The 70489-nt window shown below is 33.6% G+C and overlaps 7 protein-coding genes, 1 non-coding gene and 1 pseudogene across 20 annotated transcripts in view; 3 read left to right on the forward strand and 6 right to left on the reverse strand.

Annotated features, from left to right (window-relative positions):
- The window catches only part of LOC105125489 (RING-H2 finger protein ATL38-like), a 3786-nt gene extending 3598 nt beyond the window's left edge, over positions 1-188 (forward strand). The window contains exon 3 of the mRNA XM_011025951.1: positions 1-188. This exon is cut by the window's left edge and continues 603 nt beyond it. The gene's annotated coding sequence lies outside the window, so the exon portion shown is untranslated.
- A 4534-nt stretch (positions 189-4722) lies between these two features.
- LOC105125490 (trihelix transcription factor PTL-like) lies at positions 4723-7640 on the reverse strand (annotated as a pseudogene).
- A 4759-nt stretch (positions 7641-12399) lies between these two features.
- TRNAR-UCG (transfer RNA arginine (anticodon UCG)) lies at positions 12400-12473 on the forward strand. Its single transcript has one exon. It is a non-coding gene; the product is annotated as a tRNA-Arg (tRNA).
- Positions 12474-14379: 1906 nt separating this feature from the next.
- On the reverse strand, positions 14380-17431 carry LOC105125491 (RNA-binding (RRM/RBD/RNP motifs) family protein). The gene is made up of 9 exons (XM_011025952.1): positions 17213-17431; positions 17019-17133; positions 16869-16924; positions 16708-16755; positions 16529-16626; positions 16216-16285; positions 15985-16095; positions 14781-14865; positions 14380-14692 (listed from the first exon to the last, which is right to left on the reverse strand). Exons 1-8 carry the CDS (start codon positions 17315-17317, stop codon positions 14815-14817), a joined length of 654 nt encoding a protein of 217 aa, XP_011024254.1. The 5' UTR covers positions 17318-17431; the 3' UTR covers positions 14380-14692; positions 14781-14814.
- Positions 17432-18484: 1053 nt separating this feature from the next.
- LOC105125493 (serine/threonine-protein kinase CTR1-like) lies at positions 18485-25705 on the reverse strand. 3 transcript variants are annotated; one of them, XM_011025956.1, is made up of 16 exons: positions 24897-24986; positions 24722-24787; positions 24282-24562; positions 24041-24188; positions 23727-23830; positions 23054-23265; positions 21930-22349; positions 21675-21715; positions 21028-21096; positions 20835-20935; positions 20661-20745; positions 20414-20512; positions 19906-19974; positions 19678-19809; positions 19239-19333; positions 18487-19048 (listed from the first exon to the last, which is right to left on the reverse strand). In XM_011025956.1, the coding sequence occupies exons 3-16, from the start codon at positions 24509-24511 to the stop codon at positions 18958-18960; spliced, it is 1896 nt and encodes a 631-aa protein (XP_011024258.1). In that variant the 5' UTR covers positions 24512-24562; positions 24722-24787; positions 24897-24986; the 3' UTR covers positions 18487-18957. The 3 variants fall into 3 exon arrangements, with proteins under 3 accessions (XP_011024257.1, XP_011024258.1, XP_011024259.1); XM_011025955.1 differs by lacking the exon at positions 24722-24787 and having other exon boundaries at positions 18485-19048; positions 24897-25705; XM_011025957.1 differs by lacking the exons at positions 24041-24188; positions 24282-24562; positions 24722-24787 and having other exon boundaries at positions 24897-25700.
- A 328-nt stretch (positions 25706-26033) lies between these two features.
- LOC105125492 (S-adenosyl-L-methionine-dependent methyltransferases superfamily protein) lies at positions 26034-28480 on the reverse strand. Of its 2 annotated transcripts, none has more exons than XM_011025953.1 (2): positions 26707-28480; positions 26034-26621 (listed from the first exon to the last, which is right to left on the reverse strand). In XM_011025953.1, the coding sequence occupies exon 1, from the start codon at positions 28257-28259 to the stop codon at positions 26877-26879; it is 1383 nt and encodes a 460-aa protein (XP_011024255.1). In that variant the 5' UTR covers positions 28260-28480; the 3' UTR covers positions 26034-26621; positions 26707-26876. The 2 variants fall into 2 exon arrangements, with proteins under 2 accessions (XP_011024255.1, XP_011024256.1); XM_011025954.1 differs by having other exon boundaries at positions 26034-26624.
- A 238-nt stretch (positions 28481-28718) lies between these two features.
- LOC105125495 (Pentatricopeptide repeat (PPR) superfamily protein) lies at positions 28719-33585 on the reverse strand. Of its 7 annotated transcripts, none has more exons than XM_011025964.1 (5): positions 33453-33584; positions 30837-33363; positions 30396-30726; positions 29440-29576; positions 28719-28999 (listed from the first exon to the last, which is right to left on the reverse strand). In XM_011025964.1, the coding sequence occupies exon 2, from the start codon at positions 33213-33215 to the stop codon at positions 30930-30932; it is 2286 nt and encodes a 761-aa protein (XP_011024266.1). In that variant the 5' UTR covers positions 33216-33363; positions 33453-33584; the 3' UTR covers positions 28719-28999; positions 29440-29576; positions 30396-30726; positions 30837-30929. The 7 variants fall into 7 exon arrangements, with proteins under 7 accessions (XP_011024266.1, XP_011024267.1, XP_011024261.1 ...); XM_011025965.1 differs by having other exon boundaries at positions 30400-30476; positions 30563-33363; XM_011025959.1 differs by having other exon boundaries at positions 30396-30476; positions 30563-33363.
- A 4652-nt stretch (positions 33586-38237) lies between these two features.
- On the reverse strand, positions 38238-51579 carry DME (HhH-GPD base excision DNA repair family protein). Of its 4 annotated transcripts, none has more exons than XM_011025968.1 (20): positions 51442-51577; positions 50263-50969; positions 48073-49866; positions 47605-47967; positions 46690-46780; positions 45233-46586; positions 44996-45075; positions 44752-44836; positions 44569-44660; positions 44427-44495; positions 44259-44295; positions 44076-44158; positions 42860-43291; positions 42361-42397; positions 42209-42266; positions 41820-41959; positions 39335-39400; positions 39056-39170; positions 38933-38971; positions 38238-38782 (listed from the first exon to the last, which is right to left on the reverse strand). In XM_011025968.1, the coding sequence occupies exons 2-20, from the start codon at positions 50816-50818 to the stop codon at positions 38670-38672; spliced, it is 5604 nt and encodes a 1867-aa protein (XP_011024270.1). In that variant the 5' UTR covers positions 50819-50969; positions 51442-51577; the 3' UTR covers positions 38238-38669. The 4 variants fall into 4 exon arrangements, 3 of the variants coding, with proteins under 3 accessions (XP_011024270.1, XP_011024268.1, XP_011024269.1); XM_011025966.1 differs by having other exon boundaries at positions 50263-50974; XM_011025967.1 differs by having other exon boundaries at positions 50263-50978.
- Positions 51580-68428: 16849 nt separating this feature from the next.
- Positions 68429-70489, forward strand: part of LOC105125498 (uncharacterized) — a 3248-nt gene continuing 1187 nt past the window's right edge. Inside the window, exons 1-3 of the mRNA XM_011025969.1 lie at positions 68429-69127; positions 69764-69885; positions 70359-70399. Coding sequence (XP_011024271.1) covers positions 68608-69127; positions 69764-69885; positions 70359-70399 — 683 coding nt within the window. The 5' untranslated portion in view covers positions 68429-68607. The remainder of the gene's footprint in view (positions 69128-69763; positions 69886-70358; positions 70400-70489) is intronic.

Consider the following 70489-nt stretch of genomic DNA (forward strand, 5'->3'; position numbering starts at 1 on the left):
CATGGTTGAGTTCTTGGCAGTTTTGTTAGTTTCAGTTGTAAACTAGAATCTGATCAAGAATAGTTCAATGGAATAGCAGTTCTTACTTTCGTCTCTCCGTCTCAGTGTAGTGTATCAATGTATGTGCACACAGACACACACACACGGATAACCCATCATTTCTGCCTAATGTTTCTTTTATTGGATTCTGCACATGATGCAACTCTTGTGGGGCTTGCAATTCTGATATGCTGAACATGTCTTCTGCTTTAGGTACTGTAATAAGCCCACATTCTGTATAAAGTAACTACGCAGCTCATTTGTTGCCAAGGATATAGATTTGACTGCGTCACCTGATCTTGCTTTTTGTTACCTTTCTATCCAGGTTTATGTCTTTAACAATAGTTTTCTTCAAGGTACGCAACAAAGTCACATTCTGTGATCTGTACTTCTCTGTCTCGTGAACAAAAGTGAAACTGTTAATTGAGTTATCATTAGAGGAAGCCTCGTAATTGGATTTGGAGGCCCTTCTGGACAAACCCTTGGAGGTACTTCATGAAATTCTTTCTATGCATGGATATTTCCGTAGGGTTAACCTTTAAATGGCAACAAAAGACAGAAAGGTGAAAGATAAGGTAAGCCTCCCTCCCCATTATCCCTTTTAAAATGAGAAATTGATGCCTTTTCGTGTCATTTATCCAAATCATGATTATGCTGATTAGAAAGTGACTACTTTGGTTTCCATTAACCTAACAAAAGTTCTCAGTGCCCATCGGATAGGCATGACAGGGAGAAGATATAAAGAAAGTACAATAAGGACGCACTCCCATTCTTAAATTTCCCATGTAAACGGATTCTCTTCCAAGTAGTGGCCTCAGGGGCAATAAATTTCAAAAAGAATGACATTAACAGTCACCAATATCAATCAACCAATGAAAAAGAACAATAAGTATATACAAACATTGCAAATTATATAAATCCCCAACGTTTTTAAGCAGGAAATGAATTATATAATTAACCCGTCACAGCTTAAACCCTCGGCTTGACCAGAGCTCTGAGGCTGTTCTTCATAACCACTGGAAACCCCAACTTCACAGAGATATCCAACTTGCTATGAGGTGGATAGGCAAATTCTTGAACCTTTCTTTGCCATCATTAGGTGAAGATGCACAGTGGCCAGCCCTAGACCAGGGCATATCCTCCTTCCTACACCAAATTGCATCGTTTTCACCCGTCACTCCTGTGGTATTGGCATCCTCTCCCCGCCAGACACGAACCAATCCGTGTTGTATTTTTCGGGATTGGTTCAAACTTTTGGATTCTCTCCTTTTCCATGGGAGTAGAATTCAACATTTGTATTAATTGGTAAATCATCATATCCTGCCATTGTTGTATGCTCGGTAACTGCATGAACTAGTACAAAATATGTAGGAGGGTGTTTACGCAGGAATTCTTTCACCTACTGCATGTAAATGCTCATTTTTTCTACATCTTTCTCGTCCACTTTTCGGTCACCTACAGTTGATTTTATTTCGTTGTAAAGCTTGGTCTGAACCTCAGGATTGGTAATTATAAGCTGTGCGATACCCCATTCAACCGGTGGTGTCAGTCGAGCCATTGAGGAACTCTGAGCAAAGAGTGACAAGCTCTTCATTACTTGGAGATGATTTCCTTGAAAAATAAAAATTCTCATAAATTCTATATGAATAATCTGGTCTTAAAACATAGACTTAAGTCTCAATATATCAAACTGATCTTAAAATATTTTTTAAATTCTAATTCTAAACTAAAAAAAGAAAATCAATGGAGGAGGATAATAGTAGTAATAATAATAAAGTATACAATGGTTCCAAGTCAATAAAAGAAAAAAAAATACTAGATGATAATCATTTTAATTTATTTTATTTTTGTTCTGGGCCGGAGAGGAGCACAATTTAGCTGGGAGTGAAAGGCCGAAAAAAGTACGCCCTGTAGGCCCACAGGATTTAGAGCAGTTAATTGCGTTCTTGGTGATAGGAATTTTAATTTTTAAGGGTATTTTTGCAATTCAACTTATCTTAAAAAAATGCTTTGTAAATTTTTTACATTTAAAAAATATTAAATTAATATTTTTTTTATATTTTTTTATGATTTTAATGCTATGATGTTAAAATTAAAAAAATATCTAAAAAAATATTAATTAAAAATATTTTCAATTAATTTTTTTTTAAAAAAAAATCCTACACACACATTAGAAAACACACTAATTAAATAATAAATACAAAACAAAATGATGGTTGCGGACTTGGCTTGAGAGCTCTAGTTTAGGTACGGCTTTAAATAGTCCACATTTTGTTTTTGACAATTCTCCAATCTCGAGGGTTGATAACTATGATGCGTAATGTTAAGATGATTATAAAGAATTTAAATTATATAAGGAAAACAACAAAAGAATCTATACGTTTTCTGGGAATTCATCCGTGCTTTAATCTTATGATATCATGTTAAAATAATAATAATAATAATAATTGATAGGAAACTAGTTTTGAGGCTCCCGAAGAAGAGCCTTTGGGTAATGGGCGAGGCGACTGCACACAACTTTGGGCCCAGACCTCAGAGGTGGGGTCTAGAGATGGGGGAAGATCGATATCCATTTCCATTACACGAGCTCTTACAATATATTGTACGAGACATTTGCATGATCATATATAGTATGCATAGCATAGCATAGCATTTCATAGGGTAGATATACAAAGCGTCAAGGTAGGTTTTTTCATGAACAGTTGATACTCGGTTTTAGTTCATTGGGCTGGTAGGCAGGCAAGATCCCAGCATTGCAAACCTTAATTCTTCACTCTTTTCTTGACGAGGAACAGGAAACGAGTTGAGTAGCTGTGTTCTCTTAAATAAATTCATGGCGGAATCAGTCACTTGTTCTTTTCTTTTATCGTTGTCGATTGATCCATCACTAGCTAGGGCAACCCTTGGATTTTCTTGAGGTCCTGTTTAGGTGAAAAGATGGGAGGTTTGCATGTCTTATCAAATCTATATCAAATTAATTACAGGTTGGGAGATGAAGGTTCATTGACGATGGTTGTTTTGATGTCCAAGCTTCTATTTTTATTTTATTGTCCCACATACTGTTTTGATTGCATGAAATGATCTGTAACACAATTTTAAACATCATTTGAAGCAATATTATTAAATCAGTTTATTTGCTGATTTTGATCTGAGCTGAATATTAAACTGAACCGGGTAAGTTGATGAATTAACCCACAATCGTATTTAACTTTTAAAAAATAGTAAAACAATATAATTTTAATTACTTTGATCGATAAGGCATGGATGTGCCTTTTTTCCCACAATTAGCAGTGAAGGACAGCATGGAGGCCTTCTTTCTTTCTTTTTCCCCTCGGTAAAGGTTTGGCAGATCAACGCCATCGACCATAGGAGATAGTACTTGTTCTGACTTTTGATATATAATAAATGAATATAAATTTCTACTGAACCAGCCTTGCTCGTGAGTTCAAAAAAAAAATAAAAAATTTCATGTTCTTTAGCTAAAAAGAGCAAAATTTCATACCTTAAAATATGTAAAAAAAAAGGATAAAATTTAGTCCTAAAAATATAAAACTAATATATTATATAATTTATAAAAATTAAAGTATGTACGGAAGCACTATAATCATTTTTTTAACTATTTATTATCTCACAATTCTTTATGGATTGTAATATAGATTTTTTTTTTAAAAAAAATAATTCAATCTTCTAATCTATTTTTATATAATTGAACCTAAATTAGAGTTAAATTGCATATTTTTTAGGAATAAGGGTTCGAGTTGAAAGACATTGACTAAAGTGATAAAAGCATGTAAAATAGACAGTAAGTCAATAATTTACTTGAAAAATTCATTTTAATCCTCAATCTTTTTAAGTTATCTAGTTTTTAATCAGTCCATGTAGTTTAAAAAAAATATAATTTGTTACCAAATTTTATTATCTATTATTTTAGTCTTTTTTTAGATGGATAAGATAGAGGAGATTGTCAAATTCCAGTTTAAAGAAAAAAAATTGCTTGAGGAAGATCTTGGCAACCAAAAACTTTGATTTTTGTGTTAAAAGATTCTTTATGATTAAGGGGTTAAGATTATATGTTTTTTTTCTTTTTTTAACTTGAAAACACTTAGTAAAAGAAATTAATTTTGATTTTTTATTTTGAGTTGATTTTGGATTCTAGGTATTTTTATTTTTTTTTTGCATTTTTGAAAGCAATAGATTAGTTTAACAAAGTTTTTAGGGTGTTTTTTAAAGTATTTTGAATAAAAATAAGTTGAAAATGTGTTTTTAAATTAAAAAATTATATTTTTTAAATTAATATTGTATTTTTTTTGTCGTCGTTAATTGATCCATGAAAGAGCGAACAAATTTGGAGGTCAGCTAGCTTGAGCGGTCAATTATTACTTAACCAGGCCTTGATGAGATCATTCTCATGGAGGTTCTGTCCATAACTTCTCTTCAACGATTTTACATTCAACTTTCATAAAACCTTTTAGTTTTTCACTGTTAACAAATACTTTGTATTAATAAGTATCGACTAGTTTTTTAATATTAATATATTAAAAAATATTAATTTAATATTTTTTTCAAGACACACATTTTTTTAAACTAAAAAAAGTCAAGCTTATTCTAAGCTAAGAACCTAAATAAATTAAAATGAATGATTAACTAGAAAATAAAAAACCAGATAACAGAAAAAACCATCAATTTTGTTTTTAGTAAAAACCCTCAGCCCTTTATGATCCAGCCACGAAAGACATGGATTTCATGGTCTAATAAACTCCCTAGTCAGTTCTTAATTACTTACACAAATGAACAACCTTATCCCCAAATGTCACACAATATGGCAATAGCTACCACCTTAAGTCTCATGATTAACAAGTTAATTGACATCTATAGAACTAATTAAAGAAAAACAACTGAAAATATCATCTAATTAATTATTAATTACTTGTGCCAAACTTGCTGGTTCTTCTCCTTGTTGAGCTTCAAGTCAAACTTGTTAGTATTCCACAAATGCTGCTGCTGATCTCCTTCATTTATTTGAACCTGAAAGCAGCTGTTATCATTCACTTGAGTACCCAAATAACAATTAGAAGGTGATGAATTCATGCCATTATAGGATTCAAGCAGCTGAAAATAATCGTTGGTCCTTAAATCCTGATCTTTCCGCTTCTTGTTAGACTCTGTTGTCACGTTAAGGTAGATATTCATGCTTTCCCATTTCACCTTGCACTCGTCCATACTCCTATCATAGCCTAAACTAGCCATTTCTTCTGCTATCTCTTCCCAAAGTCCTTCATTCGAATACCCACTTTCTTGAAATCTTGATTCCATGGAAGTTCTGAGCTGTATGAAGTTTAGAATCTCGGGCTCGGTCCAAATAATGCTGTTGAACTTGTCTTTCTGAATCTTTTTAGCACTAGTGCTGTCCTGGTTGTTGTAGTGCCTTTGAGTTGCTAATGCAATATGCTCAACTGACGATGACAGTTCGGGTCCTTTCTCTGCATGTTTCTTCAAGGCTTCCATCAATGCAGTATCTCTAGATTCAATCCATGCTCTCTCTTTAGCCCAAAATTCATGTTCCCGATCGAACCGAGCCAACTCTTGCTTTGTCCACTCTTCCTCTCTACACATTCTCTCATACTCTCTATCTTCAATGGTCTTCAACATTTTCTCCATCCAGGCATCTTGTTTCTCCGTCAACTTCCTCATCTGTGAGTCCACAAAGTCCTCAACTTTTGTTCTCCAACTCTTTTTAGGCCCTGCAAGACTTTGGCTCTCATTTACCCCTTTCTGCTTTTCCGTTGATCGGTTCATCATGTTGTAAGCAATAGCTGAAAGGTCATCATCATTGTTTTCTGACGAGGAAGTCTCAAATTCAGACGTGTTGGAGAAACTCAGACTTTCACTATGCTTGTTTTCTTGAAATGTTTCTTGACTTTCTTGGTTGATGGTGTTGCTCAATGGAGTTTGATAAAGAAGAGTGTTGTTTGCAAAATGGGTTTCCGAGGCTGGAACTTGGTTGCTGGGTTCTCCATAAAGGGCTTCAAGCTGTCTGAAGAACCTGTAGTGCTTCCCATCTTGTCTCCCAGCTTTACCTTCCTTGGTCTTCTTGTAGTACTTGTACAAGTTCTCAAACTTCTCTCTACATTTCTTGCCACTTCTCTGGTACCCATGTTCCTCGACCATGATCCTGATTATCAGCAAAGTCAAACTGACTCAATATTACTAGTATTATATGTAAAAACAGGCAGACAAGTACAAATTTCAAAGTAAAGAAAAACCTAGGTAGAAATTTCGTGTCCTTGTCTAGACTAACAACACTATCACACAAAAACAAATCCGTATTAATTAGTTTATTAACCATCATTTTTGAGTAATTAATGCATTAAATACTCAAAAACATTCTTCTTGGCATATAATTAATGAAGATCCCACCAACTGAGTTATGATCCTCGTCTCTCTTTAAATTCATGAACTAGTTATTTCTACCTCTCTCAAAGGAGGAGGAGGAGCAAGAAGAAGAAGATGAAGAAGAGACTAGCTAGCTAGCACTTCCAATACCTCAATTGCTTCCGGGAAGTTCATAACAGAAACTTAATTAGGAAAGAGATTGTGATATCAAAAACCAGTAAATTGCCAATAAAAGGAAATCACAAAATGATCTCAAGAGAAGATAATATCGAATAAGCAATTAAAATTGATTCAAATTAAGCTTGAGCCCTTAACACAACGAAAAGAAAAGAAAGAAAAAATCCATATTGTTCACTTCATGACAAAACCAAATTAGGGTTTCCTAATCCGGTATCAGCAATGCAAGAAGTAGCTAGCTAGAATAAGAAATACTAAAAGGATTACACAGAAGGATTCGATAGAATTTGTATGGCATGAAAAAAAGAAAGCATAGTACCTAGAAACCTCATCCCATAATGGACCTTTTTGATTAGCCTCCTTGAACCTGGAATCAAGCCTAGATCTGATCTAAAGAAGTGTAAGAGTCTCTTGTCTTGGCCATCTACTATTATTGCCTCCATCATTTCCAATCCACCCCGCAGCAGTAGCATTTTCCATTTCTACTCCGTATAGTGTACCAGCACCAGCTGAACTGCTAGCACCAATTGTAGCACTAGTTATAGTATTATTAGTAGTAATATTAGTGGCATTGGTGCAATAATGATCATGATGACGCCCGCCAAGCTTGACTAAACCACTAGGCAACATTGCTTCATGACCAACCATAATGGACTCAAAGTGGTGTGTTTGTGGCACAAGATTCCTACTTTGAACAAAGAATGGTTCGTTATCTTGTTGGGTTCCTTGAAAATGAGCTCTTCCGGTAACCAGTTGCCGGAGATCTGGCAGTCCGTACTGGTGGTGGTGTTCACTCATTTCCTGCTACTTATACAACCCTCCCACTAGGTTTTGAGACCAAGAAAATCTTACAGACAGAGAAAGAAAAGGAGAAAGAGAGATTTTTTCTCTCTTTTGTTGGGGGGCTTAAAATTATAAAGCTAGATGAATGGAGAAATTTGGAACTTTGTTCTTGGGGAGACAGGATCCGAGTCTACCGCAACTTTTCATCACTGCTACTTCATTTTATTTTTATTTTTATTTTTTTGTTGAAACACTGCTACTTCATTAACCTTTCTCTTTCTCTCTGTCTTTCTCTCTAGAAAGAGGAGGAGAACATCACGTAATGTGTATGGACCAACTAGATTGTGACAAATGTCAAAGAATTACACGAGGATGATTATCCACTATTCGAGCTCTGATCAGATGACGCGTGTACAGTGTTTTGGATTTGACCTTTTGACCGACCATTTTGCTTCCTGTCCTTAACATGATCATCAGTTTGGTGCCCTAGAAGAAGCCATATGGCTAGCTAGCTCAACCCTCCGGCTGGTGGTTCGGGTACTAACTTATATTTTGCTAGCTACTACTAACTTATATTTTGGGTTTGAATTATCTAAAAAAACTAAGGTTATAAAAAAGATTTTTTTGTAAATACTACCTTAATAATTAAACTTATATATATATATATAAAAAAGTTTAATAATTAAAGTAATATATATATATATATATATAAGTTTAATAATTAAAGTAATATATATAGTATAGTATAGTATAGTAGATTCACACATTCTAGTCTTTGCAAGTTTAGTGGTGGGTCAATCTCTCTTGTTTTTCATCATTGGTTAAGTTATTGGTTCAAAAGTCAGCATTCTTTAGATTTAACCATACCGGAGTGAGAAAGTTTAACTTGAATTTAGGCTATGTTTGTTAATGACATCTATAAAGTATTTAATAATTGCTGTGTAGATATATAATGATAATGTTTTATATTATTTAATTTATTTAATCATGAGTAACTAAATTCTGCATACAAAGCATCTAATAACCGCGTTTAGAAAACGCTAGTATTTTATATTATTTAGTTTTTTTTTCTCGTATCATCATTATAATATTAAACATACACCAAGAATAAAATATTATATTTTGATTCAGAACTTTTATTGCCGCAATATATATCTGAAATGAAGTGCTAGCTGTCTATGGAACTAGAAATTCTGCCAGTGATGCATTGTGATATTGATTAATAATTAAGAAATTGTATGAATGCCTTAATTAGGAGGAAGAGGAAGAGAAAGAGAAATGTATGTTCTTTATTCATGCTTGCATCCATATATATTACTATTGTTATTTTTATTCTCTTTCAATATAATCTAATAAGTACCATTGCTTGAGCCAGTTAGAATCTTGTGTCGCTGACCCATATGAAGAGGATCGAAGCAAAGGTAGAGAGATACGAGCACCATGCAGAAAGTTCCTGCCATGAGGAACCTTTTAATTCCTTCCTCTGTATAGCCACAAAAAAAAAATTGCAACTAGTTAATATATATATATTAAAAAATCGGAATTAATTAAAAGAAAAGTGTAACCTTCAAATTAATTATTCTTTATTGTTGAGGGAAAATTTTGGAATTTATATACGCATTTTGCTTTTGTATAAATCCAATAATCTTTTTTAGTCTCGTTACTAAATACATGTCAACGGGGTATTTATATTACAGTGCATATACATATACAGAGAGAAAGGGAAAAAAAGAAAAAGAAAAGAGGTTTCGACAAGGAAATTAATGGAAATAGGGTAATTAAGATAAAATCAAAACTAGCCTTAATGTTTTACTCTTTTAATACATAATCTAATATTAAAACGAAATAAAAAGAATTATATTGAATTTGAAATGTTATTCTATTTTTATTTAATACTCATATTTTATATGATGAAGACCTAGTTTCTTTTTTAAATAAAATAAAAATCACTGGTGACTAGTGTGAGAAAATGCATGCTTGATGTTTTGTAATTTTATCTCATTATATGTATGCATGTATGTATCATTGTGTGTATGTATGTATGCATGTATGCATGTATATTAATGAACAACATAAATAACAATAATTCAGAATTAATATATAATCATAGCTATTTTAAACCGTTGAAGTAAGATATTAAATTAAAAAAAAGAACTCTCAACACATCGTTTGAGTTCGGAAATCTACTATAAAATCTAATGGTGCAAAAGGGGTTTGGGTCTGTATATGATCTGTAGATCCCAGTGCTATTAAAAAAGGGGAAAAAAACTTTTCTTTTATTGATAAATATCTCGATTACTTTGCTTACTCGACTTGAAAGGCAACTTTCCTCATTTCATTAATTTCTCGTCCCTGATAGAATTAAAACTACAACCTTTAACTCTTCAAGCACTCAGATGCCTCAAGTATAACCCAAAAGTCAAGTGACACTATCTGGAATTTCATTAGCCGTTACTGATTTGGGATTTAATCTTAAAAAAAAAAAACCTAGCCTCGATCGATTATTTTTATCAATAACAATGCGGTTTTAATTTTTTTAAAAGAAATCATAATTTTAATCCCACTAATTAACTTTTATTAGGCTGTACATAATTCGAGTTACTCTAATCTAACTAAATAAATAGATCAATATTAAAATTCAACCAAATTTGATCGGTGGGGTAAGCACCTAGAAAGGGGAAAAAAAGGGAGGGGCAATGTATAATAGTGGCCTCACACTCGGAAAAACTGAAACCTTATTTGTCTTGTTGATGTGTCAACAAGAAGTGAGGTGTCCCTGAATCTCTTATATCATCCATGTTTCTCACGTAAGATTGGAAGAGCAAAGAATCTGAATCACCTCCTAAGACACATGTCAGACCTGGTTACTTACCCCAGACGTTGCTGACCCAATCGAAGTGAAGTGACATCCCTTCAGAATTGTTTTTCTTTTTTAAAAAAAAACAAAAAAATATCCATAAAAGAGCCAACAAATTTGGAGGTCAGCTAGCTTAAGCAGTCAATTATTACTGAACCAGGCCACGATATGAGATCATTCTCATGGAGGTTCTGTCACTGACTTCTCTTAAACAGCAAGTTTACATTCAACTTGCTGCATGCTACGAGCTAGAATTAATTTGAATATTCAATAACGTAAGTCTCACGCGACAATGTTAAGTACAATTTTTTACATAGTGAATGAGTTTTAACCGATATTATATTGGTTAATTTATTAATTAGATTGAGATATTTTTCACCAACCAATGGAATTTGTGTTTAAATGTTTCAAAACAGTTTTTAAATGTGTGTTTGAACCAATTTTATAGTATCACTGCATATTTTTAAGAACAAGCTAGTTCACACATGCATGCATTAATTTTTTTTATATAATTAATCAACATTATATCCTGAATCATAGGTCACAGCTCAAGTGTTAGATTTCAAATTGAATTTTGATATGGTTAAACCGAGTTAATTTTAAATTATTTTTTTAAAATAAAAAACATAGCCCAGGCCAGAAATTATATTATAAATTAGTTTATCATATTAGATCCAGTTTAATAACTGTGATCATAACTGGATTTTTATCCGATTCATGATTTCGGTGCATCATCGGACTTTTCATTATTACAGCTGGATTTTTTACTTAATTTTACAAAATTTAATGTTTCTATATTAAAAAAAAAAAAACGATTTGAGCACTCATTGCAATGATGCAAAAGAACTGTGGTGGCCAATAAGAGAACGAAAAACTGTCTTGCATAAAGATGGATGTCCTGGAATGCTTTTAAAGGCAATCTTAAAGGCATACTAGCTAGGTGAAGCATTTTTTTTGTAATTAAAAGGCACTGAAAGAATGAATGTTGATTGTCAAAGATCATATCTGACCTCGAAGATATAATAAAGCAAATGATTAAAGTTATGAAAATGATTTGGGTGGGTAGATTTATTGGTAAGATGGGCGACCTTGTCATCCATGAAGGGAAGATGGGTTTGTCTTTGCCTAAAAGGGTAATTGTGTGGATCTTTATTTCACATAGCTGGACATCACAAACACATCATGTCAAACTATTGTACGAACAAGTTGAGAATGTGGTGGGGTTCCTCATTTGGAAATGGACTGGCTGGTGATGGATCGGATGTAGACTATGGAGATCGATGGAGATCTGCATATTGATTCTGAGAGAGAAGAAGAAGAAGAAAAAGTGAGGGTCCTTTTTCTAGGACTATCATCATTGGATAATCTCTCGTTTTGCCTTTTGCCACCCGATTCTCTTGATGAGTTTTACATGCATTGGACGGCCCAAATGCAACGGTAACAAGAAGAAGAAAAAAGAAGAAGAAAAGGTCTTAATATTAGGAAATTACGTACAGAAATGCAGTAGATATATAAAGAAGGGTACGTAGCTTTTGGAAGCAGTAAGAAACAGAACGGTGCCCAATACTCCACTGGTCTTGAGTCTTAACCTAGCTGTGCCCTAATTAACCATCGGAGCTGTGGAGGAGAGGCCAGTTAGATACAAAACGGAAAGTGTATATTGTCGGAAGAAAAAGACAGCGATGTACTAGAAAGGCAAAGGATTTTCACTCGGTCGAAAGTCTAGGGCCCTAGCGGGGCTTGTACCAACCTATGACATCCTTTTCTCAACAAAAAACTATCATATAAAACTAGGGATTCTAATACAAGCTGGTTTTGTGTTTGAAATTCGGAACCAAATGGAACTGGAGTTTTGAGAATTGGGGAAGGGGGGATGGGCTATTCCCCTATCCTATTTCATAGCCCAAGACCCATTTGATAGTCCATTGGTTATATATATATATATGTATGTATGTATGTATATAAACCTTCAATGCGATTTCTGGTGGACAAAACACATCAATGTCATGAAGCAAATTAAGTTTAGGTCTTTAACATTTGCTAAATTGCTACATGCCATACCTTTTTGCCTTCTATGGTAATATGAAATGCTCCACAACTCCATTTAATAAAAATTATATATAACTTTTATTGTGCAAACACCTTCAAAGGACCGCATAGCGCAGTGGATTAGCGCGTTTGACTTCGGATCAAAAGGTCGTGGGTTCGACTCCCACTGTGGTCGGTTTCTAGTTGTTTTTCATTTTTTATCTATGTTTTTTTTTTAATTCCTGATTAACCAAGAGTCACTATAAAAAAAACTGTTCTAAGAGTTGGATGTTATATTTTCCAACTTTTTTTTATTTTTTTAATTCGATATGCCATTGATAAAATGTTAGGGCTCGATTTTTCCTTGCTCCCGCACCCACAAATCCCTTCATTTTCAAGAACCCCTCTTCTCCATCCCCAGCCGACTGTCCCTCCCGCTTCTTTCCCTCTCAAAATCTCCAAGAAAACCCATCCAAGACTCGTTTTTGCACAAACCAACAACAATAACGACCAAACTCAAGGACCCAAAGAACCAGAACAAGAAAAGAAAAATGGGTCTTCCAATAACAGTGGCGGTGATTATGATTTGAAGCAAGATCAGCCACCTCCCTTATTCGATATCAAGTGGGGTGATTTGTTACTGAACCCAGATCCCGATAACATCTTGGCCGTTGGATTAACTGGTTTGTTGTCCTGGGCTAGTGTTCAAGTTCTTTGGCAGCTTTTCGTTATCGCTTTGGCTATTCTTGTTGCTGCCGTTAAGTACTCTTTCATTGCTGCTCTCCTTATTTTCATCCTCATTACTCTTCTTTGAGGGTATTTTACTCCTCCTTGGAGTCTTTCTTGATGGTTGTAATAATTTATTGAATTTTATACTTGGCATGCGCTATGGGTTCTTGGGAATTTAGTGTTAGAAATTATTGTCTTTCGTTTTCTGTTGTCGAACTTTACAATGCTTTATGGTTGAAGTTGCTTTTATATATTATTGGAGAGGTTTTGTAGCTCCTTGAACTTGTCCCACCAGTTCAAGTACTATGTTATTTAATGAATTATTGAATGGAGAAGCAGAATCCATGTAGCTGATTCACTTGTTTGGATCTAAGATTTACTAAAATCTGGGTGGAGCCAACTTGTATCCTAGCTGCTTGTTTCAATATGGTGTCACGAAGTTTGTCTGAAGAAGGAACATCAGTAACTTATTCAAGCACTGCACTTTCCTTCTGATGGGTTGCTTCCTAGGTTTTGGGTAAAGCAGTTTAATGTCAGAGAACTTTTTTTGTGATCAGTTCCTCAATAGTAGAGATGGACACAACAGTAAATGCAGCTCTCTTAGTCTTTAGTAGTTATAGCTTAAACATCATAAAATCTCATAAGTATACAGATTTTTCGGTTCGCCATTGCGTTCAGTATAATGCTTTAACTGAGAAGAGTTAGAATCCTATGTATAGTCAATTCTATCTGGCAATGTTAATTGTCGTGTGTATTCGTATGAATTAGTTGCAAACGAATGGGAGAAAAAAAAAAAAAAAAAGAACCTGAGCAGGTAAAAGAAAGGCTCAAGAAGCAGAAAGGTGGTTATAATGTGGGAAAGTCGTCTGCTAAAAGCAACACTACTTCTCTGTTGTCATGGGTCAAATTGTGAACAAAAAAATAATCAATTCGTGATGCTCCCTCGCAGATAATCGGTATGAAGACGCGCAATTGCAAACTATCAGCACGCCTATGTAGGGATAGGTGTGTCGTCTGGTGCTGCAATCTACCGTCTCAAGTTTGCTCGGTGCATTCAAACAGAGCATAACTGGAAGACACTTTCATCATGTGAATTCCCAAGCATCCATAACCGTTGAACATCTCCACTCTAATCTGCTATATGCGGCCCGCAGGCGACAGGAGCTGGGCTATGAACTATCTTTTAAATGGTAAAGATACCATCGGTCATGCTTTACGAAAAAAATCCTGCTAGGGCAGATGGATTGCAACACCATCGGTCTGTCAGTGTTGTAAATTTGAACAGTAAAGCCAACAGAAGAGGGAGGTCCCCCCTTCTTTTTTGCTTTCATAGCTTGCGTGCCAAAAACACGATGGAAAAAGAGAATGAGCAGTAGCCAGAAATGATATAAGTGGGAAACAACCAAAAAGAAGCAAGGGGTATTCGGAACAAGACTGAATTCAAATAAAATAAAACCCACACAATTTCTACTATGACATCAAATAATGCTAGCATCATCGACTAGTGGACTGTTAGGATAAGATTTGTGAACAAACAGCTATAACATATAGAAGCAAAAGGTCAGATACAGGCTTCCATATCTACATTCAGAAACTTCTCCAAACAGCTGGATTCACCATTTGAGATGGCAATATACTCTTTGCATCACAGTCCTCCCTTGCTTCCTTTTCTCGTTGACAAAAAACCTAGCAGGAGAAAGTGAGAGTGAGCATCCACTGAACTCATGTAAGGTGCAAAAGCTGATTTACACTACAAAAAAATATGAAAAATTACCACAACAGTGATTCTCAAGGAATTCCACAGAATCCTAATCTTGGCTGAACTTAATCTTCTTTGGCACACACTTGACATCACCAACCTGCAAAAAAAGGAGGGTGGCATAAATATTTTGATCAGTCATAATACATGGATATCAAAACAAAGGCATAAAGATCCATTCTTGGTTTGTACCACAACATGGCAATAAATAATCATCACCAAGGAATTAATGCTTTTATGCTAAACTTAATTTTCTCTAAACCATCAAAGTAATATTCATAGAAGTAAAGAAAAGGTATTGATAGCCACCTATTCACTATGAATAGATGTCTTACACCAACACTTGACATCACCAACCTGCAAAAAAATGGATGTCTTACACTACAGATAAAAATGATTCTATACAAAAATGATTCTATACAACCATGGTAAGCTTAAGAGTGGCCCACCACTGGCAAACAGAGTCGAATAGCAGTAAAAGCTATTTGTGAAAGAGAAAAAAACATTGGAACTGTGCTGGAAAGAACAGGCGGGGCGCTTATATACATGATTTTGTTTTGATCTATGAACGAGAGTGGTTGAACAGAAATATTCTGTGCCACCATGTTCAAAGGAATCTGAAAGCTTTTATATCCTGCATTTTGTCTTACAATCACATTTCTTGAGTCACCCAACAATAACTAGGATGACATGCTTACAGATCAGAGAAGCTGACTTGTATCAAATGAGTATGAGCATCAGAGACAATATATGCATTCAAAGTATTTGTTACCATCTAAGATAAACAGAAAGCTTAGCAGCATTCTAAGTGAGTCAATATTCTATTTCCAAGAAAGTATAACTGATCACAGCTCCATGCTAAATGCAAGAGCAGTTATGTTCATGGTTCAAACAAGGAATCTATTGGAATCAGGGATGCAGGAAAAGGGAAGAAATCTTGGGTAAAAAGGACAGCTATGAGTATTAGAATTTTTTCATATCACTCAGCAGTTAGAGATCTGATCCGTAGACTCAAGAATACACATATTTTCTGTGTACATGGTAATGCTTTCCCATTGACATCAACTAGACTGGTGAGATTGACTAAAGCAATAGAAAAATTTTATTCTAAATCTTGATGCTAGACATAGCAGGCTGATTTCCTTCTCCTGTTCCTTTTCCCCAATTATCTTTGTACTTAGTCAAGTATTAAAAGGAGAAAAATGACAAGAGTTCTTACGAATTCTGGGCACTCATAATCCAAACCAGCAGCTTCTATCTTTTTTCGTCGCTTCTGATCTCGCTTCATAATCCTGCCCACCAATCTTCTGTGCTCATCAAGTGTTCTTTCCTGAATAGCCATAGCACAAAACAAAAGGGTTATCAAGCAATTGTCAGAAATAACATTTTTTCCTTCTATAGCATGAAAACTATAATTCCTCATGATTATCACTTCCTACCCACTGCATACCTTGTTCTGTCTTTTTCTTTCGGTTTGAAGCCGGTCCATGGGGTTGTAACGATAATTAAAACCTTTCCATCTATGTGTGCCCCAAAAGAAAATGGAAAAACAAAATGAGTAACCATAGCATATGGGGGAGGCAACCAAAGTAAACAGTATAGGACTCTGTTTATAGTTTCCAAGTTCACATATCCAAGAATTTAGCCAATAAAGAAAGAATAAAACCCATCAGCAGCATATCATCAGTGAATGCCTACAGAAATAAATCACATGATGCTATCTTTCCTTGCACCATGTAAAGTAAAAAAGATAAATTGCTTACAATTTAGGATGAACATGCTCCTGTGGAATAACATAGACTTGCAAAAGATGCTCAAACAACAGATAGTTATGCATACATTCAGCTACAACTTCTGCAACCTGCAATCAGCAAAGGGGTTTTGTTATAAATCCTCAAAAACATCAACATTCAACCAGTACTACAATTTTAAGATCTACAACCTCAGGATCTTCAAATTCCATGAATCCAAAATGCTTTGATTTTCCAGTCTGACAAAAAACACACATGCAAACACCAAGTTACAATTAAAATCACACCAACTACTGCATTTAAGACATCATTAGTCTACATAGTACATACAAAGAACCAAGAAAAGACCAACCTTTTTATTCCTCGCAATTCTCAATCTCTTGATAGTACCGAATTGCGAAAAATAAGCTGAAACATAGAACAGAAATCTAATAAACAAAACCACAAAACACAATCTCAACATAAAATAAACACTGCCCATCAATAACAAATTAAACCTTACCTTTCATTTCTTCCTCGTAGAAACCATGAGGTATCCTACCAATGTACAGCACACCGGACTTATTTTTCAGCTCTTTCAATTCTGGTAACTTCCGCGCCGGTCCACCTTCTAATGGCTATTTTTTAACACGAAAAAAAATTACGAAAAAAAATAAAAAAAAATTGATGTAAGAAGAAAAAAATTAAAAAACATACCAAGAAATCAGCAGCGGCTTGTTTTCCATTAACTAACTGGGTTGACGAAGAAGAAGAAATTTTGCTCATTTTCTTTTTCAGTGATTTCTTTGCTTTCGCCCCCATGGTAATGAACAAACAGCAAATCGAGAGGAATCTTGTTTGGTTGTCAGGAAAAGAAAAGACGGAAGATATTAGAGAAGGAGCGAGAGAGCGGGGAGAGTTAAAGATATAAGAGAGAAACTGAGCGTTCTGAGAAATTAGGGTTTAGCGAATAAGGACATGGTCTGGGCTTCATGTTTGGGCCAATGTTAAGAATGACCCGACATATAGCCAGGCCTAATGTAAATATAGGAAAATCTTATGGTGGAACGTTTTGATTATATTTGTTTTTAATAAAAATAATTTTTAAAATTTTATTTTGGCTTTCCATTTTTTTTATAACTTGTTTACGTTATATACTTTAATTTTTAATTTAAAAAAAATAAATTTCTTTCATGATTACCACCACTATTGCCTCTACCAATACTGTCATTGTCTAAGATGGATTTTTATTTTTTTTCCTATCTTAATATCAATGAAGTAATCAATGACTATATTTAATAATATAAATAATTTAACCGTCATAGATATATAAATTATAGAGCTTTTTATATGAATAACGTGATTTAAATTTGTATATTTTTAATATTTTTTAATTTCAATAACATAAAGAAATTTAAAGGATATAAAAAATTTATGAAATGTGGCTTTATTATGTTAGTAACTAAGTTCTTTCTCGGTTTAAATACTGGTATATGAAATTGACTGTATGCACGCATAAACTGACACGTGGACCTTTTTACCTGGCAGCAGGCCTAAGGTACTTCTGCAACAGCCAAAAATAAAACTGAATTACACTTCACGGACTAAATTGTGCCGGTACTTAAAGATAAAGAACTTAATTGTTTTTAATAATGCTTTGTTGAGACGTGAACTTACCCATCCATGACTTTAAGATTGATTTAGATTTATTTTTATTTTTTATATTGAAAATACATGAACACAATCATGAAACTCAAATTATAATTATTAATAATTGCTCAATAAAATAAAAAAAATACAACAAAATAGACTAATTATAGTTATTGAATACCTTTTAATAGTGAAAATTCTAATAACTATTAATAAAACTGGGCATTTTATTTATTCTTTTTATAATCATAACAAAGAAAAAAGAGTAACCCTTCAGTTGAAGTCACCGTAGCAGTCACCACTTGTTAGAAAAATTTACATGTATAATTAATCATCTACATGGTGATACAGTTGTAAAAACTTGAAATCAAAAAAATTATTTTCTTTATGATCCTAAATTCAAACCCTATGATTGCTAATATAATAATCACTAAAGGCTAGATCATCAAAAGTTACCAAAATCATAACTCATAAGCAACCCTAGGCCCTGGCTGATACTATAAGACCAACAGAGTGAAGATATCAACCAAATGATGGCACATCAGTACAATTAGTAACATGAATGAACCAGCCTCGCTCACCTCCCCTAAGAAAGCTTCTTTGACAAGCCTGCCTTTTCCACCCATTTTGCTTGATATTTGATATCTTGACAACTTCGTGTGCATATTCACAATTGTAGCTACAAGAATTAGTTCATGGCAGATAAAAAAAGGGCGATCAACATCTTGTTAAATCCTGGAAAATATCATGGGAGTGAGAGGGCTGAGATCATGTGAGCAGTTTGACTACATATAGCTTTGTCGTCGAATTACTCAATGAGCAACTGGTTGGGAGATGGAGTCGTTTGTCAGCTCCTGTAAAGTTTTCATGATATAAGAGAATGAAGGACGTTTTGAGGGCTCGCTGCAGTGAAAGGAAAGCTCACTATTAGAGTATGACAGAAAGGGGATAGAGATACTAAAGGCGCGCGCACTGTATATTACATGGTTCCTTACCCTGAGAAGGGTTTCTTGAAGATACACATATTTCACAGTTGAGAAATAATTTTTTTTCCACGAACTCTTAGGAGATACAATTATGAACGTCCACTTACCTATCCAAGCAGACCTTAATCAAGGCAGCCACTGAAGGATTTACATTGCTTGGAATCTCAAGCCTTCCGCCCATAAAACCAACAGCAGCAATGATCTGAAGCAAAATTTACAGCACTCGTTTAACATAAATACTAGCATTTGTGTTCTGTATAATGCAGAATCATGTGTACATTAGTATCTGTTCCAATAACTATGATAGTTCTAGTTACAGACTTCATCTCATGCAGCAGTTAATATTCTGTGCATAACAAGGAACAGTCCACACCCTTCAGCAGTTGACCAGTTAATATTCTGTGCATTTCCCTTTGAAGATCTCACACCCATTCTCAAGTTCAAAAATCTTAGTTGATGAAGAGAGACCAATTCTATATTTTCTTGGATTCTCAGTGTATGAATTTAGCAACAATTTGTGAAATGAAGCATATGAATGCAAATTACCTGTGCTTGTTTTAAATTTCTCCATGGATGTTGCAGGGTCATAAGTTCCCACAAGACTACACCAAAGCTGTAAACATCTGATTTTTCATTTGATTGCTCATTCCGAAGTACTTCTGGGGCCATCCACTCCGGCTAAAGAAGAGGATCCAGAATTGTAAACTTAAGTTTGTAACCAAATCCATGCTTTGCTTTTGAGTAACAACTTATTGATTCCAAAGGAGCACTTACAGTCCCTGCAGCACTTGTCGATGAAATATATGTCTTCGCTTTTGAGCGTGAGAGGCCAAAATCACAAATCTGGATAAACATTTTCCTGTCAGTCTTCTCATCCAAATTATGTTAAAGAACATTCCCACAAAAGACATCAGAAGTGTCCGCATTTTCAATGCAATAAAATTAGCTTGCTCTTTATTATTTCTTGAGTATAAGTGGGTACTGAGGCCATTAAGTTATTCTATTTCTGTTCTCAAATTTAGCTAGTCACTTCAGCATTGTATGCTAATCAGGGGAGCAATCAACAATGAGATAAGCTGTTGAGGTCCTGTGTCAATGGGAAATTTGACCACTGCAACTTTAAGGCCAAAGCACAGAGAGAGGAGAGAAGAACAAACAATTTTCAGGTTTAAGGTTAAAGGTTTTGAGCAGAGCAGAAAGTTTTTAAGCATCTCATTGAAAACGGGATAAAAATTAGTAAACAAAAATGGATATCCAAATATCACTGTTTTGGAATACTAACCTTGACCTTGTATGCACTGTCCACTAAGAGATTTAGAGATTTCAAATCTCGATGAATAATGGGAGGTCTAAACTGATGAAGATAGTTCATTCCCTTTGCCTGCACAGATAAATGAACAGCTCCTAAATCCAGGAAATTTATATTCAACATCTAGATGATGATATGAAAGTTCCAACCTAGCATTTGTTCCACTGATTATCCATTTGCATAGAAGTATAAATATTAGCCAAAAGAAGAAGAAGCATACAACATCATTCGCCATATTTAAGCGGCGCCTCTCATTCAGTATCAAGGCAGCATCAGCCAGATGTAAAAGTTTGTGCAAGCTGCCTCTGCAGTCCAAAGCAAATTATTTACATTAACAAAGAGTTGATTTCTTACAAAAATATCTACCAAAAATCATCACAAAGAATTTTAATACCTTGATAAATACTCCATAACTATGGACAAGTTAGGGGGTTGGGTAACAGCACCCATAAAGAGAACAATATTTGGATGTCGTAAACGCTTCATTATAGAAACCTGACAAACAAGAATCAATGCAATTAAGGTTAACTCAAAACATGAAAAACTAGACAGTCAATATTAGTTTTTACAGAAAAAAGTATAGGTACCTCACTCAAAAATTCCTCAAAGCGCTCTGTGTGAAATTCTTGCTCCTCGAGAATTTTGACAGCAACCTCCTGAAATTGATATTTCAGTACTGATGAAGATCAGAGCATTAAAATGAAGATGTAAAAAACAATGAACTAATCATGGCAACAAAACTGAAGGGGCTAATAGAAATATCCAGTATGATTACATAGTTGATAGAACTGAAGGACTGAGACAAGAATTTATGCACTCAAATGACCACTTCTAGGTGCAAGAATGGCTAGTAATCAACTCAAGATTATATTGCATATCGTAAAGAATACATAAAAATAACCACTCTACATATCCTAACTACTTTATAGGTCTACAAACCATAATACAAGGCAGTCCTGCGACCAATAACTTCCTAGGAAGCCTGAATAGATAATTACTAAAGAGGAGATTGGTTTTTTTGTAAAGGCACCAAGCGTTATAGCAGAATCCACAATAGAACACCACTTTGCTGCTGGGTTTTCTTATAAATAATGTATACATATAACCTTGTATCTCATCAACAACAGCAATCATTGAGATGAAAGATTCCCGCTCAAAAACCACTATAAATACGTATTCAAAACTTGCAAAACAAAATGTCTATTATGATTGGATAAAAGGAAGAAATTCTTACCGAACCACGCCAGTCAGCATGATAGACAGTTCCAAAGGAGCCTGAGAAGCATTTGTTAGTATCCTTCTTGAAAGAAATCTCACAAAATTCACAGACTAAAATACAATGGCTACCTGAAGGGGATGCAGAAATATCAATAGCTACCACAAAATTCACAGACTAAAATACAATGGACGCGTGAAGGGGATGCAGAAATATCAATAGCTACCATATCATGCAGCTGTGAGGTCCTTCCAAAGTTCAAGTGAAAAATACCTGATCCAATTTTCTTCTTCAATAGAAGTTCACTCCAGGGAACATCCAAATCTTCCTCTTTGAGATGAAGTTGATTGTTTGATTTACTTAGTATTGTCTGGTTTATTTCCATGAGCAACAAATTATCTGTAGCGACAGGCTTTGGATTAGAGATGACAGGATCTGTATGTTTTTTCTTAACTGGGAGGATAGAACTTGGCACATTGGGACCTTCAACAAAGTTCTTCATTTTTACGACATTCAGAAATGGATTATATGAGTTTGGCACCCGCAGATCCATGTCATACATGATGTTCTGAGCAACTCCTTGGTGCAGAGGTGACAGAGAAGCTTCATGTTTGTTGCTTGATGTGGGTGGAAGGCTCTTCATGTCTTTACCAAGCCTTGAAATGAATCCGTCATCTTCACAAATAGTAGTGCCTGAAAATCAAAGCTTTGTAAATGTCACTAACAAATAACTACACTGAATCTCAATTGTCTTTAAGTACCATTTACGAGCATAAGTTGTCACTCTAGCATTTTCTTTGGGAGGTCAGACTCATAGTCACAGTCACAGTCAGGCAAATCACGTGTGCTGTAATAAACCATATTGAGCATTACAATCAGCATATTTAAACCTTTTCTTTTCTGTTAACAACTCTTTACATTTATTTAAATACTGTTACAGTTGAATGAAGTTTGATCACAAGATATGAATTAATTCTTTAGTTTTTTACAAAATTTACAATTTGAAGGCACAGGGAAAGTACTATGCATCTTAAACAAGTATGAAAATGTGGTGGGGATTGTTGAGAAATAGGTTAAACATAGGCATCGTTTGGAACTGCGTTCCAAACAACATTTCATAAAAATTTCATTTTTTTTCTTAAAATTATTATTTTTTTTATGTTTTTCGATCGTTTTGATGTACTGATATCAAAAATAATTTTTAAAAAATAAAAAATTATTATTTTAATGCATTTTCAAGCAAAATATATTTTGAAAAGCAATCGCTACTATATTTCCGAACACCTGAATGATGCATAACTTGATCCCTATGTCACCTGATTATAAAAAACAAATGCCAAAGCCATCAATCATGTTTTTTAAAATATTATAGATTCATGAAGTAGATAGAGAATTACCTGATGAAGGATTATCAAACACAAGATTAAGTGGCTGGCAGTCAAGGAAATAGAGTTTGGCTGCCAATGTCCTGAAGTCCTCATTTGTTTGGATAGATTTAAACCTTGGATGAGACAATGGTGAAGAAACTAATACTGAAGATGCACAATTGAGTGAGGAATCAGGCTGGCTTAGGGCTCCTGGCTTTCCAAGCAAATCAACAAAGTATTCCCTGAGGATTATAGAATTAATTAAGAGATCAACCACTCCATGGACCTTTCATTTCAACAATTATAAAGCAATATCAACTACCGTAAAGGAAAACTCCTACCATAATTCCCAAAGATAGGTCAGTCATTCAACCTCACAATTTTGAACAACTGAGCTTTGAAAACAAAGCAACTGTGAATCCTCTCACAGCAGTAATTACTTAGGGAACTGGACGACTCCATATCTAATTGCCTAAATGGAAGTGCAAGCAAGCTCAAAGGAAAACATGGATGAAACCTACAGCAATCCAAGATTCACTCATCCTCTCCCACTCTTAAGTCTGCACTACATAACACTAAAATTGTCAATATATATACCAATCACAAAATTTGATTTACCCACATTTTAAAACTCTTATTGCTCCACATATTTCCAAACTACTATATAGTGAAATTCAAATAATAAATGGCTGAAAGTGCATACCTGTCATCACCAACTTGAACAAGACAGGATGAAACAACATCTCTTCTGCAGTATTTACATCCGTTAACAATTCTGCAAGGCAAATTAATAGAGTCCGCCAATACCTACAAAAAAACACATTTCAAGAGATGTGAAATTGTCAATAGAGACATTTCTAGGTCAGAGGAGACAGATAAAATAATTAAAGGAACACACACACACATACAGCCAAAAGGTTACATCATTCCATTCAACACACAAATCATATGCATTCAATACAAACATGGACAACATGAGAAAAGCTATAGAATGCAATACAGGTTTGTGATATTTACTTTAAACAACAATGCACGATGAACACAGAGGCCAAACGTTAAACTTCCAACCAGAATTACAACAGAACCTAAACGTCTTTTCATAACTTCAGTACATTCCTTCCAGCATTTGGCAAAATTGTCATCATCTTCATTGAAGACAACACCCCTGAGACAATAACAAAAACCTTTGTTGACAAGAATTATAACACAAAAGCATTCAAGGCAAACACCCGAAACTGATCATAACTCTAGAACTCACCCCATACGATTACAAACAAGATTCGCAAGCTGCTCAACCACATCTTTTGTTGTATTCGAGCCACTCCAAAGACCAATAACTCTATTATGTAACTCCTTCAAACCAGAATCCCTCAATCTATCTACCAAAACCACTTCTATTGACAAATCATTGACAGCCTTTAATGATTCAAGAGACGGGACACGACTATCAGCACTTATACTCCATGTATAAGGATCCAATCCATGCATTACGTAAAACCCATCTGGAATTCTATCATTATAAGACAAACATCCATTCACCTGAGACAAATAAAATCATTTTTTATAAAAAAAAAAAAAAAAAACAGACACCATTTCAGAGCACAACAAAATATTCTAAAAAATCATCGTAACCAAATCTTCTTCGAAACCACTTCTAAAAGAGAATCTTAAACAATTGAATTCGTGGGGTAAACTCACTTCAATGGTTGAGATTTTTCAGGAAGTGATTTCGGAAAGAATGAGTAAAATTAGCGATGCTCGTATCTGTATTTTTAAATAAATTAGACATTCATGTGAAATCCTCCAGCTAGCTTGCTTGCATGAATGCATACAAGAAAACTAAAAAAACAAATAAAAGACAAGCAGAAAGTACCCAAAAACGATGAGAAATGGATTCAGGAGAATCAGAGAAAGAAGAAACCCCTCTGTTGCTATCACTAGAATTCCAATCCAAGAAACTGGGATCATTAGCTGAAGCAGCTTGTGAAGATAACCTCAAAGCCAGAGCGAGCTGTAACTGATAACTCTCTTCCGTTTGTTTAGCCCAGCTCTTTATCGTTGCTTCTTCAAACCAACTTCCAGACTCTTCCATTCCAGGAAAAATAAAAAAAACTCCGAGCTCCCAATTACATAATGAATTCCATGAACTTAGAGCATTTGAGGTGGAACATTGAGAAGAAGAAAGAACGATTGCTGGAAATGAAAATGATTCGCTGACATTGATATTTTAGTTTAGCTTGGAATGGAAAGAATACGGAAAGGAAAGGGAATTTCTTTTCTTCTCTTTTGTTGGGTGGGGGTTAAGTGGGGTGTTCCAGTTTTTGAATGTTACAGGATTCTGCTAAGTTCAGTGAATGAAGGGATGGGATCATGTGTGGGCGGGTGTACGGTGGAATAGTATGTCACTGATTGATTGGTGGTCGGTCTTCTTTGATTTGAATGGTTAGTGTTGGTTAACGAACATGGGCGGGTCACAGACTCTCAGGCAGGTTCTCAAATCCGGAGCCGTTTAGGCCTTTTGACTTTGACATTAATATTTTAGGTTGTTCTTGTTTTATCCTTTTGATTTTAAGATTTTTTAATATGGGATTTTTTTTCCACCATTTTTTTTTTTGGGTTTCAGACTGATGACCACAACATAAACATGAGCATTGCAAAAAGATTAATCATTTACTTTATTAATTTTAAAAAATAATTCCTCGACCCTGTACATTCTTTTTCTTTCTTTTTTTCCCAGCCAACAAAAATAAAAGACGGAAATAGTCAAATAAAACTATAGAAATTGATTTCAAAATTATTCAAAAATATATTTATTTTATATTTCTATTTATAATATTTCTATCATTTATGTCATGGAATTCTAACTAAACACAACCACAATTTCCATATTCCATAATTGAACTGTCATTTTCACAATTATGATCATTAATAACCTTCTGTTTGTCACCAAGTTGAAAATGGGAAAAGTTGAAGGGAGCAAAAAAAAAAAAAAAAACTTTTAAGATTCGAGTGAAACAGAAATTACCATGAATTTTGCCATAATTATCTAAAAAAACACGTTTGATTCTATTCGGATAATCTGAGGATAAAACTTATCTGTTTAATGATATCTTCTTTAAACACTACATTCTCTCTTTGCATCAAAAACAAGACAAAAGTTCTAATCTTTCTGTCCCAAGAAATGGAAGTTGATCTAGCACCAAAATTGTGTGAGGTGTTTGGCGGAGATGGCGGGGCAGTGGCTGTGTTCAGGTTGGTGGTGTTGATGGTCGGAGGGTCTTGGAAACTGCTGTTAAGGCAGGTCATTCTCTGTTTTTGACAGGGAGTTTCACTGGGGAATACAAGTCAAAATTTGATACAAAGTTTTAGCACCAGTGTGCATCAGCTAGCTCGTGACATTTCTTCATTTACTACGTGGAATTAACCTCTCTCCTTTATGCTGCCACCATAGCACAATGGGAAAACAATAGTGCCAACAAGAAAACATAGCAAATAAATGCCTTAGTGCTCAAAGTTATATAGTCTCCTGTAAATCCAAGGAACATGTCCTCTACAGGTGAGTTATCCATGCACTTAACAAAAGCTGCAATTGTCAAGTCTGCTACATGGAAAAAGACTGTCATTTTTCAAAACCCTAGAACTCGAGAAATAACAGTGACAGAGATGTGAGAAAGGGTACTTACAAAGAAGATCCAATTAGAGAAATATTGGACCGCAAAAACAACTTCTGAAGCTTGCCACAAGATGAGGCTCTTTAGAGAAATTCTGAGACTTTCCTGGTATGATCCGAATTCAAGTTAAAACAATATCATCAGAAAAACCACATTTTTGGTCCTCTATAATCCATCAGGCCCTAAATTTTCCTTATGGAATCCAAGTATCTTCCGAAGATCAATATCCTCAGTTTCTGAAGAAAACTATTCTCACATTCACTAAGTGGTGATGAAACAGGCGAGACTTTAGCAATAAGAACGAAATTCTCTCCATTTCCAACATCAATTTCATACAGATCATGAAAAATCTCCCGAAACTCATGTATCAATGTATCATAGAACAATCTAGTAGGAGGAATCACATTCATGACAAAAATCCCAAAATCACTAAGAATAGACCTAGCAGCCAGAAGAATGTGCTTCTTAACAAATTCCAATGGCGGAGCAATGACACCATTTGTAGCATCACAAGAATCTAAATCAACCATAATGACATCAAAATTAGCATAAAAAACATTAGCATGATTTAAATAACAATCACCGTTATCTTCACCTGAAACCAAATTCAGCACCCTATCTTTACTCGCAAGCTTCTCTACATATTCTATAGCATCCCCAACACAAACCTGAATTTCTTCCAGCCCAAAATACTGCCTCGCAACCCTCAAAACCTCCTCATCCATTTCCACACCAAAAACTTCAAACCCCAATTGAGTTCTCAGAAAACTAAGTAAAGCTCCACCACCTACACCTAAACACAAAGCTTTAGGCTTTAACCCTTTTCGAAACCGATCCTCGATACAAGAACCAATCAAAGAAAGACTAGCTACCATCGGTATCAAATATGAATGCACCAGAACCTTAGTGTCAGGCCTAAACTTCACTTCTCCACCAATCTTAACACGATCTAACTCAAAAACCTTCTGAGGCACGATTCGAATCTCTGTTTGAACCAAATTGGGCATTCTTTTGAACCTCAATCTCCTCCTAAACTCTCTCAATTCACTATCACTCTCAATCTCAATATCCTCAACAAGCATTTCACTAACAAAAATACCAGCACGTCTCTCTAAAACCACACTACAAATCAAATTATCTTCATAATCCAAAATAGGCACATCAAAAATCCCATCTTTAACACTAACTTTAGGAGATAAAGCAAAAAACAAAGGCTTTAAACTATTTTCAAGACTTTTTACATACTGGGCATCCTCCCTTTTGTGGTAAGTCAATGGAGATGAATCAGGGCCATTGATTCGATTGTTGCCGATCAATATGAGCCGTGAGATTCCAGGAGAGGATAAGAGGAGCTGGAGGTGACCTGACTCGGTTGAGAAAATCCAGTCTGGTTCACGGGTTTGAGGGACAAAGAGAGCTGCGACTTGAGGAGACTCGGTGAGTTGGATTGGGGAGTCGAGGACCGCAACTCGGAGGAGGTGAGTTGGGAGTACGGGGTTGGGGATTGTGAAAGAGAGGAAACGAGAGGGGATTATGGTTTCGAAGGTTTTTATGTCAAGGGCCATTGAGTCTGGCTTTAGAAGAAGAGGGGAGTGGGAAAGGAAGGGAAATCAGGAGAGGGGGCAGGAAGGAAAAGGTGTAGGATGGAAGGTGATGTTAATTTTCACTGCGAGAAAAATTAAATAAAACTTCAGTTCAGTATTCAATTTGCTGAAAAAGGCGTCGGACAAAAATACCTTGGAAGCAAAGGGCACAGACTTGATCCAAAATTAATCTGGTGACTCAAATTTTTTTAAAAAAAGAATATTTATTTAAATAAAATGACATTTTAAAAAAATATAATTTTAAAAAATCTAAAAAGATATCCTGTGAATCAGCCCTTGCATCCTTATCAAGTCTTATATCTATGAAATAGATTATCCCAATTTATTCATTTTTGTTTTTTAATTTTATAGTATCAATTTATTTTTCTCAAAAGTAGCTTGACAATCCGAACAGATCTAATTATCAAAATAAGAAGAAAATGCATCTAAAACGTTTCACCCCCACAAAAAAGGGGAAAATATTAGATAAGATAGCAATATGTTTCTGAATTCTGATAATAATTCCCTGACATTGCAACCTACATGGGAATTGAAACAGAAATAATTCTCTGCTAAGAAAGTTCAAATTATCAGAACATCTCATGCTGGATGCTGCTGCTCGAAACTGGTTTCTAGGAGGAGGCAGCTGGTTCAAAAGGGCAACCAGGCCCCCCACACGAAAAGCAAAATAGGCCAACCAGCTGGGTACCATCACCTTGCACCTGTCACCAGAAAGCAAAATGTTTGGCGTTAGTTCGAATTAAGCTCCCTGGGAATTTGATGCAAACGCTGACCAACAAGACCGTAGCACCAATCAGTCGTGAGACCAGAAAAAATAGTGGTGGTTTGATTAAAGATATTTTACTTTAGACATCAGCATCTGGAAACTGGTGGCAACATAGGCAGTGTTTGTTGTAGTATTTTTCTTTTTTTTATTGTGTTGATAATTATTTTTTAAAATATTTTTTATTTAGATTTAAAAATTTATTTTTAATATCAACATATTAAAATAATTTAAAAATATAAAAAATAAGCAAAATAAATCATTTAAAAAAAAACACACAGCTATGCCGGCCCATAATATATCCATTTGCAAACATGACTGTAACATGATAAGTATCCACTGTTTTTTCTTTTTCATATTTCCAATTTTAAGGCTCACCTCTGTTTCACCCAATCTTTCCACTTGAACCACCTCTTCCACGGCCTCTACCCATGTCCTTAGCACCTCCAATTAGCACTATCAGGGTCACAACCATGCCCTTTCACCAGTACAGTCCGATGCTCAAACCTAGGTGGCTTTGGATTGAAATAATTGAGAGTCAATCAATTAAATTTTCAAGTTTCTACATTTCTGAACGTGTATAGCAGAAGGCAGAAAACTAATTAATCAATTAACAAACAAAATGCGAATTTCAGATTTCTGAAACAAAAAGAAGACAGAGCTCAACATTCTTCACAGATTCATATAAAATGACAACAAAAGTAACTGCAACACTAAGCAGTGCAAGTATCTATGAACACTATGAGGTCACAGGGCTATAAAACTCTCCTCCATGAACAAATTTCGCAAGCATAGTGACATCAGGGTTTCATGAGGTGGCAATATTGTCACTGAAATCTTGTGTAGTACCTAATGCCATATGAATAGAAAAACTTAAGGACTTTTTTTTTTTTCTCTCTTTCAAGGTTCCCTCTATCTATTAGATGCAAGATAAAATCATGTGGCTCTTACAGTTTTGCTTCCATTTCAATGCAATCAGATTTAAAATCAGAGAAATCAGGATGCACAAGCTACTTAATCATAAATGAAGTTTCTTAGCGAAGTGAGTGAATCTAAGTGAGAGTTAGCATAACCCATTTTTCTGAACCAACAATTATCAAGTGCTGATTGGAATCAAAATCAAACAATTTCCGTCACATTGAATTTTCCCAGTAGCCAAACAGAGAACTAGGACTACCATTGAAATTTGAAAGAGATGTTTTATTCACTCACATTTTAAGCTAAAATTTAAAGTTTTCCTCTAAATCAAATTTACGTGAATAGGAAGCAGAAATAAAATAGCTAAATCAATGAAACATAATCAAGTGAATTGTTGGAAAATCCAGTGTGAGAACCTGCTTTTGAGAGAAACCATAGTAGCCAGGATTTGAGAAAACTTGAATCTACTATAAATTAGGTTTCACAGCTCTGTTTGGCTGCAAGGGAAAGGAAGAAAAGTGACTCTCACATGCAGTGCATGGTTAAGGAATCGAAAATTGTAATAAAAAATTGAAAATTTCATCTGTGTCATATCATCGAATACTGTACATGCAGCTTTCAGGACTGAAAGGCAGCCTCTGTCTAGTTTTAGGGTGAAGATCCTTCTATAGTTCAGAAATTATAATGCTGCCAGCCGGCAACAAACAACCAACCAGAACCTTGTTTGAGTTTTTCAACTAGCCCAGCCTGCCTCAGAACGGCATAATAATGATAAAATTACATTGCTGGGATGGAGGTAACGATACAAAATATATTTTTTTCATTTTCAAAGCAGAGAGAAGTTGAGCCAGCAGAACCTTTTCATTGTTGTTGTTGAAATAACTTCTTTCACATTTCCACTTCCAGTGAAGAAATGCTGTCAACATACATGAATGCCTTCCTGCACCATGTTAGTGCCTATTTGGAAGTTTTTGCTTTTGGATCTTTTTATCTCTAATACCATCAGACAGAAGTTCATAAGCATAGTAAGTTATACAACTTCTCTTCAACAAATCTTCCACAACTATTTTAGGCGCTGCAACCACCTTCTTATCTGCCTCTGATATGGTATTCACAGCCTCAGGGACAATACCATTGTGCACCATAAGATGGATAATATCAACTGCTTCGTGAACACTGTGCTGCACGCAAAGGCAATTTATCACTCGCCCAAATGTTGTCAGTGATGGAATGAACCCTTTCTCAATCATTTCCAGTAGAAACTTGTATCCAGAATCAGTGTTTCCTGTTATGCAAAAGCCATCGATCATGACACGATAAGTGTACGTGTCTGGGGCACAGCCTCCAGCACCCATCTCGAGAAAAAGCTTTTCTGCCATATGAAGATCTAGCTTCTCAGCAAAAGCATTGATCATTATGTTATACGTTGCTGTCGTATGTGAGACCTTATATTGTTCTCCCATTCTTCTAAAGAGATGGTAAGCTCCTTTTAGGTCCCCATTATTGGCAAACCCGCTGATGATTGTAGCAAAACTAACAGTATCTGGTGTAATGCCTTTGTTTAGTATTTCATCAACCAATTCCAAAGCCTCGTTTACTTTCCCAGCTTTACAGAGGCTCTCAGTGAGTATATTGTATGTGATTTTGTTAGGGACACACCCTTTCTCTACCATCGTTTTGAAAGTTTCCATCAAATCTTCATTCTTTACAGCCTTGGAGAGGCCATTCAACAGAGAGTTATATGTGATCACATCAGGAGCAACACCATGGCTCCACATTTTATTCAGAATCTGAATTGTTGTTTCCATTTTCAACTGTTTACAGTAGCCATCAATCAACGTATTAAATGTAAAAACATCAGGTACATATCCTTTGGCGATAGCATCATTCATCAGGTTATTGGCATCGGAGACACAACCCATCTTGCACAGTCCATTTATAACTAAATTATAAGTCCAAATATCAGGGCTGCAGCTATTTTCTGACATCTCATTCATCATCTGCAAGGCTTGCAAGATAAGTCCTTCCTGACACAACCCTTTAATTAGCATGTTGTATAGGATGACAGTAGGCTTCAATCCTTTTCCCAATGCTGCATTGAAAAGAGCCAGGCCACGGTCAATTTCATCATTCTGGCATAACCCGTTAATTAGGGAGCAATATGTGAACTCATCAGGCAAAAATCCCTTGCAAATTGCCCCTTGAAGAATCTTCTCAGCATTTTGTATCATACCCATTTTGCAATACCCATCAATTATAGTGTTGTAAGTGAAACCATCGGGCTCTAAACCACCATTCACCAGTCTGTGCAGATACTTCTCAGCCTCTACTACATTATAGTTTTTACACAATCCACAAATTAACGTGTTATACGTGACCACATCAGGAGTTAGGCCTTCTCTGATAACACTATCCAACATACTCATAGCCCCACTAAGCATACCCTTTCTGCAAAGCCCTTGGATGAAAATATTAAATGTAAACAAATTTGAGCACATACCCTTCTTCAGCACCTTGTTGAGAAGTTTTTCACTTTCTTGGACCTCCCCCTTTTTACAAAGAGTATGTAAAAGCTTGTTGAAAGTAGAAACATCAGGGAAAATGCCTATCCTGAGCATATCATTAAACAATTCATACGCCTCAACTCGATAATTCTCTTCGTAAAACCCAGCAACAACAGTACAATAGGCAACTGCATTAAGCTGACACACTTGAGAAACCATGTTATTAAGAAGCCTTAAGGCAGAATGAGGCCTTCTCGTCCTACAGAACGACTTGATCCTAATAGTGAATGTATAAACATCAGGAACAATCCCCGCATTCTTCATTCTCAAAAACACTTTATGAGCTTGCTTGAAGTACCCAGATTCCACCAATATATTCATAATGGCATTATAGGATAAAACAGATGGCTCACAGTTATAAAAATCCATTCTTTCAAACACATCAACAGCCTCTTGAACCTTCCCTTTCCTTCCATAACTTTTCATAGCTCCAATATACACTCCTTCGAGCAAACTATTATCGATGTCCATCCTCATCTCCGCAAGAATGTTCTCCATGGCCACGAAATTCCCGTGAAACCCAAGTTTTTGGATAATGCATTTGTAAGTTAACAAACTGTGATTGAACCCATCTTCTCTTTTAACTTTGTAGAACATTTCAAGGGCTTTGAGAGGATCCTTTTGCTGCTTCAAAACAGCTGCCACGTGTTTAGGAAGCAGAGTAGCACTCATCCCTGCAACTATGGAAGAAGCTAGTGATAATGATCAAAACCCATCCAAAAAATTCCTGCCCAGTTGATTTTAAAGCCAAGACAATGGGGTAAAGAAGAAAAGGAAGGAGAAGAAGTCTGTTGCTTTTAACTTGATTCAATTTATTTTCCTAGAGTACAAAGAAGAAGAAGAAAATACACAAACCAGTTGATAAAATTCAAAAAAAAAATTCATAGCACTTTGAAAGGAGGAAATTACCAGTAATGTAGAGACAGGAACATGAAATCAGGATTCGGAGTTGTTGCACGAAACTGGTGGCGTTGGAAGTAGAGCTGTTAATAATGATTGTTTTCTCTGTCTCGTGCTTACATGGAGAAGATGGGCATGGAGGGGGTGTAGAATAGGAATAAGTAGTCATGGTCTTGAACGGTGTCGTTTCTTTTTCTTTCTACTTAAATGGATTTCCACCCACGATACATGGAAAGCCCGAAATAATAATTGACGATGGTTGTAGCGTTGGTTTATTTTTGTATTTTAAAAATATTTAAAAAAATAAAAAATATATTTTATATTTTAAATTATTTTTTATATTTTTAAATTATTTTAATATACTGATATTAAAAATAATTTTTTAAAAAATATATATTATTTTTATATATATTTAAATAAAAAATACTTTTAAAAATAATCATAACTACACTTTTAAATAAATAAAAATATCATTAAACTGGTCACCAAAATCTAATATGCGTTTGCTATGGTGATTGAGATTGGGAGAATTCATTTTTTTCACGTGCATCTAAAAATATGTTTAATTTTAAAAAATATTAAATTAATATTTTTATATAATTTTATTATATTAGTATAAAAAACAAAATAAAATATTTTAATACACTATCATGCAAAAAAAAAAAAACTATTTTTGCAGAGTATCTTGAACCTAGATACTGCGCTTGTTCACGTGGTTACTGTAATCAAGCTAACTAGATAGATGCCACCATGATCTTGTTAGAGCTAGCAATATATGTATTGTGAAGCTCTATTTAAAATGAATGAGCATCGAGGATATAAATTATCTATATTAAAAGCTTATATTATGTTATTGTAGCTGAACCGTGTGTGTGGTAATAAATAAATAAAAAAATAACCATCAATCAACATGTTAAAAAACATGCTAGGTTATTGAGTTTTTTTGAATTATTAAAGATTTATACTGTTATTAATTTTAAAATTAAAAAAAATTAATTAAGATATATATAAATTAATCTAAACAATTATATGGATTAAAAAAAAACATGCTATGCACTTTCTATAAGAGGGGGCATAAAGTTTTTCTTTGTTATTTTATTATATGTAGCACTGTAACATGTGTTTTTAAAGAGAAAAGTCAATTTCAAATCACATACCCCTTGGATTAGCATATTTTTTATATTTTATTTCTTGTAACGTAGAAGTGAGTAAAAAAAATAATTAAATTAAAAAAATTAAATCATAAAAAAACTAATTAAATTTTTAAAAAAAAATAACTAACTTGATTCGGTTTAATTTTGGTTTTATAGACCTCAAACTAGAAAAATTAAACCGAATCTAGATTGAAAAAACTGGAAAAAATCAAGCCAGATTGATTTTTGTCTTAAAAACTTAATCGAACCAAAATCAATTTCTATTTTTTTAAATTGATTTGATTACTTTTTTTATAAAAAATAACCAAATAAAAAAGTAATCACTCCTACTGTCTAGTTGTATATTTAAAAAGATAAAAAAATATCAATAACATGCAGAATATAAAATCTAAATTATATAGATCCAGTTTGTTTTCAAATGTTGTATTGTTAGGTTAAATTTAGGATTGTTTAAAAATGTTGCTGCAAATATTTTTTCAAGGTGTTTTTCATATTAAAATAAATTTTTTATTTTTAAAAAAATTTTTAAGATTGATGAGCAAAAACATAAAAAAATTATATCTTAGAAAAAAAAATTATTTGAAAATACAAGTACAATCATGTTTATAAATACTCGCTTGGTTTCATACTAGACTCACATACACACACACACACGCACACGCACGTACACCATGGTGATTTGTCATGTCATGTATTTTTTGGATTAGCTACATGCTGAGCTAAGATATAGACAAGGTTAACAAGTTGTTAGGTATGATATATTTAGATTTAGATATGAGTTGAATCAAATACATGTTAATCTACATAAATTGTTAAACTTGATATTATTAGATTTAACCATGTTTTGAGCCCAAGTACATGCGAGTCAGGTAAGTTATCATGCCTAACATTATCAGGTTTAACTATGTATAGAGTCTTGGTATACATGGATCTTAAGAGTTGTTAGGCCCAATATTCTTGGACTGAGCTATTGACTAAACCTGAATATGTACAATTAAGACAAGTTGTCAAGCCTAGTATCATTGAGTCTAGCTACGTGTCGAGACGAGATACACGCAGGTTTGACAATCCGTTATGTCTATCACCCCTCCTACTTTGCATCATTTTAAATCTAGATGGATTTGAAATTGGCAATCATTGTAGGTCTTATACCGAGTTATAATGTTTTGTTTGTTTATTTTATAACTCCTTACATGTAATGTTAGAAGGTATAGATGATTATCTTTGTATGTTCTTAAGTGTCATTGTAGGTCTTATACCGAGTTATAATGCTTTGTTTGTTTATTTTATAACTCCTTACGTGTAATGTTAGAAGCTATAGATGACTATCTTTGTATGTTCTTAAGTATATGAAAAAATTTCATTTATCTATCATGTTTTCACAAAACATTATTATTGTATGAGAAATGTTCATTACTTGTTAACATTGCGCAAAAGATATCTATATCTTGTCAAAATTACTATAAGAAAACGATATCTTAACCACTTGATATAAACAATATGTATAGAAAGCTATCTATATCACCAAATCACACATGTAAATAATTAACAGTTTATATTTATAAATATCAATGTTTAAATTCTTACAATATTTATCAAAAACACACACTCTAGTAATACAGTCTTTTATCCATTGCAACTTTTCACTAGACTCTACAAATTTTATTACCAAATAATCTTTAAACCCATCAGAAAAAACTTGTCTAAAAGATACTAGGTTTTTTTTATCATCGCCCATCAAATTTTTGAACTCCAAATAAAGAATCATCAACACAAATAAGTGACTATCATCTATCCATGCATTAAAAAATCTCATCATTCAGCATACTGAACCATCAAACTTCAATAATATTGTGGATGAATTGCTTTAAAGCATGTCAAAATAGACTACACAGTACACACGCTGAGCAACGCATTTAAGGATTTATATTTTATTTCACTTCTCATTCGTGTTTTATTGTTATTTTTTTTAATTATCCGCACATTAACTTGATATCAGATAGTCACATGAGTTTCATAATAAATATCAAATTAAATTATACATAGATGCAACTAATCATATTAATCTCACTTTACTAAAATATGCACTACAAATATAGTTTTCCTGATCAGAGATCATGATTTCCCATTGATTTTGATGCCATTCCTTTTCAAGTGATAAATTTAAAAATCCTAAAAATAAGGGTACTATTAAAAACGCTATAAACTACGTGTCGACCTATAAACAACGGTTTCACAAATATCAAGAGAACCCATCCACAACCAAAGCAAAAACTTTCAAAATCCCCGACAAGAGGGAAATCGAAAACAAAAAGGCGGCAAACATGAAAAAATAAACAGCGAGGAAATCAAATCACCTCTAGGAAATACAAAATAACAAACTCCCTCTCTCTTTCCTGCTCCGCCACTCACTCAAAGAGAGTATTTTCGTGTCTCGATTGACGATCGTGCTTTCATTTCACAGGGACGCAAATTCGATCTTCGAACTCGATCGCTCACTCAAATTTCTCCGATTCTAAACCCTAATTCCTCGTTTCTCTGTTTTTGAGATCGACGTATTCTTCTTCTTGTTGTCACTGCAGAAAAAAACAGAGAAAACAAGTTGCCGTTACTAAGAATTTAAGCGCAATTGATTTGAAATCCTGATCCCAGCAGTATTTTGATTATCGAGCACGATTTCTGCCGCCGCTGCTTCTTATCTGATTTTGATTGCGATGTATTCTCGTTGCTGCTGTTGATTTTTTTTTTTTGGTTTTTAAAATCCTGAGCGTGTGTCTGTTTGGCTGCAGAGAAACAAGCGATTATATTGACGGTGCTGGAATCGATCGAGCTAAGTGTTTTAGCTTAATTTGAACCGAGTATGATTTCTGCTGCTGCTGCTTATCTTTTTTTTTTTGGTTCCGATTTATTCTCGTTGTTGCTGTTGATTTTATGTATTTTTAAAATCTTGAGCGTGTGTTTGTTTGGTTGTAGAACGATTTATTCTCGTCGCTGTTGTTGATTTTATGTGTTTTTAAAATCTTCAGCGTGTGTTTATCTGGTTGTAGAAAAACAAACGATTATACTGACCGAGCTGAAATTGACCGAACTAAGTGTTTTAGCTTAATTTAAGCTATCGAGTATGATTTCTTCGTGCTGTGTCTTTAGAAGTCTGAATGTGCGTGCGTGTGTTTGCAAATATATCGTTTAGGTTTTGCCTTTTTCTTAGAAATTTGTGTTTGTGGAATGCTTGCAAGTTTTTGATATGTTCTTGATTGATTTGATGGATTGTTTGAAGTAGGTGTATTGGTCTGTTAATCTAATGAATTAACTGTGTCTGGCTTAGCTATGAATAGCTGAACGCAGAGGATTATAATTTGCTTCTGTTTTCTGAGCAAGTAAATCAGGTTCATTGTTAACTGATTGAATGAATTTGAGTACCAGTTGTTTAGGAATATAAGTGTCTTGAGTCTTCAAGTGCTTAATCGATGGATGTTCGTGAGTTCTGTATGTTTTTGAAAGGCCAATTAATAAATACCCTTTTATTGTCTTCGCGTGGGAGGGGTGGTTGATATCGATTACTTATTGAATAATGGCCCAATTTTGAGCATGATTTGGGAAAAAAATCAGGCGAGGGATAGGGAGATTTGCTTCCATTCACTAATTTTTGAAAACAGCTCTGCTTCGAGCATGAATTGAAATAATTTGAATGGGAGAAGTGTTGCTCACATTGACTCGTTTTCGAAGAACAGCCCTGCTTTGAACATGACTAGAAAAAGGCATCATAAAAACTAAGACATCAACTAAATTCCACTAGCCATGCTATACTACATTTTCACATGGAAAATTCTTTCAGCTGCGCTTGGATCCTGTAATTGGGATAGCATCAGCTCAACCCCATTAGCAATGCTATTGTACATCTTCACTTGAAATTTGTGCCCAGCTTGGATCTTGTAATGCATCTCATGTTAGAGGAAGAACACATGAATCGACAACAGAAAGTTAGTCACGGATCTTTCTTCATCACTAAGCTAGCTATGACTTGCTGGTCAGAACTATTGCTGTTAAACTTTGCATCCTGCTCTCCTGCTTGTCATTTTTTCTCGTTCTTTGTCTTTACCAACCTACTTGCAGGAAAGTGTAATCTTGCTTTAAGAGGACGGGGTGCTCTTGTTTTCCGGTCAAACCCCCTCACACAAACAAACCCTGAAAATAAAGTTTCACCAATTGACAAAGTCAAGCTTACTAAAATTGTCAAGTATACGAGACTAGGATTTAAACAAATTCCCAGTATGACTGACATAATGTCTTTCTAATGTCAATATTATATTAACTACCGAAAACAACATTTGATACCTCTCCAAAAGCAGAACTGAATTCCTTCTGTTGAAAGTCCTGACAGAAATAACAAGGTCTTGTTAGCCAGTCTTTTATTTTATAATTTAGTTGGCCTGTCAATGCACTAATCTTATCTTGTACCTTTAAATATTGATGATACAGAGGTTCCAAAGTAGACAATTCGTCTCGGCAAATTCCATATCAATGATCTTGGAACATCAATTGGGTTTAAGCTAGATTCGTGATCTGCAAACATCTGCAAGGTAATTGCAATCTCTTGATAATCATTTATTGAAAAGTTAAATGGCTTTAAATTCTTGCATGCATAGGATTGGAAGGGTTTCCAAATCAGATGTCAACTTTCCGCGGTGTAGACATTCACAGGGAATAGTTGAATTACACAGTTTTGGTGGTATTTACCTCGTTCACTTGAAAGTACGTTCCATTCAGTGGGAAGCTTCCTCTCATTGCTGTTCTACAAGGTATCTGCATATACGGTAATACAAACATCAGTAAGTAAAACACATACTTAACTATAATGTAGAGTTCTTTTCTTATCAAGATTTAGTTGTTTGTTTGATTTCTTTCTAGATAAAAAATGATCAAGGTTTAGAATCTTTGTTTAATTAGTTTTTTAGATTAGATTAGATTAGATTATTTTGATCTTATCTTTATCTTATAATCTTATATATGCAGAATTATATTCACAATTGCTTTACGGTTGTGTTTTCAACAATTTATATTGGATAACAATTATTTGACACTGTTTTTTTTTCGGTGTGGTTTCTTATTTTTAAGCTACAGTCAACTTATTTCGTGCTATCAAAATAGTGCAGACACGATAGGAGACCTTCAAATAGTTAGAGGAATTAAGAAGCTTAGTAACCAAAAATGATGGGATACCTTCAAATAGTAAGAGGAATCATGAAACTTAGCAACCAAAATGTCAATTTATGGGCATGATGTCTTATATGCAAAGACAAGATCTTTGGTGTCCTGTTAAAGTGGAAGATTTAAGTTGGCAACAATTGAATAAGATATGTTGGAGAACATTTGTGATGCCATAACATTGAAAAATGTTGGCAACAATTGAAGAAGATATGTTGGAGAACATTTAGAATGCCTTAACACTAAAAGAAGCATGAGACATCCTTGCCAGTCTCTTCTTAAAGAAGAACTATTTTACATTGCAACTCCTCGAGAATAGTTGTTATCAATGGTGCAACGAGACATGACAATTCCTTAGTTCTTCAATGATATAAAATCAATATGCCATGAAAATTTTAAACTAGAAGTAGAAGTAATAATTGGCCAAAGTAGGATGAAAAAAATAATTATCCATGGTTTAAGACCTGGATATCGAAGTTCAGTTTGAAGTCAAGTAAGCAGATGAGAAATCACCCCACCAATAATAGTAGAAGTGGCATATCCAATGGGATAGAACCAACAATTGGCACACTAGTAGTGAATCTGAAAAGATGGTGAAAAGTCATCAAAAAGAGGGAAACATTTCAGGAGGTAGATGCCACAACTGCAAGAAGAATGGTCACATGAAGAAAGATTATTGGCTCCACAAAAGGTCTACAGTGGGAGAAACACTACTATTTTCAATTCAAAAAGGCAGGTTGAGAATGAATGAGAAACTGAAACATCCTTTGTCATAGAAGAAGAGGAATTAGCATTCACATTAACAACTATAGATCGAGATTGGGACAAGGATTGTGATTGTGATAGTGATCATGATAGTAACCAAAACAAGGAGTGAGACCATGACCATAATCTTGACTATGATGAGTCACAAATTGATGATCATAGTGCCACATACAAAGATAGCAAGGGAAGGAAAAATGTCCTGAATATTGTGACGAGTCTGATGACTATAATGATGAGGAAAGGGTAGCAAACACATAAAGTGAATCTATGAGCAAAGTCAGTAGGAAGGAAGTTGAAACCCTTGAAGAGCAAAAAAACATTGATAATAGCCTCTATGTCGTTGAGGGAATGTAGATGCAATGAGAGGTGGATATCCAGTTGTAGTAATTGCTGAAGACACTGAGCAAGAAGATTTTTAACAACAAGAACGCAAGAGATCTAAGATGCAATTAGAGATAGATATCCAGTTGTAATAATTGAGCAAAAAGCTTTATCAACTCCCGTTATTAATTAGCATAGGGGTGCTTTTAAGATTGCTGCCCTCAAAGCTCCTGGTTTTGGGGAACAGAAAAACCAGTACCTTGATGACATTGCCATTTTGACTGGAGGAACTGTCATTGCAGGTTAGATAGGGATTGCCTTGGACAAAGTAGGCAATGAGGTCGTGGGACATGCTTCTAAAGTGGTTCTCACCAAGGATACAACCACCATTATTAGTAAATAAGAGAGTTGGACAAATTAGAAATCTTATTGAGGCTGCAGAACAAGACTATGAAACGGAGGAGCTCAATAAAAGAATTGCAAAACTATGGGGTGGTGTTGCAGTGATACAGGTTGGAGATGAGATAAAAATTTCTGAAGAGAAAGGAGATCGGAAGCTGATGTTGGGGGGTGTGTTGACAATCAACATCAGCCAGGAGTTGTTTTTCATAGGAAATAAAAGTCTGCAATAATTGGTAAGGTTACATTTATAGTTCTTTTCTCATTAGGAGTTAGTTGTTTGTTTGATTTCTTTATTAGATAAGAAAAGGATTCGTAGCTCAAAATGGATTTATGTTTACTATCTTTTTTAACTCGTTCTAAAATTCCTTGTTTGTTTGGGCTAGATTAGTTTGATCTCATCTTTATTTTATAATCTCTATATATAAATGAATAACCCGGGTTATGTATGCAGAATTATATACATGAATATACATAAATAAGAGAAGTGGGTTCAAAATTGCTTTGTGGTTGTGGTTTCAACAAAACTCACCAGAAGGGTTCCTCTTACTGTTTGTGAATTAGCTTCTCTGATACTATTGCATGAAAAACATGTCTTCTCATCGCACAATTTGTTTGGTTCTCTGGACTGGCATTGTTGGTCTGGTGGCTCAATAGAATTTGCAGTTTCACCTAATAATAAGATATTACTCATTAATACTACAAGATAGTGCCATCTTTTACTAATGCCATGAGCATTCACTACTTCGTGTCCCATCATATAAGTAGAATGGTTGCTAATTTTCTATCACAGGTTTATAATAAATGAAGCTTCACAATAAGCTCTTAACATTAATTAGTTTATATAAATACAGTATAGTTAGTCTGAGTTTCACTTTAGGTGTCGTTGAAACCATTGAAAGTCACACGTTTTGTGCTTACCTGGTGTCCATATAGCTAGAAGGTATGGACTAGGATCATCAGGTTCTCTTCTATCCATCTGCAAGTTTTATAAAGTGGTTTGGTGGCTGTTAAATTAAGCATGTAGTTTCAGGAGAATAGAAAAAAATTTAGAAAACGGAAGGAAAACTAACCCCGTCAAGTAGAGGATGTGAATCTGGAAGTTCATACCTGCGTAACATCAAGAAGACAAAGTGTCAGATGCATTGTTGAGGACCTCATCCAGGGTCCAAACTCCCTCTCAGCAAATTATACTAATTATTTTGATGTGGTTTATAGTGTAAAATCTATGCTTTCTGCCATTATTTTTATACCTGGGTCATCTGTTCTCATTTCCAAGTACTGCTTTTGCATGAAGTGCATTGTGCCAAGAGTTGGGTCAGCTTATCACATGATTGAGATGATTTTTACTAAGCTTCTATAGATTGAACTCATCTATCTTTGATTTATCGAGCTGTTTGCATGTTTCTAGCAAATCATTCTGTGATTGGTTTTGAGCAAGTATAGAGATGAAAATTGAATTGTGTGTCTGTGTCCCGGGGGTAGTTATCTTTATGAAACTATTAGGTGCAGGGACAAATAAATAATCTTAAAAAGTTGGACAAACCAAGTTTCGGCCCTGATTTTACTTACACTTGGTGTTCTGTCCGTAGACGGCTAACATTCTTCAATTTGGGTGTGGGTATAGAAGCATTTGGATTCAAAGCAACTAAGGCCTTGGACATGTCGCCTTCTTGGAGCTCCAAGTTTGTGTGCATGTAATTCTGTAAATTCTCAGTGAACTCTTCCATGTTCAGTTTTATTGTGGGTATTTCATCAGGATCTTCTCCAAAATCCTCAATATCAGTCTCTGTTAATTCAGTGCTCTCTTGATCTGGTGTTGCTGGCTCTTCAATAATGGGCACGCAACTGCCAATATCAGACCCGTGTCTTTTATGTGGGTTGTCCTCAGGGGGAGGTAATTGCATGGGATTGATACCTATGCCAGGGCTTCTTTCAGGCATAAAGGGAACAGTTGAAGTTGTCATACCCCTCTCTTCTGGTCCAGGTAATGCAAGCCTCGCACTGCATCAAATAGAGCTCACATTTACAAAAAATGTGATTTTGAGAAAATGAATTTTAACTTGGCTAATTGCTTCTCTTGTTATCCTATCTGTTGACCTCTTTCACCGATTATTTATCATCATTGACTTTCTCACTTTGTTTTCCCTCCAATAACTAGGGTACATCAAAGATCAGACTGGCATTATTTATTTTTTAACCTCAAAGCATTGGTAAAAAACTCTATATACCTATGGTCTAGATGGGAAGGCATTGCTTACCCAGTATGATAAGCGATGACAACATGTTTTTCCCAGGATTTTCTTCAATGGAAAACTCTTATTTCAAACATCTTTCCCAAATTTCACGTTTCCCAAGTACTGCCTAATTCTTAAATTGAAGTAAAATCGTGGTTCTGATGTGCAACTATCTCGGAGGCTACAAATCCTTTTGGGTCATATATTGTATATTTCTAATTGCAATTAACTTTCCTCCATCCTCGGCTACTTTATTGCTGCAAGTGATCAGTCAAACCACAACAAAAATAACATGACCAGTTGCTATCAATGTCCCCCTCTCTACCTTTTATTGCTACAAGTGACCAATCTACCATCTACTGTCTTGTATATTTTCTTGTACTTGTGTTGTTTATAAGTTATCACCAAGCTAATTATGTTTCATGTGATTGACTATGCAAATGTTCAACTTCGCAATGTTTTAAATTTCAAAATAAATGTTCTGATGGCTAGCATCTTAATGTTCACTTGATACATGCTGGTGGCAGTACAGCAGAGATTAAAATGCAAACCTTGCAAAGGCACTTGCAAAATGTCTACATTCTGCTCTCATGGGACATGCATTACAGTTGGGTCTACTCTTTGTGCAAAAAACCTGCATAAGCATTGAAGCATGGGTGTATTGATGCTTTTTTAATGCACAGTTACAAGTAATAATCCAATTAATATGTTATTGAATGCCCAAATGAGTATACCTTTCCAAATGTGATCATCTGGTAATGCAATTCATACCTGTAACCCCATAGAAAAAAACCAGAAATCAGCAAAATTTTATCTGAATAAACAAAAAACCATTATTTTTATCCATAGAAAGTACAGCTTTCAATGAACAGAATGGCTCTAAGGAAGAATCATGTGATTACAATGTTCTTTGATCTAGTTTGCACAATCTTGGCCAGAGATATTTCTGAATTGACTCGAGTATTGGGTACCTAGAGAGAATCTGGTTAGTATTTTTTATTAACAAGGAAAATTTGGTGTCAATTTGTGATATTTAATACTTACAGTTCTAGGAGGTGCAACTGAAGTGACTCTGGCAGTGGCTGGAGAGGGACCCATCCTAGTCGAACTGCGATTCTCCCGACATTTGTGTCAACCTTGAAGAACAGGTAATTGAATCATTTGAACTGTACAAAGTTGCTATTTCTTGTCATTTGACATTATATATTGTTTAGCCATGAAACTCACTGGAAAGGCAAGATGATGAAGTGTCAGGAGCCTCACACACTCCACGCTTTTCAACCCCAACCCCCTTATACTTAGCAGATAATCCCTGAAAATTTCAGATATTTCAGAAACTGGGAAACATATTTTGTTATCAATGAATTATTAGCTGTTCTTTGGCTTAAATGTTGCTAGGAGTAGTTTCTTATTGACACAAGGGAATTATCAATATTTATGAGCAGGAACTCTAATATTTGGGATGACTTACTTTGCTTTGTCAGGGGGCACATCTCTTAACCATTCCAAATCGATGCTTCCGTGTTCCCTTACCAGTCGGTTGAGGAATTCCTGCAATATTGTGCACCCATTATCAACATGTTTTATGATGCCTTGAGTTCATGCAATCTACCAGCAGGAAAAAAAAGGGGAGAGAGAGAGTTCTCACAAAGCCTTTTTAAGCTGAATGAAAGGTTATTAGGGCTTGAGGTTAAACATGCCAACATACCTGGATTCGTTCTGCTAGCATGTTATTCATCCCTCTTTCTTTTATCGCATCAGAAATCTCCTTGACTCTAGCACTTCGCACTGCTTCATAGTCCAATGAATCCATCGTGTCTTTGGCTCTCTCTTTTCTTCCATTTGTCTGCACCTCCTTCCTTAAACTATCCCAGTCAAATGCATCCTTTTTCTCACCCTCCACTTTTCCTTTTCTTGCTTTTGAGGTACTTGCATTTGCCTTGAGGTTTTCCCTGTTATTATGATGTACTTTCTCCTTTGTATTTGTGTCAACCACATTGTTTTCTAGAGGGGTTTGCTTATTCACTGAAGTGATTCTCTCAACGTCAAAAATGTTTCCTGTGAGACTTGAGACTTGCTGTCTGTAACTGTTTTGCTTCTCAGGCAGTTCTTCAGCAAGGTTTACAGGTCCGCCAACTGACATGCTTTGCCATTGCAAGGTCTTGTTCCTCTCATCAACTTGTCTTTCATGGCAAGACTGAGAGCTGCTTTGTCCATACCTTGGCAACTCACATTGTTTGGCAGCAGTCTTACCCACACTTTCTGCCTCTTGTGCAACAGTTTTGCTTGTGCAGGTTGCAGCCTTTTCTTTGCCGAATCTGGAAGAATATGACAGCCAAGAAGATATGTTTTCTTCACTGTACAACTTGAAGCCTTCTGCTTGCTGTACATTGGATTGTGAAGTCATGTGTAGCAACCTGTAGTCACAGCAAGGAGCCACTTTCCCTACCATCTGTGGATTGCAATAATCGAAATGCTGATTATATGTAGAAAAGCAGTTCAGATTACCTAATCTTTCCAATCCAGGTTCTGGCTGCCTGTTTTGTATATCTTCTGCTTGTTCCTTTTCATGCCTGGATTCCTTATGAAACAGTGAGCTCCCACTCTCACAATCATAAAATTCTCCTAGCAAGGTGGGACTCTCCATCTGTAAAAGATCCATGAAAGATAAATCATCATTCATGCAATGTTTACACCCAGTAGCAGGATCTTCCGCTTCAGAGTTGGAGCCCGAGTAGGATCTGACTCCATTTGCTTGGACAGTTGAGGAATCAAAAGAATCTTGTGATAATACAAATTCTTCCACCAGGCTGTGATTTTGTGTCTCTACCATGCTTGCTCTTTCTATAAACAAGGTTTCAGAGTCTTTCTGAGGTTCTGCTGATCCATGGTGTGTCACGGAGCTTTGATTGTAGAGTGGATTGCTGTTCCATTTGATATCATTTGGGTTTAGAATGTAGGTATCTGGTTCTTCAACGACGATGCTTGTCCTTTCTCTGTCACAGGCTCCACTGCTCCTCAACTTCAGAGGAAACAATGAAGCTAGAGACATGAAGGCAGAGCTGCAAGGTGGGAAAGTAGTTGAAGATTTTGTTCAGTTCATGAATTGAGATAAATTATCATGGCTTATCTGGTCTTGAAATTAAGATGAAATGTCAAATTTACCTTGACAGATGATCTGAAACATTTTGAGTTAGGAAAACTCCTATTACTGAATCAACAACTGATCCCTTCCATTTTGAAAAGCGCCTATCTCCTGCAAAGAATGTTATTGCATTCATACGTGCAGGTGACTATCTATTTGGTTCACTAAGAAAGGGGATTAAATTGTATTTTCTTTCTTGGTATATCATTGAGGGATGTTGTCTGTGAGTTGCAGAGCTGGGGGCTTCATTGCACCTAGGTTTTCTCACCAGAAAACATTAGTAAATGTGTTAATGGAATTTTGAACAATTTAGCATCTGCAATTAAATCTTTCCAGTGGGTGAGTTCGGCAACTCAAAAGCTCCCCAAAATTGTAGTCCACTGGTTTATATATTTTTTCTGTACTAAGGAGGCAGCATGTGCCTTTTGCAGATCCGTTTTTATATTGTCTCGATAACAACACCTGATTATGTTTCACTACATACTTATACAAGTCAAGTTTTTTTACCAAGAAAAACTGGCACTAAAAGAGTGAGCTGCTAATTGGTGGGAAACTTACTGTTGATTTTTTCTTCCTCATCAAATAATTCTTTTCTCTGAATTGTGCTTTTTTTTTTTATTTCATGGGTGATGGTGCTTCTTTTGCATTTGCAACATTCTATGTAATGTCTTTGTTCATTTGTGAAGGACATGCATGCGTAAATAATCAAACACTTGTACATATGCATTTTCAAATGTAAGATCAACATGTCTGCAATATGAATGCTCTATCACTTATGATAACTTTGAAGCTGTATGTTTGTGAGCGGAAGCAGCATAGCATAACTACTCTTCATCAAATTGGAAGGCACTAACAGTATGTATGGCTCTCTCTCTCTACTGTTGAACTCAGTAATAATCTTGAATATGTTGGAGCAAAAGTATAAGATATTGTACCTTGCACGAGATGCATTCTTGCAATGAATGAATCAACTCGCCCATGAAAAACTTTTCTCTCTTCCCCCCACCATTGCTCCTTTCCCTTGTCAGTTCCTTCAAGGCCTTGATTTCCTTCTTTCCCCATCAGCAGTTTCCATACTCTGTCTGACTCTGGGTCAAGATCTACTTTAGGCCTTGGCTTGTGTTTCTTGACAACTTCAAACCCATCATAGGGAACAAGTTTGTCATTTCCTTTGTAAGGAACAAGTGCATTTTGCTCTTTGTTTTCTATTTTCTTGCTCCCTACATTGAGACGGAGGCCCTCCATCTGGTATATGATTTGTTCTACTGTAGAGGAGAAAGTCTGCTTTGCTGGTCGCCCTGCATTGGATGTCAAGAGTGGTTGCTGTTGTTATGGTGATTAGAACATTTTAGGAAGTTACCTGAACCCTTAAAGCATTATAATATATATTAAACACGCTATACCTCTTCTCTTTGCATATGGCTGCTGATGAACTTTCAAGTCATCCTTTGGTTCTTGTGGAATCTTACCCTTTTCAGATGGAATTGATATGGGCACAGTAGCTCCAGACATTTGCTGAATTCTTGACATTTCAGCGTTGCAAGTTTTGGGTTGAAGTTGGTTATCCGATGCATGGCTTGTTTTGAGAGACGTTTGTGAAAGCCTGTGAGAAGTTTCTATAGTGGTGGGGCAGGGGGACTTTTGGACATGAGTCGATCCATTGGTCTCTCCCAGCATTTCTTGGCATAAATATGGTTGAGGTGAAATACATTGCTTTGGAAGGTTCTGCAGAGCCATATAGTGAACATACCACTCACCAGGATATTTAACTTCTGAAACAAAAGAAGATATGCTGTGTGTGTTTATTTGAATTCCATCCTCTGTTTTCTTTCTTTTCTGGGTCTCTGAACATCCAGAACCTGGAATGCTGTCATTTTGGTCATATCCATCAATCAATGAGCCCACTGGATATGCTGTGCAAGGGTTTGTTTTCTTAATATGAAAGTGTCCTCTCTTGGATCCTCTGCCCTCAATTAAATAAGGTGTTATCTTTTGTATTGATTGTGGGTTATTCTGAGAAGTTATTTGTCTTGTCCACTCTGGTCCTTCTTCTGGAAACACAACTCGACCAATTTCTTGTGCATGGATACTTCTCTCCACATCCCCCGCATTGAGGTTAAATTTCTCAATGTGCATGTTTTTTCTTGGAGTTAGTTCCGCTGCCACTTCTTGTATTTCTGAAATTGATATATAGTCACCACGTGGCTGATTCATAAAAGTTGTCTGGTTACTTGTAGCACCTGATTGCTGGTTTTCTACCACTAATCTATGCTGTTGGCTCATCTGTGAAGTTGTGGTGCTTAAATCTGCCACTTGAAGACTTGCATTCAGATCTAAAGTCCCTCTTTTTCTATTCAGCATGTCCTGCTGAGCAACTGCATTACTGCAGCTTCTGTCTGTTGCGATTTCCAAATCAAACCTCAATGCTCTTCTACATGATTTTGCATCACCTGATCTGGATTGCATAATCTCTATGGTGGAGTCTGCATGTTGATTTGCTGATTTGTTTAGGTCTTTCTTGCGCACATACTTTCTCTTTACAGCATGGGTATTTATGGTCTCTCCAATAGAATCTGTGTGTTGAACTACTGATTCATTCAGGGCCTTCTTGCGCACATGCTTCCACTTTGCAGAGCTGGGAGGTGCAGTACCTACGGTAGATTCTGTAGGTTGAGTTGCTGGCTCTTTCAAAGCCTTGCGAACATACTTCCTCTTTTCAATTGGCTTCTCCTTGGGATCAGTAATTTTTGTGGTTTCAGCCTTGGGAGTCCTTTTCTGCTTGCCTTCCACAATCACCTTGGGCCTATGCTTTCTTCTCTTTTGAGGTTTCTGCTGTGGTGTTCTATTAAGGTCGATGCCTTGTGCATTTGCTGTCGCTAGATCTTTTACTTCCTCAAATGTTGTAGATATGACAGCAGATGATGAATCTGTAATGTTACATGAGAGCTCCTTTGAATTATGTCGATCGGCTTCACACTCTTTGAATATGGTTAAATCAGTTTTCTCCTTTTCCCCACTTGAGCTTTTTTCTTGCGAGGGACTTGCTGTTGCAGAAAGCCTACTCTCCAATCTCTTGCACTGATCCGGTACTACCGTGGCCAATTTAAAAGAGGTGGTAAAATATGAGGCTGCATCAGCTTCCATTCTTGGTGGAAAGTTTAGATCATAGTTATGAGGGCAAGGCATCATAGGTTCATCTGCATAAAGTAAAGAATCATCTAGAATGAGATTTTGACAAAAAAGAAGGCTTAAACAAAAATGCGGGTAATGGGAGAATGAAAGCTATATATTTTTCATCCATGTCTCTTGTTTTCTATCTTCCTAATATGTTTTGATTCTTGAAACCATGGCAGAACTGTCATTTAATCTGTAGAATGCTCAAATTCCTTTGCTTATATCAAGTACATGGTAATTGTCTTTCTTCTGTATAAATAATATTGAAATCTCATGCTAATTGACGTTCTGCATTGAACTACGCTATGTCAAATTGATTCGATGCCATATGACATGAGAATGGAATGAGCAGGTCCCACGTTAACAGCAGTCTCTTAGAACAAAATATCTTAAAATAAAGGACCGGTATGATCACTTACAATTGGGTTCCTGGGATGAGAAATAGTTGCTACCCAAATGCCGTGAGCCTGCGCAGTGAGTTTGGTTTCCGAGCAACAAATTGGCTTCTCTGTAATTGTTGATTTGGGGATGCAAGTTGGGAAACGAAGGCCTCCAAACCATGCTTGTGCTTATACCAGGAGGTGCCATTGGAGAGGTAATTGTAGATATATTTGAATGGTCCAAAATATTTGCTAGTAAACCACTGCCCAGACCTCCAGTTTGACTCTCGATATAATCGCGTGGAGTATTGCTCATTCTTTTCACCTCTTCCAAACCTGCATTTCTAATATTATCCCCGCCATTTCTAAACAGTTGATCAGTCTGGTCAGTATGTTGGGCCGCTCTGCTGTAATTCGACACATCTTGCACACATCCATCGACAAATCCAGCCAGTTGCCAATTCGTTCTGCCCTGTAGGTTCCCTTGCCCGTCAGCTGGCATCAAATTGGATCTTGTTAGAATGGGCTTCTCTGGCGTTGCTGGTAAGAACGAACTCGGAATCAATCTTTCTCCATAATTAATCCTTGAACCCATTCAACCTGCCAACTGTTTCTAGCTTTTCGTCCGCTTCCCTGCTGTAGTTAGTGATTCTGTCCCACCGATTGGCTTCGAGTGCCTAAAGTTTGCGGCGAGTCATCAAATTTCATTGATTTAGCCATCTTCTTTCTTACTGCATTGCCTGAGCCTTCCCTGCCTGAAACCCCAAACACATTTTTCACTCAAATAAATTCCTACCTAACACGCCAAGCATGAAGAATCACAGAAAAGACTAATAGAAACCGTAATTAGAATCTATGTTATAAATGTACAGATATCATTTCACAGATAATTCTTAATAGCTAAATTTCAGACTACCTGTATCCATCTGTTTCTTGTAAAACATGAAAAACACATGATGACAGTATATAATAAAAAAAAAAAAATATATTATTTAACTTTTTTTTTTTCAAAACAAGATTGACCAAATCTGCATAAATTAACTGAATTTTAATCCTTGGTTAAGATTACGGGTACCATAGAAACTTCAATAAAATCTCCAAGAAATCTTGCTGTGATATGCGAGAACAAACATGCAATCACTCTACTTGTGGGGGTCAAAGAAATAATAAATAAACAGTAACCGTAAACAAAACATTCATGCACAGCACTGAGCTTACCGATCTGTAACCGAGTCAGTTGAGAATCCTTAAACGAGTCAATGCCGGAAAATGCCCAGTCTTTAAGGTTGTAAGGAGGGAAAGAGAGAGAAAATGAAGTGAGAAAAAAGAATGGAAAAGAAACAAGCTTTATTTCGTATGTTATATAAACATATAGACTAGTCTGGGGCACCCCATCTTTGTATTTTTATAAAACGGGCGAACCCCACCTTCGGCAATGGCTTGCAAATCCGAATCTTGACATTACTTTCCTCTTGTTTCTTGCTATATTTTACATATTTGTAACATTGCTATTTAGGAAAGGATTTTTCACCCGTGTGAACTGTTACTGACTAGTCACTATCTATGTATTTATTGTATTTAACTATTACTGATTTGTTACTCTTATCTTGCAATATGGTCATTTTTTTTTACTTATTTATTATGGTCGACTCTTATGTTAATGTAAAACTATCAATTATATATGGGCCAGATCTTGTCTTGAAATGCCTTTATGGGATAAGGGTTATTCAAAAAAGAAAAATATTAAAGAACAGTATTTGCAACTGGTCAACATGTTATTTTTGTTTTGTCATTTTTGGATTAATATTGAAAATATTTTCCATTTTCAAAATTACATCTGTAAATGGAGACCCTGTAAACTATTTTATTTTAGAGAGAAAACAAATTACCATGAAATAAAATGGGGAAATTGCCCAACACCACACATGAAACAGGTTTATCTTGATGGGTTTTCTCTCTTCTTTTGCCCTTGATTTTCCTCCTTTTTTGCCAATGATTTATCTTTTTGTATGCTTGTAGTTGTTGCTTGCCAGGGGGTGCTCCTTTCCAAAAAGGACTACATAAATAACTTGCCTTGCTTAGAATGCTATATATATATATATATTAGAAGTAACATATCTTGTCCTTGTCTCTTTTGACTTGAAAGTAATTAAGATGATAATCTCTCTTTATTAAGTAATTCTTGAAGTGAAAACGCATGACCATATACAATAAACTCCCAAATCTTTTTTACTGTAATTAAATCACACAGCCCTAGATATAAATTAGGCAAAAAAAATTCATTAAAGAGTGAAAAAAAAATAAGAGACGAAAAAATTGTTTTCAAGAGCTATTAGATAATTTATGTATGAAATAAATATATATTATCCTAACCCAAAATTAATACCAGCAATTAGTATTAGTGGTGTTCGAAACACTTAAATATTATTTTTAATATTAATATACCAAAACAGTTTAAAAATATATAAAAATTTAATTTAAAATAAAATAAAAAATACCTCATCGAGATGCTGGGCCATCCACCAATGTTGCCTTGTTGTCCGTGCGGAAACTAACTAGGAGGTGCTCATTATTTAAAAAAAGAAGAAGTGGAAATAGCAAAAAAGATGGCACATAGAAAAAAGCTGTTGACAAAGAAACAAGGATAGATAAAAAGGGAGCAGCATGCTTCCTTGTCACTACGTGCATGAAAATAAAATCTGACGTTATATGAATATACGATGAATATCATTTAATAGAATATAAAATTTAATATAATAAATAATTAAATTTTATATTTTATTAAATACCTGAGGTCTAAATATATAATATAATATTAGCACTTTATGCAGTCGAGAGTTTGGCTAGCGTCGCTTTCTCTTTAGAGTTGCAAACAAGGTTGTAGTTGATTGAGTTGTCAACGTGCTAGCTACCACTAGTAGAGGCTCTTTTGTACTAGGATTCAGTTTTGGCGTGAATAATTTTTTATAGTTTTTTTTGCTAACATTGACCACAAAGATTTTAATATTATAAAATTGTATTGAAAATTAACAAATGGCTAGAAACATCTTTGGATCAGCATGCTTCATGTTTGTTTTGACTGTTTTAACTTTTTTGGGTTTATATTGTGGCTGTGTACAATTTAATAAGGTACAGGATTTAATTATAAAAATTAATTTTTTTAATGGGTTCTTCACCCAAATCTCAACCTCCAACTCTAAAACAAATACAATTGATAGGATTTTTTTAGGATTGTAACTAATTAATGAAAGAAAAAACGATAAATTTACAACTTTACAGATGATTATGGCTAATGACATCTTTAATGTCTTATTTTTTTAAGAAAATTTTGATTTTTAAATTAATTTTTAAAATTTTCATAAATAATAATTATGTATTTGTCTCCCGGTAAAAGTAACATATGTGTTCTCTAATTTTTTTTTCAAAATCTTATGATTTTTACTCATCTCTTACATGCATCACTGGTCAATAAAATAAAAAATAAATTGAGATATTATGCCAACCAAATGTTAATTGCAAATTCAAGAGATTTAAGATGATATATCGAATAAAACTTTTCATGCATGCTTGATATTGTCAATCTCTAGATATAATTAAGATATAGAAATTATTATGCCGCTAGAAAAAAAAAAAAGAAGGAAAAGAGTGATGGATCTATTTTTCAAGAAATGACAAGACAAATATACAATACCACCGTAAGTTTAAATTTTTAATTAGTTTAGTAAATAAAAAAAAAAGACGGCAGTATAATAGTGTATGTATTGTACCAGCCGACCGGTGAACATCTCGTATATCCTTCATGGTTTGATGTTACAGGACAAGTTTGGTAAATTGAATGGATCTGTACTAGAAACTAATTGAGAGATGGAGAAATTAGGACTGGAGGATTTTATTTCTTGATTAATTTTATTTATTGATTAAGTAAGAAGAAGGAATCATTTATGATAATTTAAAATGACAAGAGATATGAGTGTACAAGATAATTATATATTTGGTACAAAACATTACATGTTTGATAATAAATTAATTACCACAATATAAACAATCCGATTATGCATTTGATACTAAATTTACTAGTTTCTTTTATAATGATTCTTTAACATAATTTACATGTACATATGTTAGCACTATATATATTTTGCTTTTAATTTAAATATTATACTTTTTTCTCTTTTTTCTTACTTATTGTTTTAGATTGCTTGAATTTTTTTATGTCCAAAGATCTAAATCTTGTATGTAGATGTATATAGTCGTATATTGATTGTATTTTTCCTTGTTTATCTAGATTTTTCTTGTTTTAAATAAAGGTTTCTATTAAGGAACCAATTCAATCCAATAACTTAAACTGCTAATTGAGGTTTCAAAATATAATTTATATTATTATCTAACACACATTTCGTCAAGTGAAACTCATTTGGGCTTCAAACTTATACAAACCTATACTATATTGTGTCTATTTTTTATCAAACAAATAAGGATGGTGAGATTTAAACTCATAATTGCTTAGTCATTAAGACTTTAGTACCATGTCAAATAATATATTTAATCAAAAAACTTAAGCTCTTAGGTGAGTTCTTAAGATATGATTTATATTATTCTCTAACACACCATCTCAAGTGAAAACTTGTTAGACTTGAAACTTGTGTAGGCCCACATTACCTTGTGTTTAATTATTATAAAATAAATAAGGATGATAATATTTGAATTTGTGATCGCTTGGTTAGCCACGATCTGATACCATGTCAAATAATCAATTTAATTGAATAGCTTAAATTGTTAGATAATATCTTAATATATGATTTATATTATTTTCTAACGGTTTCTAGTTGAATGGAGTATATTAATACTGCTTAATAATTTTATATGCATGGGATGTAATTAGTTTTATATATGCACCATAAATTTGAAAGTTTTTAAGTTTTTTTTTTCCATGTGAATCATTAAAAGGATTAGTTATTTCTTAAAAAATTATCTTACAGTAATTGTATTATTTTTCCACATAACAAGCTATAATATCTCTAGATGTATAAAAAATAATGATGTATTTATTCTTTATTTAATATACTAAAATTACATATCTCTTCGATTCAAAATTTAATCATAATTTTTTGTTGTGAAATTTCAACTATAAATAATTAACTAAATTTAAATTATCCTCAAATCTTTTATTTTAATTAAATATAGGTAAATATAAAAAAATTTAATTCAAGTTCACAAAATTTATATCATATCTTAATATATAATTTATATTATTTTTCTAACGGTTTCTAGTTGAATAAAGTATATTAATATAAAATTATCCTACAGTAATTGTATTATTTTTCCACATAACAAGCTATAATATCTCTAGATGTATAAAAAATAATGATGTATTTATTCTTTATTTAATATACTAAAATTACATATCTCTTCGATTCAAAATTTAATCATAATTTTTTGTTGTGAAATTTCAACTGATAAATAATTAACTAAATTTAAATCATCCTCAAATCTATTAGGTAAATATAAAAAAAAATTAATTCAAGTTCACAAAATTTATATAAATAACAAGTTATACATGTTGAAAGACAACAATCTAATAAAATTTTACCTAAAAGCCCTGATCCGAGATCCAACCAGCAAACTTTTTATGTTTCTTGTTGTTAACTAGGACGTGCCCACATTAAAAGCGGTGCAAGCTATTAATAAATACCCTCTCTCTCTCTCTCTCTCTGGGCGCGCTCTGCATTTTTTAGATCCTTTTAACAACTGGCATGAAAACAACGTCTACCTTAATTTTATCATCACGTTGCATGAGAAAATGTGATGGATTTCATTCAATAAATTAAAAAATAAAATGATATCAGCGCATAATTACTTTATAATATTTTATTACTGACACACAACTTTGATTGTTATTAATTCTACATGCAATGCTACTGTACCATTATTGATCAAGTTAATAGGTATGGGTTGACATGGCAGTTTACACCCTATAACTATTAATAGGTACTTTTATCGATCAATGTATTTGTTTGTTTTTTTTCTAATTATCTCACCCTTTCTTTTCTTTTTTTAAATATATTGAAAAAAATTGTTATTGATTACCAGTAAAAGCTTGTGATTGAGCTTAAAACTTGCTATTTTTGCAGATTAATTGAGGTTGGAAACGAGTCAGGAGTGGAATTAGGGATTTAATTATTAATTTCTTTTCGATAGTTTTCTTTTTTCTTTTAAATTTATATAGTGCTAGCCGTTAGCATATTTGGCTGTAATTGTTCCCAAATCCCAGGTGACGTGTGACACTCACATCATGTCACTCTTCCATATAACGGAATGTGGTAGCTTCTGTTCTGATTGATACATCAATTATAGAGATTTAATTCAATAAAATATTCTGTACCAAAAATTCAGTGATGGGTGAAAACCAAGTCAGTCGGTACTTGAAATTAAATAAAAAAATACATGGAAGAAAAGCTAGAAAAACCCTAAACCTAATCAAATTACTTGAAGCGCGCGGGGGGACAAAAAAATAAATAATAATAAAACAATAAGAGGGAGGCCAGGGACCCCTACTAGACAGTCACCTGCAACCTATTGCAAGAATGACCACAGAAAGGTCCCGTTTAGGTACACGACAATCATGAGTTTAGAACTTTATGGGGAAAGATGGCCTCCAATCCGTACAATCCCGACATTTAATGCAATAAGGCCATGCACTTATCCCTCCCTCCAAGAAAATTTGGGACATGTTGTGTCAGATCAATTTGATAAAAATTGACGTGTGAATTCTAAATGGAATTCTCTAGCCCTCGACGGGGGCCACACTCTTAATTATGAATGTGAACTTGCACGAGGCTGATTATTGGAAGGAAAACTGACTCTTCACTCTTCCTCGGCTCGGCATATGATTCATGCCAATGTTAAACAATGGGAAAATTACTCCTGCTGTTCTTTGGTTCGGTGAAAGCTATACCTGATTATGGAGTTTTTAGGTAATATAATTTAAATTATGAATTATTTTATGTGTTCCAAGAAAATCAATAAAAAATATACGCATGATTACTAATTCAGTATTGCTATAATATTTTTGGAACTAGTATACAGTATCAACGGCTAACTTTGAATCCCGGCATGAGCCTGAGGAGTAACCTTTAGTTGATACGGTTCATGATATGATGAACAATCCTCGGATGCGTGAGATTATGGAAAATCGCAGCCCCTCCTCCAAATTAAACACAGCAGACCACCTCTCCTCCTTTCTTGCTAACCCTATCGTTGGTCATTCATCTGTCAATTCGCCACCGTGACAATAGAACAGTCAGCACCACCGCAACGACAACAACAGACAGTACCGGAGTTAAAGTTAGCAATCAGCAACTAGTCAGTCCTTGTCCTGGGCGTCAATATAATTGGTTAGATTCTTTGGGTCTGCATCAATTTAATTAATTATTTCGGGTTTTAATTTTATGGCTACAAGATTGGAGATTTTGAAACCCCAGAAGGAAAGAAGAAGAAACACCCACTGCCTCTCGAAATTTTGTTATATTTAAAAAATTTAGATGATCCTAAATATAAATTTTTAATTTTTCATAATTTGACAGACAAATATAATTTCATTTGACAATTTCCTTTTAAAGAAAAGAATAGAGTACAACAATGTTTTTGTCAATATATCTATTATAGTTGTTAAATTACCCTAGAAGTTTAATTTGAAAAATTCATGATATGGAGTTTGACTCAATTAAAGTTTTAAATTAAATTGAAAAGGATAATAACCATGCAAAACTTAGTTAATTTCATAAAATTAAGTTTAATCTCGGTGAAATTAATTTTAATAAAAAAATTTTGTAAGGAAAATTAATTAATATTGTTTTTAAAAATTGATCAACTTGGATTGAAAAGGTAACTCTTGAATTGAATTTGTGATCTATTTTTTTTTTAATCAGATCTCCAACCGGTTGTGTAACCATGCACATGAACGGTGGTGATGGAGGCTTTCACCTACCACGAGAAATTATTATCAAATTGGAACTTATGGAAACACCAAAAATTACAAACGCGTAGGCCATGGGTTAGCTTGAGTTATTGGGTGGGAGCCGTGACCTCTCTATATCACAGTACTATTTTAATTTTCTATAGTGTCTTTATCAATTTTTCCGTACATGCCATTGAAAATTGCAGCTTTATGCAGCGGGTCTAATGAAAACAAATTAAATATATTGAAAATTTATCTAATTTATAAAAAATAATTTAATATTATTGTTAAAGTTGACCCAATAAATTATTCTTTAAATTTCCAAACTTGGTTCCTTATTTACCTGAGTTTAAAGTTATTTAAAAATTATTTTAATGTAGTCAGTCAACCTAACTCTAACCAATTCAAAAATAACTTGATTAATTTGAAAAAAAATTAAAATTAAAATTTAAAAAATAAAATTAACAAAACAATCTCTCAACCAAACTATTTATTTCACTCAGATTTAAAATTAATTATGAAAGTTTATTTATATGACTTAATTGTCTTTATTGGTCTAAAAACAACTCAATTAAATGATAATTTTTTTTAAAAAATGGAATTGATATAATAAAAAACATCCCACCCTAATTTCTTACCTAATCTTAATTTAATTTTAAACCAAGATGAAATCTGCCTCTCATTATTTAATCAACTCTGTCTGTATAAACACGTTCCAAACTACCATTGAAAAAAGAAATGAAGATGGGATTGAAAGGAAAAGCACCTATGAAAATTAACAGCAACGAAGCAGGTGCATTGCATCCCTCATCTTTTACTAGATCTAGACGAACAGTGAAGCTTGGTAGGTTTAGGTGATGTGCACCGCCTGCTTCTTGACTTCTGACAATTTTTACAAAATTCACTGCATTTGTTAACATAATTTTGCTGATGGTCATGGAATTCGGCAGTTTATATGATTATATTACCGAATTGTATAATATAATATTTTTATAGAATTCCATTAAAAAAATTCTGAAATAAGTATCGACCTTTACAGTTGCCAGAAAAAAGAAAAAAAGAAAAACGAAATTATATTATCTCGGTGATATTTTTAAATATATTTTAAAAACAGAAATGACGGTGGATCGAGTCGGATATTTTGTCCTTTGGTTCAGTATCAATATTCACTTTTAAAATGCTGATGCAGTGTTCTTAAGTGGGACCCAAAAATCCTCATTGAAGATTTCAATAAGCTGTATTTTTTATTTTTTATTTTTCTTTTCATTTATCTCTTGAGAAAAGGAAGATGGGGGTGCATCTTGCTTTAACTTTGTTGGTACTTTCAGAATAATTCTTGTATGACAAGACTAAATTATTGAATAAATAATTTATTCCTCGATTAGTATATAATTATAAAATAATTATTTTCTTATAATCTGACATAAAATTTAAGTTTTGAATCATGACGTAAGCAGCAAATTCTCAATTATTAAAATAGATTTGTTATAATCACTGTGCTTTTAATTCAATCAATTTAATGTAATCATATCACCATTTCATAATCATGGTTTCTTGTCTATCACTATTTTACCAAAGTATCTATTATTTTAAATGAAAATAAGATTAAATCATAGACTGAAAGCAACTTTGAATTACTATTAATGTTTGTGCTTTTATGCTGGTTAATTTAATTAAAAAGTCTTAGAATTACATTTCAATCACAATCACTGATGTGATTTGTGTGCTTTTTTTCATGTATCATGTGGTAAATGAGGCGCAATTTCTCTTGCGAGATTATTCAGTTAAAAATATATTAAAATAATATTTATTTTATTTTAATTTTAATGATAATATATTAAAATGATTAAAATATATAAAAATTTTTATCAATTTAATATTTTTCAGATTAAAAATAATTTAAAACACAAAAACAAACAATTCTTAAATTATATTAATGATGCTTTTACAATTTAGTGATATTTTTTTTCAAAACAAAATAATCAAACAAACATTTGATCTTATAGCATGCTCCATAATGTTTGTAAAATTTAATAACTGATTTTGAAACCAGTAATAAAAAAAAATTCCCAAATTAAAAATAGAACATCAACGATTTGTTTACAAATCTCTACACAAGGTCACAAATCTCATGAATCATTTCTTTATTTTCAATAATTATTTATAGTTTTAAAACCTGTCCCGACAAGTTGACCCGAGACTAGAACTGGGATCAGTTTTTTAAAGTAAAAGTGAAGTAAAAAACCTGAGGCGACTTGACGGGTTGACCCGGTAACCCGGCTAAAAATTCGGTTGCAACCCATTAATTATTTATTTATTTTAACCAAAACGATATTGTTTTGATTTTTAAAAAAAAACTAGGGTTGACTCGAGTGACCCGGTAATCTAATCACAATCTGGAAACCTAGACAAAACTCGTGACCTGGACAATCACTAGATGAGGTTTAAAAACTCTGTAATCATTTCAAAAAAGTGCTCAAAAAATTACATGTAATTATAACATGCTATTTTGAGTGTTCATGCTCTCATCATTATATCATTACTTTGTTTTTTTTCCCTTGCAAATTGTAAATTATTTTTATTAAATCACATTTAATTTATAGCTTTTATTTATTAATTGGTAAATTCTTGATGTTTGTAACTATTACATCATGAGTTCAAGGAAAAATATTAAAAAATAAAAAAGTTATTTTATTTTATTGTTTATTAAAGATAAAATAACTTTTATATTTTATTTTTAGTTTTTTTTATTAGACTTTTATATATAGCTATTTACATCCAGCTTAAATCTATTTTCTTCATTATTCTAATTGAGTATCAATAACTTTTTTTATATTTTTTTGAATTATTTAACATATGGATCATAATCCAACCATCACTTGGTTTTCGGTTTTTCCCAGCAAATCAACATCCTTTTCTCTTTCACCATCCAATAATTAAGGGATTTTTTGTTTTATTTATTTTAAATTAATATATTTTTAGTATTTTAAAATCATTTTAATGTGCTAATCTCAAAAATATTTTTTTTTTAAAAAAAAATCACTAATATATATTTTAACACGATTTTTTTTTTAAAAAATCACTAATATATATTTTAACACGAATTTTTTTTTAAAAAATAACTATAATTATACTTCCAAACAATTTTTTAAACTTGTAAAATACTAGGGCACACAGAGCACCACCACTTGGACGAATCTAATGCTTAAAAATTCTCAATATGTCTCCATTTCCGTATTTTCCAAAGAGCCAGACCAAGAATAATACTCCATCGAACCAATCCTTTCCCATCTATAATCACTAGTGATATTACTGTTAATGATCCAAGTTTCAAGAGAATCAACAAAGAAACTTTCCTAATAATTAATTTTTCTAAATCATTGAGCCTGCTAGCAGTCTCTTCGAACATGAAGAGCATTTCCAGTTAAAAATGCCCATGAAAATCTAAAAGATATATGCTTGGTGTTGCTATGTATGGGTCCAAGGGCTCAAGCCTTTTCCTTTGCACCTTATGAAATTGCCACGCATACATACACTCTTTTCTGATGCAGAGGATAGAAGTATAGTCTTTAAATCCGGCCCGGTTAACCTAGAACTAAAATAAAACTGGGCTAAAAAAAAGAAAAAAAGTTTAGTGTGACCTGATTGAGTCAATGAAACTCAATCCAAAATCAAGTTAGAATTTGTTAATTTTTATTTTTTTATTAAAATAATATTATTTTAATTTTTTTAAATTAATCTGAATCTTGAATTAGATCAAATCTAAAAACTATAAATAAAAAACAAGAAAAAAAAAAATCTCATACACAAATCTAAAAACTATAAATAAAAAACAAAAAAAAAAATCTCATATAATCATGGAAGCTGATATGGTTTGTGAGAGAAGCTACTATGGTTTGTGAGGGAAATTGATAAAACTTTTATCCATGGCATCCAGCAATACTTCCTTCTTGTTTCTAACTACTTGCTTGACAAATACATGTTTGGATAGCAGGATATTTATGTAATTTTTATTTTATTTTTATATTTTAAAAATATTTTTAAAAGAGATTAAAATTTATTTTATTTTATTTCTTATCTTATTTTTTAAAATTTTTAAATTTTTTTATATTTTAATATAAATATTAATTTATATAAAATTATATATATATATATTATTTTAATATATCTCAAAATAAAAAAATATTTTAAAAAAACAATCAATATCACATTCTAAAACACCCTCTGAATATGAAAGAAATTTCTAAAAGTCAATAGTATTGATAGACTTCATTTCTACGCACGAAAATTATCTTGAAAAAAAATATAAAAGCTATTCTATTAAATTAATGTAGGTTCTGTGTTAAAAAACATTAAGGTAGACAAAAAATAAAAGGGTAGGAATGCTATAAAAAAAATTAATGCATGCCCGCTTGCTTTTGATTAATTAGAGCTCATGACAACTTGTATCTCAATCGATCTTCGAAAGAATATCCCTAAATCTAATAATATTTCTTTTTTTAAAATACTGATATAAATATTGGAACTCATAATTATTATTTTTTAAAAAAAATTAACATTGCCAACTTTAGCATAGCTTGGAGAGCAACGGGGAGATCTAGCCAAGGCTTTGGCGCTTGACGGCGTCTCCCATATTTTCGTTTTATTCTTCAAAAAAAGGATAAAGAAGAAAGTGTAATTTCCTATTTTACAAGTTTAGTATTAATTATAATATAATGATCCCCACATCCTTTTGACTGTCTCGTTTGTCCTTATGAAGATATCCGAATTTCCTTTAATTAACCAATTCTCTTGCTTTTCCTTCGTGATAATATTGCTGGTAAATGGCAATTGCTTGTCTTGAAGAATTGTTGAATTAATAAAATATTTTTAAAATTATTACTCTATAAACAATGGCCAATAATTATATGTATGACAGAGGATACCCTAGTTATTAGATTTGAGATTTTACTGTAAGACTCCCGAACTCAATTCCTGAAATGGATTGTGGCCTCATGGATGAGAATTTTGGAGCTTAAAATCATTACCGGCATTGCAGTTCAATCATATTTTTAAAAATATTTAGGTATTTTTAGCTTCAAAGTATTTTTTTTTTATTTTTAGATTAATATACTGATATCAAAAATAAATTTTAAAAAAAATTAATATATTTTTAAACAAAAAATATTTTAAAAAATAACATCTATCATCAAATAAGTAATTTACATTTTTCCAACTGGGTCTTAAATTCATGCCATTCGAATGTTAATTGGTTGACTAATTAGAAATTTATTTTTCACATCTTTCGGTTTCAATCTCATGTAGCATAGATGCTAATGCATGTATCTGTTTTTTTTAAAAAAAACAATATAAAAACCACTTTGATTAAAGAACTATATATAAGAAGACAAATAACATTGGGAAATAACTAAAAGAGAAAGAGTCCAGACATGTAATAGAATCCTTTCACCGAAGACGAGTGTTTTCTCGTGCTTCACGTTTTACCTGCTTCACGAATTTTTTATGCTAGTTCTCTTTTTTTCTTGGCTGTGATCATATTTTTCAGACTTGCCAGAGCTAAGTTGATGATGTCAATTGACGGTGTTGATCAGCTCAGCTCATGTATTTCGAAATAATATTGTTTAGATTATTTTAAAAAAAATGTTATGTTTTAGATTTTCCATTAAACATCAATGTTTTGATAAAAAAAAATTATTAATTTTTTAAATAAAAATATTTAAATCTACGCGGTTTAACAACGATCGACCCTGTCAACTAACAACGTGAGACCTTTGTATGTTTCTCCTGGCTTCCACGACTGTACAAACAGAGAGAGTTGTCATGGCATTTCCACGTTGATGGTCCAGTTATATTGCAAGATCCGGCTTTATATTGTATTGTTATTGGTTTTTAAAGTTTTTTTTATTTAAAAATATATATTTTAAAAAATCAATATCTTACAAAAACACTTCTGACCATAAAAATAAACGTGCTGGGCAAAGCATCCCATGCGGCAGATGTGATAGATGCATTATTGTTGCTTGTTCTTCTTCTCTTTTCCCTCTAGCTTGAATGATTTTTTTTTTTTTAAAAAAAAATACATGTTGTTTCTTGTCCAGTAACTGGATTGCATGGAAACAAATAATAATCTCCTCTCCTTTCAATTACCATTTTTACCCTCGAATTGAACAACAAGATTCAACCATTAACCTCACATTTTTTTTAAAAAAAACTACTAGCTTAAATACTAGATATTCATTAAAACAGTAAAAATTAGTATATATTATAGTTTTTTATTTATACAAAAAGCAGTTGCTCTTATTAACTGCGGTATAAAATATACCTATAACTAATATATAGATGTTTATCATAAGACATTTATACTGGACTGACCCGCATGAGATTTTCATATAGAGATATCTTTTATGTCTATAGAAAAGCTCATGTGACGGTCATGTAATTGATTCTTATACTTGAAATCACTAAATCATCTTATATAAAGAATATTATACTCTGATCCAATTACATGTTATCTTAACCGAGAAAATAAAAGGACATACATTGGGTATAATATAAAATAAATAAAGATAGTTTGAGTAATCAATAGATGATTCATCACTCTATGTGAATTATAAAAAATATTTTATCTGTTCTCAAATAGTATTGACTGACAAATCCTTTACAAGATAGAAAGAGATTTGAAAAAAAAATCAAATTTTATTTAAATGATCAATGACTATTATATAGAGAACATTATTGATGACTTAACACGACAAACATACTCCATGATTTAATATTAAATCAGAATATTATCGATGGAAGAATATTAATTACACTGAGAAACCGGTCACTAAAAAGTTAAGTCAAATCACTAATAACTTTTCTAATATTTAGGGCATCATGACACGTTATTAGATGATACACCTGCTCTTCAAATATAAATAAATTAATTATTTAATTAATAATAAATAAAATTATATAATTTATTTAATTATAATTATAATTTATATTTTGGTCAATATATTAGGAATCTTATGGGTCATACATATTAAGAACCATTAGTAGAATTTAAACTGAGATGATTTAATTAAGTATGACTCGATTAAAATATATTTTAGAAATCAAAGACTATAATATAATTAATACAAGGATTATATTTCTAGACCTGAAAAAATTAATTAAGGATTTTATTGAGTTAATTTCTATATTATTTAAAGGGAAAATTAATATTTTATCAATTTATAGAGTTATTCAAATTTCTCTATGAATAATAAGTTATACATCTTATTTTTTAAGAGGTTGTCTATTAAATAGAAAAATTACTAAAATACAGAATTAGAACTAGCACTCTAAGCATAACAATTCATTTCTTTTAAATAAGGATTTATGAGATTTCTCATCGGTGATTCGTGTGGATTATTATTGGAGGCTGAAAAATTAAACAGCTTGTGGTTTGTGATAACCTAGTTCTTAAAGAATTATTCAAAGCAAAAATAAATAGGATATTCATATAACAAATTTCTAAACAATTTTAGATATATTTAAAGGGATTCTAAAAAATTTTAAATAATTTTATTTCATAATTTTCACTGCGTATATGATATCTAGGAATCCAACATCAATCCCATAACATCGCTTTAGGACGAAACCAAAGTAGGTTAGCAGGAGCCGAACCCTATTAAAATACAAAATATTAGGTCTTCCTGAACAATTTATGATTTTAGGGGGGGGGTTCCTAATCTTAACCCCTGCAAAAAATTTTGCTCATGTTTCTATATAAAAATAAAAATGGTAGAGCCAGAAATTTTTTCCTCATTGGCCTACCAAGCAAGTATACAATTTTTTTTTTCAAAAGCATCCATTCACTCGTGAATATGAAATTGTCAAGTTAATAATATAATTTCAATTCAAATACATAATTCAATTTTTTTTTTAAAAAAAACTAAAATTTAAAGTATCAAAAACTAAAATGAAAGTAAAAATAAATCATACCATCAAAGTTGTACCCTTCAATGTTTCGTGAAGTAAAATTTATCTATGATAGAATCTAAATTATTATTTTTAATAAGCTCACATTTAATATACATCATTATAGAATATAATAACAACTCCTCTTTTATTTTATTGTGAGGCACGTTTAACATGCTTTATAGTTGAAAATATTTGCTTTATGGTGGCAGTGAAAACATACAAAGTCAAATGATATTACTGCGACTTATTTGTTTCAACTAATCTAGACATGATTCGAGAATGGTACATAGTTGAAAATATTTGCTTTATGGTGGCGGTGAAAACATACAAAGTCAAATGATATTATTACGACCTATTTGTTTTAACTAAACTAATCTAGACATGATTCGAGAATGGTAAACATATTATAAAAAACCTATTGATGAATTATATCAATTTAGCAATGTTCTAACTAAAATCTCAAATAATATATTTTTTATTTATTGAAATCTTCAGGATAAATTTTTTAATAAGCTTTTAAATAACATCAACTTTAAATAATTTAAAATTATTTTTAAGTTTTACAACCGAGTTAAATACATGGACTTTCATTATAGATCTAAAATTTAATTATTTCAATTAAAAAATTATTTCTAATTTAAATTTATAATAATAATAATAATATTGATAAATTATTATTATCATTGACATAAATAACATGTAGTTTTTTTAATATGAAGTATCCAGATATACTGATTGGTCTTTGGGAAGTAAGAATCGCTAACTTGGTCAAAATAGCCTTTGTTTATTCGTGAATGATAGACACTTGAGAATTAAAAAATAATTTTTTATTTATAACTTCATCAATGAAAATTCCATCTAGTAAAACGCTTGATCGCCGAGAATTGATCTCTAATATTCTGAAGTAATTGCTAATACTTTAATAACAAATTTAAGCAAATAAAAAGCTACCAGGAATAATTTTTTAATTGAACTTGTTAGTCTTTCAAAGTTGCTAAACAATATTTATGGTGCTTAGAGATCAATTAACAAGCCTTTCATTTCTTTTTGTTTGTTTGTTAAACAATCAATCTCTCTTATTTCACAAAGGCATTCTATAATTTTTCAGTTACAAGCTCAGTTAACAAGCCATATCATCATTTTTTTTTATGTTATACGATCTAATAAATAATTGACCTCTAATACATGGAAGAATCATCCGCCCTTTTCTGTACCCCCATGAACCAATTCTTGGCAAGTCATTGTTGGTTGAGAACCATTAATAAACTCGGCATAATCTAGTAGGTTAGCCAAATATAGTTGACTCGGTTGAATTTTAATAACATGATTAACCTGCAATGGGATGAATTTAAAAATAATTAAATAATATTATTTTTATAAAAAGTAATTAACTAAGATTAATTTGATGACTCGTAAATTCACATAATAATTTAATAATTTAAATCTCTTATTTCTCGGGTCATCGAGAATAATTTATTTTTATTAGTGCCCGGAATATCGTAGAAAATGATTGCAAATAACTTCATCAAACAAGTTATCCCACACCACACGCCAACACGCTCTATTTAATTTATTTGGGCAATCTCTTTTGTATTTTACAATGATTTTGTGCGGAGTTTGTGATGCAAATGAGTTACTACAAAAACGAAGATGAAATTATACCTAAGTATTATCGTGTTTAACTCTACAAAACCCGAACTCATTGTAATACAATGAAATTCTAGGATAGGGAATTGTAGTGTTTGGTAAACAAAAGGGGTTTGACCTCCCCCAGAAGTTTCTCCATCCAAAACCATATTAGGCGAACCTACCAAACCACGCTATTGCAAGGTCATTACCAAAGTTCCCACGTTTGCATAAATCACACACAAAACACTTACATATATATATATATATATATATAAACATCGTCATCATCTCCAGCTTTCCTGGTTCCAACTTCCTCGTGACCCAACAACACTCACGTGCCCGCATCAAATGCCCACTTTACCCTTAATCTGTGATCAGCCTTCGTAGCTTAAGAGTTGAGCTCATGGTTCTTGAAAGGTTTTTTTTCTCTCCTCTCAGGTCACCTGATTAGAAACCCACGAGAAAGAGCCTTCAAATTTCGAATTATAGACGCCAATATTGAATTTTTCTGAATTTATAAGGATTAATTATATAGATCATCAAAGATTGACCAATTATGTCATTTAAATTAAAAGGGTTAATTAAGAGTTTAATATACTTAATTAAAAGCGTAATATATCGTGGACCCCGCACCGCCCTTCCTCTCTCTCTAAAAGGCTTCGCCGTCAAAGGGATTGCTATCCCGTCCTCCTGCAGAAAGTTTAGAGTCCCCTTTCTTTCTCTCCTTCTCTCTGCAGCGCAGAATAAGGTGCTACCCAGCACAAACAGACAAACAGTGGTGATGGGTGCGTAGGTTAAGAAAATTCAAGCGCAAATTAGCAAGAAAACATAGCCACCAAAACTGTGATATGCTTGGTGTACTTTGCGCACGCCCCAAGCCTAACTGGATCCTCAACTCTCTCTTCACTCATTTCCACCTCAATCACCACCACCACCAACACCACAACAGTAACAACCGCCTCTCTTTGCACCTATCCGGCTCCTCCACCGCGGCTCGCCGCCACCACTCTAGCTTGTGCAGCGCTGATTCAGGCTGCGGAGGAGCGGCGGCGATATGGCACGTGATTCAGCCGGCTGATTGGCGGAGGAGGACAGAGAGGAGGAGTGTGAGAGGGGAGGGGTCGTGGAACGCGGCGTGGGATGGGAGACCGGCGAGGTGGCTCCACCGGCCTGACTCGGCTTGGTTGTTGTTCGGCGTTTGTGCTTGCGTTACTCCGGCGATCGAGTTCTTGAGTGATGTGAATAATATCGACGATGTTGATCATCAGGAGAAAGAGAGAATTGACGGCGGTGATTTGAATGCGAGTTCTGACGACGCGAGACAGGATAGCAGTGACTCTACTGTTGGTTCTGATTATAAAGTTACAGGTTGCTTACAATTATTAATCCATAAAAGTAACAGCACACTATGTTTTTGCTTTATCCTCATTAAAAAGATTCTCTCTTATGGTTTATTTGTCAGTGTTTTTTTAATGAGTGATTATGTAATTTGATTGATTAACTGGTTAATTGGGGTTATTTCATTGCAGTGATTTTTTTATATAAAATATGGATTCGCTATATATTTTTTCAAAAAGACAGTTTGATTTGTAATATCATTACAAAAAAGAAAAGAAAAGTGCTCTATCTATTGGTTGGGAATTCACTAACCATTTCCTTTTCATTTTTTCTTTAAAATTTGCTAGCTTTGTCAATTTTTTTAAATTTTGATTTTTTTTTTTGGTTTTATAATCTTTCTATTCCGTGCAAATTAAAACGAAGCCAAGTATAAATGTTAACCTCCTTTCTCAGTTTTGCTAAATTGATCACACAATCTTCTTTTATATTGAGCAATGGCCTTTTCTGATATTTCTATTTAGGGCAAATACATGTACGTTTGTGCACAATCATGCTTGATTACGTGCTTTCAATTCATTGATGATGTTGTCGTTTGTTGCTGGAGTATATGCACGCATGCATGTGTTTGCGTTTGAATGGGTAGAATCTAAAACGAGGATGCTGCAGGGGTGCTGGCGGATGGGCGATGTCTATTTAGAGCAATAGCTCATATGGCTTGTTTGAGAAATGGAGAGGAGGCCCCTGATGAAAATCGCCAAAGAGAACTTGCTGATGAATTAAGAGCACAAGTAAGAGTTGGTGTTTACAGTTATTGAGTTCTTAAGAATATGTTTTACGGTGGAATTCATCGAATTGTTCTTATGTTAGAAGTTTCTTGTTTGTTTTGACTATAAAATTTTAAACCAACAGATTGAACTGATAATTCTGTTGAATTTGTTTTGCCTATAGCCCCTTATTGGATGACTAGAGTTTGGATTATATTGGGGTAGAATGAGGGTGCTTGTGAAGCAATTCTCATGTCATCCAATAAAATTTTGCAACTACTTAGAACAGTATGATTTCAATACCGATCCGTATTTTGGTTCAGACAGAATTCGATCCTAACTCAAAATTTCTAGCAAGGCAATTTGGTCGATTCAAATATAATTAAATTGAACTGACGTTGATTTCTGTATTTATGGACTTTCTAGATATATTTCTGAGGTTGCAATAATTTTCCTCAGTGTCTAACAATATGCATAACCAAATTTTGTCTTAACAGGTTGTTGATGAGCTTCTAAAGAGGCGGGAAGAAACTGAATGGTAAGCGTGTGGCCGTTACATCTGCAAGCACTTTGTGGTTTATAAGTTAGCTATAATGGTACTTATGGTTTGGTTTTGTCGTGATCAACT

Source organism: Populus euphratica, unplaced genomic scaffold (genome assembly GCF_000495115.2).
Source record: "Populus euphratica unplaced genomic scaffold, PopEup_1.0 scaffold22.1, whole genome shotgun sequence".
NCBI lineage: Eukaryota > Viridiplantae > Streptophyta > Magnoliopsida > Malpighiales > Salicaceae > Populus > Populus euphratica.

Bases quoted from the DNA above. Each gene is read 5' to 3' on its own strand.
- LOC105125491 (XM_011025952.1), bottom strand. From the start codon at position 17,317: ATGGGGGCGAAAGCAAAGAAATCACTGAAAAAGAAAATGAGCAAAATT. The intron at 17,134-17,212 runs GTATGTTTTTTA...GTTAAAAAATAG, and splicing joins AAGCCGCTGCTGATTTCTTG to CCATTAGAAGGTGGACCGGC. The intron at 14,866-15,984 runs GTAAGAACTCTT...CTTTTTTTGCAG, and splicing joins ATTATGAGTGCCCAGAATTC to GTTGGTGATGTCAAGTGTGT.
- LOC105125493 (XM_011025955.1), bottom strand. From the start codon at position 25,115: ATGGAAGAGTCTGGAAGTTGGTTTGAAGAAGCAACGATAAAGAGCTGG. The intron at 21,097-21,674 runs GTAAGAATTTCT...TATCAATTTCAG, and splicing joins ATGCTGACTGGCGTGGTTCG to GAGGTTGCTGTCAAAATTCT. The intron at 20,936-21,027 runs GTACCTATACTT...CTTGTTTGTCAG, and splicing joins TTGAGGAATTTTTGAGTGAG to GTTTCTATAATGAAGCGTTT.
- LOC105125492 (XM_011025953.1), bottom strand. From the start codon at position 28,259: ATGGCCCTTGACATAAAAACCTTCGAAACCATAATCCCCTCTCGTTTC.
- LOC105125495 (XM_011025962.1), bottom strand. From the start codon at position 33,215: ATGAGTGCTACTCTGCTTCCTAAACACGTGGCAGCTGTTTTGAAGCAG.
- DME (XM_011025968.1), bottom strand. From the start codon at position 50,818: ATGGGTTCAAGGATTAATTATGGAGAAAGATTGATTCCGAGTTCGTTC. The intron at 47,968-48,072 runs GTATAGCGTGTT...CATCCAATGCAG, and splicing joins GCCATATGCAAAGAGAAGAG to GGCGACCAGCAAAGCAGACT. The intron at 44,837-44,995 runs GTAAGTCATCCC...TGAAATTTTCAG, and splicing joins GTGCCCCCTGACAAAGCAAA to GGATTATCTGCTAAGTATAA.